Source organism: Thalassophryne amazonica, chromosome 2 (assembly GCF_902500255.1).
Source record: "Thalassophryne amazonica chromosome 2, fThaAma1.1, whole genome shotgun sequence".
NCBI classification, from domain to species: domain Eukaryota; kingdom Metazoa; phylum Chordata; class Actinopteri; order Batrachoidiformes; family Batrachoididae; genus Thalassophryne; species Thalassophryne amazonica.
This window is the reverse complement of record NC_047104.1, coordinates 148,269,598-148,341,686: the sequence shown is the minus strand read 5'-3', so window position 1 is coordinate 148,341,686 and position 72,089 is coordinate 148,269,598. Positions and strand designations below refer to the sequence as shown.

The following is a 72,089-nucleotide window of genomic DNA, read 5'->3' as shown; positions in this document are numbered from 1 at the left end:
CCAGTCATCCACAGTCCACGATTGCTTTTCCTTAGCCCATTGTAACCTTGTTTTTTTCTGTTTAGGTGTTAATGATGCCTTTCATTTAGCTTTTCTGTATGTAAATCCCATTTCCTTTAGGCGGTTTCTTACAGTTCGGTCACAGACGTTGACTCCAGTTTCCTCCCATTCGTTCCTCATTTGTTTTGTTGTGCATTTTTCGATTTTTGAGACATACGAGGTCTCTTAGATAATAAACCGACCCTTTTATTTTTTTTTTAACTATATGGATTTGAATGACATGCGATTACACCAATCATGCTTGAACCCTCATGCGCATGCGTGAGTTTTTTCACGCGTGTCGGTGACGTCATTTCCCTGTGGGCAGGCCTTGAGTGAGATGTGGTCCCGCCCTCTCAGCTGAATTCCTTTGTTTCACACGCTGCTCGAGACGGCGCGCGTTGCTTTATCAAAATTTTTTCTGGACCTGTGAGGAATATCCGAGTGGACACTATTCGAGAAATTTAAATGGTTTTCTGTGAAAAGTTTAACGGCTGATGAGAGATTATGGGGTGTTTCTGTCGGTGTAAGGACTTCCCACGGAGCGGGACGTCCTGCAGCGCTTCCAGGCGCTGTCGTCGGCCTGTTTCAAGCTTAAAACATCCTAATTTAAGGCTTAATTCACCCAGGACATCGTGAGAGAACAGAGAAGATTCAGAAGAGGCCGGCATGAGGAATTTATGCGGACATTCCACTGTTTAAGGACATTTTTTTAATGAAAGACGTACGCGCAAATTCGCCGAGTCGTTTCCGTGACGACTCGGCAAATCTGTGTGCGCCGCGACAGGAAAAACACCTCCGTGTTGAAAACCATTTGTAGAATTCAGGCGGCTTTTAATGGCTTTCAACAAGTGAGTAACTGAGAAATTGTTTAACAGCTTGGGCATGTTCCAACTTGCCCGTTAAGATTTCCAACGGAGGTGTTTTTCCTGCCGCGACCCCCCGCGGTCGGGTCCGGCCCGACATGCGACTCTGCCCGCACGTTCTTTCATTACAAAATGACCGTTAACAATGGAATGTCTGAATAAACTCCTCATGCCGACTTCTTCTGAAAGTTCTCTGTTCTCTGACGACTTACTGCGTCAACAGAGCCTGAAATGTGGAAGTTTTCAACTTGAAACGGCGAGACGCTGCCGCCTCAAAGTGCAGATCGCCGTCAGGCGCCGTGGACTGTCCTTAAAGCGACACTACCAGACCAAAATCTCTCATCAGCCGTTAAAATTTTTACCGAAAACCAGCTGAATTTATTGAATTGTGTCCACTCAGTTGTGCCTTACAGTTTTGAAAAAATTTTTTATCAAACAAAGCAACAGTCTCTGAGCCATTCCTAAACAATGAAAAAAATCGATGAGCGGGTGGACGACTCCTCACTCAAAGACTGCCCACATGCGAATGACGTAACCGACAGGCGTGAAAAAACTCTCGCATGCCCACGAGGGTTCAAGCATGTCTGATGTAATCACACGTGATTCAAATCCATATGGTTTTTGAAAAAATAATAAGGTCGGATACTTTTCTAATAGACCTCGTATTGCTTTAAGTTTTCTGTCTTGACACTTTGATGTCTTCCTTGGTCTACCAGTATGTTTGCCTTTCACAACCTTCCCATGTTGTTTGTATTTGGTCCAGAGTTTAGACACAGCTGACTGAACAACCAACATCTTTTGCAACATTGCGTGATGATTTACCCTCTTTTAAGAGTTTGATAATCCTCTCCTTTGTTTCAATTGACATCTCTCGTGTTGGAGCCATGATTCATGTCAGTCCACTTGGTGTAACAGCTCTCCAAGGTGTGATCACTCCTTTTTAGATGCAGACTAACAAGCAGATCTGATTTGATGCAGGTGTTAGTTTTGGGGATGAAAATTTACAGGGTGATTCCATAATTTTTTCCTCAGAATTGAGTGATTCCATATTTTTTTCCTCTGCTTGGTCTAAAAAAGTAACCGTTACTGACTGCCACAATCTTTTTTTCTTGATTTCGTATAGTGTTTCTTAAAGCCAGAAAGTTGCCATTTGAAATGACTTTAGTTTTGTGTCATGTCTGTGATCTGCTTTTTTTCTACAAAATTAAACAACTGAATGAACATCCTCCGAGGCCGGTGATTCCATAATTTTTGCCAGGGGTTGTATCTGTTCCAGAGTATATTCCAAGTCACCTGATTATCTGTGCTTTTCTGTCCCTTGATTACTCTGCTAGGACAGCCATGTGTGCATGTTTAGTGCATGGTATTTACCACATGTGCACATTTAATGCATGTGAGTCCCACCCTGTGAAACTGTTGCTCCTCCAAACCTTTATAAAGAGCCAGTAGTACAAATTGCATTGCATTTAGAGTAGCAACTAGAGTAGCAACTCCAAAAAAAAAAAAAAAAAACAGAAAACACATGCATGAAGTGAGAAATATCTTCTCACCATTATCATGGTCACACTATTATCAACATGCATCTGGCTTTTCCCACACGAAGAGCTATACGAAGTGTGAAAAAGCTCCTCCTGAAAAGAGTGGATGGACAAGAGTGGTCAAGGACAGTGGCTTTGTTTTCTTCCTGAAATGCTGGAGGTAGAGTGGTATCTAATGGCAGACAAATAATTTATAGGACCTTTTAAACCTTCATTTTTTTTGTAGGTCCTACTTCAGAATACATGACAATACAGATATTTGCTGATGGACATTAAAAAAATAATAATAAAAATCCTGATTTCCTTAAAGGCCACTTAAAAGAACTGATGTCTTTGAAAAGGTGCACACATTTTATTGATTTATATTCATAAATATTTAGCAGAATGTCATTATTTCTATACAGTATGAAATGTTTCTACATATTAGACAGTTCTCGGAAATATAGACCCCAGACTAGAAAGTCAGTCCACATTTGGATACCTTTTGCTATAGCAGATATTAATTACGGTATTTTCCAGAGTATAAGTAGAGGGGGGTTTTACTAGTTTGGGAGGTACTGCGACTTATACTCCAGTGTGACTTATATACTGGAAAATCACACATTCTTTATTAATTATAACTATAATGACTATTTATATTGGACTTTCCCAGGAATTAAAGCACTAAAAACAATAAACTCTAATAATAAAAGAATAAATGACAATACTAAAAAGTACGCTTAAACAGAAATAAGTAAGATCGACTTTATTTATCCCAAAGGTAATTTTGCCAGAGTAAAGAAACAGTAAACGTGAACAGTGTTTTTTTTTATAACAATAAGTACAACAAATTTATGCAAAATGACTGGAAGACATTTGCACAGCATGTTTGACAATATTGCACATAACTCTGAACTGAATAACTCTGTTCATTATGTATTCATCCTGCAGAAAGGGGGAGGGGGGGATTATACAGCAGTTTCCTCGGCATCCTCCTCTCTGACACCTCCACCACAGACTCCAACTCAACCCCCAGGACAGAGCCAGCTCTCCTGATGAGCTTGTTGAGTTAGAGTTGAAAATAAAAAAATTAAAAAAAAAGTGTGATGTATACTCCATTTCAGCTTATACTCCATAAAATATGGTATGACTGAAATAAACAAAATGAATTGTGAACTTCATTTACATTAATCTTTAGGAAATACAAACAGGATGATAATGTGTGGTAAATCTGTCTGGAGTAGGCAGTTCTCAAAAACTGAGTGAATGTGCAAGAAGTAGACTGGTGAGGGAAGCCACCTAGACACCCATGACCACTCTGAAAGATAGGTTTGAAGAAACTGGGCAGAGTGCAGCTTTTGTCCTCACCAATTACAGCATCAAGTCGGAGTGATGCAAAGAAGGACTTGGTTCAAAAGAAGACATGTTAAATTTGGAAGTTACAGGGAAGAGGTGAGCCTAGATTTAATCTTTTTGTAAACAAGGTGCTGCGCTCTGTGTACCTCTGCTGTATCTTAGTGACACACTCAACCACAGCCAAGCAATAATACCTCAATCTTTGTTATATTTAATACTGTAGAGTTGTATTATAACTTTGACATCACAAAGACTGATACTTAAACTGGAGTGGCTGTTGACTGCAAACATCAGCATTTCAGTGAAAAAACGTAAATAGCATACAGAGAGCTTTGATCCTGATTGTGTTTGATGATTACATTGGATCCTGATTGCTGACTGTATTTGATGATTTTTGTTATTAATAAGTTTTTTTTTTGTTGTTTTTTTTTTTCTTTCATCTTTTGTAAAAAACCTTGAAACTTTTAGAGTGGCCCAAGCAGTGGGCCACCCCTCTGAGTCTGGTCTGCTTGAGGTTTATTCCTTAAAAACACCAAAGGGAGTTTTTCCTTGCAACTGTCACCTATGCATATGCTTGCCCAGAGGGTTAATAATGGTAAATCTTTCCCATGAGGCAGCTTTTTTCTGATTTGGCGCTATAAAAATAAAATAAATTTAATTTTGATCCTGATTGTTGACAGATACAGATCACTGACTTTTTATTCACATTTCTCACGTTTGATCTTCATCTCACTCCTGATTGCTAATTGACACATCGGAGGCCTGGATCAGCTTTCAAATAGGCCCCGCCTCTTCATTCCTTGACAGAGGTTGTGTTTTTCATTTCCATTTGTCTGTCTTTCAGGCTGCCTGTCTGGCTTTGATCCTTATTGTCATTTCAGAACAATCCAGATCAAGAACAGCTCCTTTGATGCTGATTTGATGCTGAGCTAATCAGCAATCCTGAGTACGCTATCAAAAGAATCAGGAACAGAGACCAAAGCTCATACACAGGCTCTGGATCAAAGTAGACAAAAATCAAAGGCAAGCTTCACCGCTTGTTTAATCAACTCTTCTGTGACCCGCGGTCTAACTCCTCACTATCCTGTGATCCTGCTGGCAATCAAAAAACAAATGGAACCTCCTTGATGAAGTATGCACAGTGTATATCTGCAAAAAAGATTTAAAAGGGGTATACAGTGTAATTATGCACTCCGTGCTGTAGAGATTTGTTTTTACACTGGGTGCAAAAAGGATCATTTTGAAAATTATTGTACAGTGTAGCCTGATTTTTATTTTTTTAATTCACTAAATAAGATTTAATAAAAGGCAAAAAAATCACAACATCTGAATCCTGGGAATACCTACACAATGCACAGAACAACTCTAGATTCTAAGTAATAACAAAGGTAATTGGCAATTGAAGTTATTACCATAATGGCACTGACATAATTTATTAAATCCTTTAAAAAAAGTTTTTTTTTTTTTATTTTGTATGTATTCCATAAAAATGAGCAGTAAGTGCAAGTTAATGTAGTCACCTGCTGTACTATACTGTGTATGGCTACAAGTAAACAAAAAAATAACTGCACATTTATTAAATGTTTGAATGTTTTGACAAAATTTGATTTTGATTTTTGACAGACTTTTATTAGGATTCATGAAAGGTTGTCAAATAATTAACATGGCAAAACTTAAGAAACATCTCTATCATAATTTTCTCAGGCCCAAATCTGTGCACTTGTTAGTTTGTGTGGTGAAAAACTCAAAATCACACATAGTTACATTGTCTTTTTTTTTTCTTCTTTTTTTTTTCAGGCAACAAAAATTACTTGAAGATATGCAGACAAAAATTTTTTTTTAGCAAAATTGTAACTCTAAGTATGTATTTTTAAGGGCATTATAAATCCCATTGCTCATAAAGAAGAAACTCAGCGCATGCTAACATTAGCCTGTCAGCACTGTCTTATGTGACGTTTGCGAGTTTTCTTGCTAACGTCACATAATGTGGTCACAGCCAACGGTTGCGGAATTTTTCATGGTCCTCTGACTGAAAAAACTGAAACATCCAGTTTACCTTCTGCTGCTTTTAGCCAACGTGAATGCAGCGTTATCCTGACCTGCATATTTTGGGTTTGTGGGAGGAACATTAGAACTTCATAACGAAAGGTCCCAAGTCAGGTGCACTCACAGAAATATTTGCCCTAACTTTTAAGATTTATGTCATTTTATTACATGACAAATTCCCATTTACTTTTTTAAGATCATTTTAATACAAACCTACCAAATAACCCTTACATGATGCATATTCATTAGTAAGTCCCTTCGGCTGCTCCCTTGTTTGCACTTGGGGTCGCCACAGCAAATCCAAGATGGATCTGCATGTTGAATTGGCACAGATTTTACGCCGGATGCCCTTCCTAACGCAACTCCACATTACATGGAGAAATGTGGCAGGGGTGGGATTTGAACCCGGAACCTTCTGCACTGAAACCAAGTGCTTTAACCACTTGGCCACCACCCCTGCTACATGATGCATATTCATTAATCCTATTTATTTGAAATGCATAATTCTCAGCTTTATGTATTTAGTATTAATAAAATATAATTACTCTAAATCAATAATAATGACAGTATTATAATTATGCATAATAATTATGTTACCTAACAAATTACCTAACAACCAATAACCTAACCAAGTTACCTAACAAATAATTATGTTACCAAACCTACCAAATAACCCTTACATGATGCATATTCATTCTTCTTCTTTGTCTTTCGACTGTTCCCATTAGGGGTCGCCACAGCAGATCAATCGTTTCCATCTCACCCTGTCCTCTGTATCTTCCTCTGTCACACCAACCACCTGCATGTCCTCTCTCAGCACATCCATGAACCTCCTCTTTGGTCTCCCTCTTCTCCTCCTGCCTGGTGGCTCCATCCTCCGCATCCTTCTCCCTATATACCCTGGGTCCCTCCTCTGCACATGTCCAAACCATCTCAATCTCGCCTCTCTGACTTTGTCTCCAAACCGTCCCACCTGAGCTGTCCCTCTATGTTCATTCCTAATCTTGTCCATTCTTGTCACTCCCAAAGAGAATCTCAACATCTTCAGCTCTGCCACCTCCAGCTCTGCCTCCTGTCTTTTTGTTAGTGCCACTGTCTCTAAACCATACAACATAGCTGGTCTCACTACTGTTTTGTAAACTTTCCCCTTCACTCTTGCTGATATTCTTTGGTCACAAATCACTCCTGCCACCTTTCTCCATCCACTCCACCCTGCCTGCACTCTCTTCTTCACCTCTCTACCACACTCTCCATTACTTTGAACAGTTGACCCCAAATATTTAAACTCATCTACTTTCACCACTTCTACTCCTTGTAACTGCACTATTCCACTGGGCTCCCTCTCATTCACACACATGTACTCATTAATCCTATTTATTTGAAATGCATAATCCTCAGCTTTATGTATATAGTATTATAAAATAGAATTACTCCAAATCAATAATAATGACAGTATTTATTTTAAATGCATAAAGTACATTGTTTGAATAATTATATATAATTATATATATTATATATAATTATATATATTATATATAATTATGCATAATAATTATGCATAATAATTATGTTACCTATAGGTAACATAATTATTATGCATAATTATAATACTGTCATTATTATTGATTTAGAGTAATTATATTTTATTAATACTAAATACATAAAGCTGAGAATTATGCATTTCAAATAAATAGGATTAATGAATATGCATCATGTAAGGTTTATTTGGTAGGTTTGTATTAAAATTATCTAAAAAGAAAAGTAAATGGGAATTAGTCATGTAATAAAATTACATAAATCTTAAAAGTTGGGGTAAATATTTCTGTGAGTGTGCTATTGACCAACCTTCTTGCTGTGCAGTGACAGTGTTCATCAATAATCAATAATACAACTGATGGTTCTGTGTCATCGTCTCTATCTTCAGCCTCAGCAGAGGTCTCTGAACCTCGACACTGGGTTAATAACCCACACCACATACCGTTTGGACCAAACGCCTGTTAATCATTCATCCACTTTTTAAAGCTGCTTATTCTAGTTAAGAGTTGGGCGAGAGGCGGAGTACATGCTGGACAGGCCTGATGATCATGTGATTTTTTTTTTTTTTTGAATATCTTATTGTAAAATAAAGATGTCAAGTTTATATTAAAAAAGGGGTTGGCAGTACACCCAATATGGATCTGCATGTTGATGTGGGACACACATTACACACTCCACATTACACACAGAGAACACACACACACACACACACACACACACACACACACACACACACACACACACACACACACACACACACACACACACACACACACACACACACAGGTGCTTATGAGCCACAAAAGCAAGTGCAATGACCATATGACCACAGACCAGGAAGTAAAGAATGATAGCTGATTCCTAACATCCAGTTTGATGGTGATCAAATCCAGAACCTAGTGTATACCACCCCCCTGTTGGTGCATAAAATGCAGGCTGACATTTTTGTTCTGCAAATTTGTCTTCAACATTTCCTCACAAATTTGTCTTTGCAGCATTCATTCATTCATTCATTTTCTACACTCACTTACTCCAATTGGGTCGCAGGGATTGGAGCCTATGCCAGTCGTCATTGGGCGTGAGGCAGTGTACACCCTGGACAGGATGTCACACTATCGCGGGTCACATACAGACAAACATGTTCACACTACAGTTTGCATTTTTCGATTTAGTCTTTATAAAAGCATTGATTTGTTTTTTTTATTAATCTGCTTTATGAGATTAGAAATTATTTGTGTTTATTTTTTTAATGCTTACACTGTGAAAGCTGTGTGAAAATTGAGAAAAACTGAGGTTTGTGTTCAGTTTTTTTTTCTGTCATGTGATTTTTAGTTTAGTTTTTTTTTTTTTTTTTTTTTGCACAGTGATCTTGGATGACTTGAAATTATTATTTTGCTTACAGTTGTCCCTCTAATGTGAAGTTGTTGTAGGTTACATTACATTTAAAAATAAATCGTACATTTTGCATAAAAAAATAGGGCATAGACACTTGACGTGATGCATGGTAATTAAAAAAACAAAGAAACTGAAAAAGTATTTAAGGAATCCCTTGGCTTTGTGCTTGTTACTTTAAATGGTAAAAACCTTTCAGGTTGATATTTTGCTTGCAGTACTGGAGTTTGGACATATACTGTCATGGGATTGTGGAATACTGAAGATGAATAACTTGAAACCCAAACCATATTTACAGTAACTCTAAAAATAAATCAGTTTTCCACAAACTTCTTAAACAGATTGTATTAAATGACCTTCAGTGCTGGATTTTTATTTATTTATTTTCAAATTTGGTAAGATAGGTCTCATGTTGCTAAAATGTTGTGTTTTGACGCAGTAGTTTCAGGTGAGGTTTTCTGTTTTAGTCCATTGGCAAAAAGTGAATTTTGTCCAAATTGGTACCACTTAAAGGGACTAAACAACAGTTACAATCCAGCCTGAGTCATGACTACCCAAAATTCCATGTATGGTGGTCATTTCAGGGTAGTAGCTACAGGGGTAGGGGGGTCAATGAAGGTTTGCGCAAGGGTAACATTTAAAAATGCTCCAATTATGGGTGGGCAATATAAACGATATATTCGGTTCACGGTATAAATTTGGCCGACAGTAGAGATTTAGACTCCACCAACCAATCGCGGTAATGCTTGTTGATGATGTCATCGTATCTTCCTCAGTGACTCTCAGTGAACAACTGGAAAAGGCTGCAGTCAGTGCTTTGTTCGCAGGCTTCATCTCCACCTAGGCAGATTAAAACTTCTTGTAAGAGTGTAAAATTATGAGCTATTTTAACCTTCTGGAGTCGCCTGATTGAATTCTGTCATGTAAAAGTGACATGACCGAATTAAGCAGTTGTCCCATTAAATTCACCAGACAGTCTCCATTTCAATGGGTTTTAAAAGTGCATGCTTCAAGGTTTATACGAGTTTTTAAATTTTGTTAATAGGCTTACTATAATCTGAATTATGATTAATAATTTCCACAATTTTTTGTGAATTTTATGGTCATATTTGGTGCGTGTATTTGTAGAAACTCACAGTAAACAGACTTGCATTTCCTCATTCAACTGAGCTGAGTGCTCCGTCTGGGGGCAAGAGAGCGAAGAAAAAAAAAACATGGCTTCCGCTTTATCATTGGTGGAACCCCACGTCATAAGCCAATCAGGATCATCAACCCACATGATGGCGTCTCTGAGGTCTTTCTGGAGAAAAACGCCACCAAAAGCAGACAAACTAACACTGCCTCCTGCTGGACAGAAGCAAGAATGGCGAAATGAGATTATTCCAATGCACAAAAATACATATCTAACAAGTCAGAGAATCAAGTACTCAAAATGAATTATATCTGTTTTTGTTTTTTTGTTGTTTTTATTTGTTTATTTTAATCAATTTTGCTTTGCAAAGGGACTATATGACCCATTCAGAAACACTTCCATTATAACTTTTACACGTTTATATTGTCGTATATGTCGTGATATGAATTTTAAGTCATATCACCCAGCCCTAGCTCCAATCATGTTGAAAAATTTGGCAGATTATTTGTATTGGTATTGGACTATCTATGACTGAATGTTATGGGTGTATTGGGTTAAAAACAGCAAAAATGGTGACAAAAGGTAAAGTTGCTCCAATATTGGTAAAAAATATATGCAAATTATTGGTTGAATTAATCAGATTAATAAATGGAATAGTTTTGACAATGAGTGCTTGGTCTCCGAAAGTATTGGTTAAACACATCTGACGCCTGTTGATGGTACAAACTATTCCTTTATAAAACCCTATTAGCTCAACCAATAATTTGCATCAATTTTAACCACATTTTGAGCAACTGAAATTGATGTTTGCCAACAATTTTGCTGCTGTAATCCATAACATTCAGTCACAGATAGTTCAAACTATTATGCATTCTGTAATGGACATGCTCCAAATTCACTGGTGCTATGTGCACTTTAGACCTCGTGCCATCGATCATAAAGACCGGACTCTACATGTTTACTCCTGTTTTCTCTGAGAGACACGCCCACTAAGTCTTTGTATGCTCTTCTCGACATGCCTACATGTTCTCTTGGAGGGAAACTGAGACACCCTTGCCTACGAAGGCAGAGGAGGTTCAGTGTTGGTACGGCTGTACCACCTTAAGAGCCCCTTCACACATACTGTGAATTTGGTTGATTTGCACAGAAAGTGCACATGAAGCAGGAATCGTGTGCAAAACATGTAATTTCGTAGCTGCCTCCAATGCCTCGTACACCTGTTGCTACAACTATTTGCACACACCAGCGGCTGAAAGACAGAGCGTGCACTGTGCGAGCCCATTGAACCCTCTCGCAGCAGGTGTCGGCCAAATTCCAGCTGATACGCATGAACATCTAACACCACTTGCATGGCACTTAGAAAATGTGTGGCCATTTGTGCTATAATCACGAAAACAGTCAGCAGACAATCACTGTCGAGTTGGATATGAAATTTGTCTAAGTGCCCCATGACTGCGAAATTACTCAGTGTACATGTGGCGTGCCAGTGTCGGCTACCCCCACAACACATCTGTGCGTGTGGTTCACCACGCCACAGGCGAGGCATCTCTCATCTGATCACAGAATGACATCTTGGTCTGTGCGCTGACAGGACAGGGGGCGTGGCTAATGAATGTTTTTGAGTGCAATAGTAAGAATATTTAATTCGGTGAAAGATGGAATGTTCCATTCAACAAGGCCTTGTTGGATGGAACATTCCATCTTTCACCGAATTAAATATTCTTTCCATTGCACAAATGAAATAACATTCATTATTTGTTTTATATAACACCTATAATGCATACTTGTCATTTTATATTTCATTAATTTATAAACAAGAGAAAGGGGACTTACGCCCTTTCCGGTCCGACAGCAGTCACCAAAGCTCGATAGCAAAGTCGCACAAGCCAGTCCGCCCTGTGCGGCTCTGCCTCCAGCAAACACTGCTTTCTGAGGACACCCCCCCACCTACACCACCAACACCACCACTCTCGACTCACTCTCAAGCCCCCTCGGCACATCCAGCCTCCCCGTTCATTACCCAGCGAGTCTGGGCACTGTGTCGGGCCATTGTTTTTTTTTGTTTGTTTGTTTTTTTAAGCTATGTGAAGTCGCCACTAGTGTGAGCACACGGCTGCGCGCATTGGTACAAAACATATGGAATCAAATTTGCATGCTAAATGGAACCAAAATTCCATGGTAAATGAAACATAATGGCAAATGAGATGAATGATCAAATCACATGACGTACAAACCACCAATCAAATGACAAGTATATATTTAGGTGTTATATATTGCAAACTATGACATCTTTTAAGTCTTGTTTGAATGCTGACAGTAGAATCATTAGATTTGTGTGGTGGAAACCTGGCAGCCACAGTCAATGGCTGTTTCTTTGACCTATTTAAAAATCTGGATCAGATTTCAAGACCACTCATCATGTATTTGGAGTATACTATGGAAAGTTTTCAACCAGCAGTAAAAAGGTAGAATAGCCTCAACTATGAATGATAAATAATGCACAATACAACAAAATATCAATTTCATTAGGCAAAACCACACAAGCTAATGCATCTCTCTCTCTCTCTCTGTCTCTCTCTCTCTCTCTCTCTCTCTCTCTCTCTCTCTCTCTCTCTCTCTCTCTCTCTCTCTCTCTCTCTCTCTCTCTCTCTCTCTCTCTCTCTATATATATATATATAGTGCCTTGCAAAAGTATTGAGCCCCTTGGTATTTCACGCATTTTAAATTGTTTATGGCAGTAGTTACAGGCTTTTGTGGTTGTGATTGGAGAAATTGTGCATCGTGCAATTTTTGCATTTTGTATCCCCAGTTATACAGCTTCATGATGAAGTGGTGCAGAGGAGGGTTTTACTAAAAATAAGACCTGAAAGTTCAGCTACAATTTGCCAGAAGGTACATCTGAGATGCAAGCCTAGATTTAATGTTTTGGTGAAAGAAAACCCTTGTCTGTACCAGTTCATTATGAAGCTGTATAACTGGGGATACAAAATGCAAAGCATGCACTATGCACAATTTCTCCAATCACAGCCACAGAAGCCCGTAACTTCTTCTGGCTTGTCTGGGTGTCTTGGTGGCTTTCCTCACTCTTCTCGGCACATTCCATTGTGACAGAAGATTTTGCCATGAAAAGAGTTGCAGCGAAATTCATCGGCACGAAGCTGATGGCGCAGCAAAAGCACCTCCATGTTGAAGTCTCACAGGACATGTTGTGACATGCTCACCTCGTCCACAATTTCTCAGAGAGTCACACGAATGAAAAGCCACCGAAAGCTGTCTGAATAATCCGAATGGTTTCCACCTGGCTGTCGCCCAGTTTCTGGCAAAATTTGATGCAGTCGCACTGCTCCAGTTGTTCCGCCATTTTCCTTGCAAAGAAAAAACGACGAGAGACTCCACCCATCCTCACACAAAGGCTGCTTACAAGCAAATGACGCAACCGACAGGCGTGAAAAAATTCACAAAAAAAAGCCATTTGAATTTTCCGAATGGTTACCACCTGGAGGTCTCTCACAGTTTCTGGAAAAAATTGATGCAGCAAAGCTCCAAATCGTTGACATTTATTCGCAATAAAAATCCGACGAGAGGGGTGGACCACTGCTCACACAAAGCCTGCTCACAGGCGAATGACGCAACCAACAGGCATGAAAAAACTCATGCATGTGCACGAAGGTTCAAGCTTGGCTGATGCAATCACACGTGATTCAAATCCATATGTTTTTTGAAAAAAATAAAAAGGTCTGATACTTTTCTAACAGACCTCGTATATATATATATTGATTATCTCGCATTCAATCTCAAAACCAGAAGCACAAGAGAAATTACATTTGTGGCAAATAATGAAAGCAACTTTAGCCATAACTGAATGTTGAGCAATAACTGTAAACGTTGCATTTTTTATTCTTGATAGTATAGGTTTTAAAATGTGGCATGTTAATGCAGAATCGAATTTATAAGAATTATTTTGAAAACTGTATAACTATTGGCTTTTGTGGTGACCTACTCAGCTGTCACAACTTTGGATTTCATCACATACTGTATGCTGATGACAGTTTTCTCTCTCCACACAAACATTTCTGTTTGAGCCATGTTCTGTAAGTAACTTTATCAATAATTCTGTACAGGCCACAGGACAATATTGTTAAAAATGCCTGCTGAGAAACTGACATTATATCTGCTGAATGATATGCATCTTTATAGGTAATGTTCAATTTCTGATGCACTGTTCTTAGATTTGCTTTAGATATGGTGAAAGCGAGGTGTGATTGGTCATTAGTTACATCTTGGTTTTACAAACTAAGACACATTCTGTGTTTCTTAACAGGGTGAAACATTAAAGATTTTTTTTTTATCATATCCTGGGTAGTGTTTGTCATTTTTACTATGGATATATATTCTTACTTTCTTAACTATTTATGTCAATGAAGTCCAAGTATATTATTTAAATAGGTGATTTGTTCAGCTGAAGCTTTAGGTAGAGGTGATACAGATTATTGTGATATTTTTCCAAGTTCATATTTCACTGGTTGGTGAAATGTAGTTTATGCAAAGACATCTTTTCATTTAATGTTTCACATAAAATGCCATAAATACAGAGCTATAACACCATAATGTGAACACATACAGAAGTTATTTTCAAATATAAGAAATTACATTGCTATAATGAGCAAAAGCTTTATGGCATGGGGGTGCTGGATGTCTGGGTGAAGTCATCGATATATATAAAAATAAACAAATATTAACTAAAAAAGCAATGTGCATCACATGATAAATCACCAGTTGGTCTGGAGTGTGGTGTACCAGGTGTGCAGGGAACTTAGGATGGTGGTGTCAACAAACCTCTTTGTTTTCATAATTTCATATGCATGTGCAGTAGTGTTCAGAATAATAGTAGTGCTATGTGACTAAAAAGATTAATCCAGGTTTTGAGTATATTTCTTATTGTTAGAAGGGAAACAAGGTACCAGTAGATTCAGTAGATTCTCACAAATCCAAGACCAAGCATGCACACTCTTAAGGCTATGAAATTTGGCTATTAGTAAAAAAAGTAGAAAAAGAAGTAGAAAAGGGGGTGTTCACAATAATAATAGTGTGGCATTCAGTCAGTGAGTTTGTCAGTTTTGTGGAACAAACAGGTGTGAATCAGGTGTCCCCTATTTAAGGATGAAGCCAGCACCTGTTGAACATGCTTTTCTCTTTGAAAGCCTGAGGAAAATGGGACGTTCAAGACATTGTTCAGAAGAACAGCGTAGTTTGATTAAAAAGTTGATTGGAGAGGGGAAAACTTATATGCAAGTGCAAAAAATTATAGGCTGTTCATCTACAATGATCTCCAATGCTTTAAAATGGACAAAAAAGCAGAGACGCGTGGAAGAAAACGGAAAACAACCATCAAAATGGATAGAAGAATAACCAGAATGGCAAAGGCTCACCCACTGATCAGCTCCAGGATGATCAAAGACAGTCTGGAGTTACCTGTAAGTGCTGTGACAGTTAGAAGACGCCTGTGTGAAGTTAATTTATTTGCAAGAATCCCCCGCAAAGTCCCTCTGTTAAATAATAGACATGTGCAGAAGAGGTTACAATTTGCCAAAGAACACATCAACTGGCCTAAAGAGAAATGGAGGAATATTTTGTGGACTGATTAGAGTAAAATTGTTCTTTTTGGGTCCAAGGGCCACCGACAGTTTGTGAGACGACCCCCAAACTCTGAATTCAAGCCACAGTGAAGACAGTGAAGCATGGTGGTGCAAGCATCATGATATGGGCATGTTTCTCCTTCTATGGTGTTGAGCCTATATATCACATACCAGGTTCCAAACCAACAAAATTAATGCCTCGCACATGTGAAGAAATCATGAAAAACTGTGGTTATACAACTAAATACTAGTTTAGTGATTCACAGGATTGCTAAAAAAGCAGTTTGAACATAATAGTTTTGAGTTTGTAGCATCAACAGCAGATGCTACTATTATTGTGAACACCCCCTTTTCTACTTTTTTTTTTTACTAATAGCCCAATTTCATAGCCTTAAGAGTGTGCATATCATGAATGCTTGGTCTTGTTGGATTTGTGAGAATCTACTGAATCTACTGGTACCTTGTTTCCCATGTAACAAGAAGAAATATACTCAAGACCTGGATTAATCTTTTTAGTCACATAGCACTGCTATTATTCTGAACACTACTGTACCTGCATCTGTTACGTGTTGATGCACACATCATGAGTACTTTGGTTCAGATCCAGATAATGGTATGGACCTCACCACCTATAGACCTGTATGTATTTTCCTAGGCTCGTGGTCCACGTGAGTAGACTAAGGATTAGAACTTGGTTTTCTTATTGAGCTCTTCTCCCCAGGCTAAAGATACACACACATACATACATAAGAAGACAAAAATCATCCTTCAGTGAATATCTCTTAAATTATGTACCAAAATAATGAAGGCAATACTGAGCTAATTGAACACTGTGGTATAAATTACCAGCAGCACAGGAGGGTTTCTTATTGTCTTTATTTCGAGGTGCTTTGCAAAAATATTTCTGTCTGAGATTTTACATTCTTTGCATTTCTTTTCTGAACAAAAATGTAATTCAATATATACAAGATTTGCATAGAAGAATACAATAAATATACTTGACATTTCTGTACTTTGCCAAGTATGAATTTAAATGAACTCTTGCTGTAAGCAGTTATCAGATACAAGGAAGGCAAGAACAGCATTTGAAAAATACTATAACGTTTTTTAAATGACTTCATTTAACCGTTGCTATTGAAATAAAATCTGATGCTTTAAGAACATTATACATACTTTTATAAATAACATTGCATTCACTGGTAGAACACTTTTGTTAGCAGTATTTAACTGATACATGTCATTCTGCGTATAATTATGCAGTTCTTTACAAACACCTGCGGTTGTGATTTCATATATATATATATATATATATATATATATATATATATATATATATATATATATATATATATATATATATATATGAAAGTTAGGCTCCAAAGTGTTTTATTTGCACTAATCTGCACATTGCATAAGATGATGAAAGATACTATTTAAAATCAGATTGACAAAATCAGTCTACAAAAACAGTCAACATTTAACCTTCTTCAAACACATACACTGTAAAACCTGACAAGGTGATTTGACTTGCCAACCAAATGGAGGTTAGCCAAGTACTTTTTTTTTTCTTCATTTAAGATTATTCTAAATGACAATTGTACTTATTCCTTAGTTATGTTTTTTTTTTTTGTTTGTTTGTTTGTTTTTTGTTTTTTGCAGGCAATTGGTTTCTACATTTTTTTTTTTTTTCAAATAAAGTCAACTTGCCAAGATTTACAGTGTGGTGAAAAGAAAAAAATAGGGTACTTCTGTTTTATTTTTTTTTTTTTTTTTTTTAAGGCAGGTAGAGCTGTTTTTACCAAGAAGTAAACTTTGATGGCTTCAGATGAGGCCATACCGAAAGTGAAAAATATTCCAGTTCCTTGACTGCCCACATGAAGCTGGCTCCAAAACAGAGCACATTCACATAGGAGTCCATGTTAAAATGTCCAACGTTAGAGCATAAATAAACATATTGACAGCCTGGCACGAAAAGAAAACAAAAAAGTTTTCGTCCCTATAGATAGTTTGCTCCTCCATAACAACTGTACGGTGTGTGTGTGTGTGTGTGTGGGGGGGGGGGTTCTAACTTCTTTGATTAAGATGTTTTAAGCCATAAAGTGCTGTATAATTGTGGGTTTAGTTGAGATTAAACTACATTAAATTAGGTAGATCTTTATTAATCCCTTAGGAAGACTCCCTCAGGGAAATTGAGGTGCCAGCAGCATTGAACAGGAGCACACAGGGTAAGAAGCACACAGAGTATCAAAAGCAGAAGTAAGAAACAATCTGCAAAAAGTAAATACAAATATAAATACAAGAACGACTGGCTACTACTGTTTCTCTGCTTCCTGTCCTGTCTTCCTGTTACTCCTCCTCCCCCTGAGTAGGTTTGGGTTTCCAGAACTGGTTCTTTTCGGGTATCATTAAGAAATGATTCGATCCAAGACATCAATAGCCTTTTTGCTTATCGATTCCTTATCGGTCCTTCAGAGCGGCCGTTGTTTTTGAGGGTGTTTGTCAGGAAGATGATCATTTCTCTATGTTGATAACAGACCCTGCAGCGGGTCTGTAATCAACCGCTTCTGCAGGACGACTCCACTTTGAAGGTTGAACCAATGAAGCAGTGATTCAAACCGCTGCTTCCTTGGTTCATTGCTTCGCCGCTCTTCAGAAGCCACAAGTCCACTTCTTAACCCCTCTCAAAACCATTAAAATCTGCCGATCGTGAGTCACTTTTGTGCGGATTAAAGTACTGGGACTCTTGTCTTGTTACAGTCAAGAAATGAGAATTGTCCTCCGTTCCACAGCTCCAAACGTTGCGCTGCTCTCTGCTGAGTAAAATTAGAGTCTGCGCGGAATTAATAACTTCAAAGCAAATCGGTGCTATAAATAAAATGACACCTCTTTCCAAACATTGTAATACAGACAATAAACTACAATCGACTAAAATGTTTTTTCCTCCCAAAATGAGACGTCCTGCGCTCTTTATGAATTGCACTCATACTGACGTGCAGCACTGCGAGCTGTAAGAGCTCAGCTCACAAACATGGAAAGACATTCATGCTAATAATGTCTGAAAGGAAATGCTTTTGACAAAAACTGCAGATTTTTTTTTATGTTTATTTATGTCCGGAGATCAAGGATCCACCATGTGGAGTTTATTATGTCCAGAGTTTAAGGATCCAGTGACTGATTTCATAGTTACTTACTTTAAGACTCAATAAAATGTTGCTGACATAGAAAACCTGTAAAGCCTACTTTTAGTACAAAGAAAATTCACAAGAGGTATCGATAAGGTATCGGATCGATAAGCAGAATTGATAATGGTATCGATATCGATAAAATCTTATCAATACCCATCCCTAACCCTGAGTGAGGAGTTGTACAGTCTGATGGTCTGAAGGACAAAGGCGTTTTTCAGTCTGCTGGTCCTGCATTTGGGAAGGAGCAGTCTGTGTCTGAAGAGGCTCCTCTGGTTGCTGATGACGGTGTGAAGACGGTGACTGGCATCATCCATAATGTCCAGCAGTTTGTCCAGTGTTCTCTTCTCTGCCTAATGGATCATCTAAAACGGGCCTTCTGAAGTATTCGCGCCAAGCGAAACTCTTGTGTTATTTAATCTTGTTTGCTAACGTGTTAGCACTGCCAGTAGGATTATCCGTTTCTCTTTCATGCACGATTAGTGAGAAAATCAGTGGCTCATAACCTTTACTGTCTACACCAAAGCAAATTGTTAGGAGAACCACCGCGTGGTCCCCAAAAATATGACTCAAACACCCGAATGGAGGTTAAGGTGTTAGTTTAGGTGGTTCAGACTCAGAGATGGACGTGTTCAGGCTTCTTTCTTCACACATGGAGTCATTCACGCTCCACCCCTTTATGCATTAATGAGTTCATTGCCCCCGCTCCTGCCAACATCGATGCCCAGATATGCTTTTTATATCAGTTGTTCTGGGTCTCTACAGAAAACCTGTATATATCTGAATTCGATCTCCATTTCTTCTGTTTTTTCTTCCTGAATGATGTACACGGAGTAGCGCCACCCACTGGCATAGTGGTGCTACATATGTGCAGAGAGTATGTGCTCAATGGCCGCCTGCTATAGTCTCTCCAGTCTGCTCAAATGCTAATTTTTGGGGTGACTGGAGCTGGACGGCTGCATTCTCACAGTTGATCAGAGTCTCCACTATTTTCCTAATCCATGATGCCTGTGTTGTGGATGTAAACGTCAGTGATGGGCATGGAATTTGTCTGGTCTGTCAGTGGAGTGTTGCTTTTCTGCTGGATAAACTGCTGCAGGTTACACTGCCTCAGCTCCTTCTTCAGCTCTTCAATCACATCCCACTGGTCCTGGAGAGGAAACAACAAATCAACTTATAGATTCAAAAAGGATGAACATTTAAAGAAATAGGCTGGAGTGCTACAGTAACGGGGTGACAGTCCACTTGAAAGAGACATCTTCTCAGGACTCTATCCTCAAATGAAGGATAAGGTCTAAAACCATGGCTCCACAGCTCCACAGCCAGCATTTGTATCTACCACCAGAGCCAGTCAGTGCTTGACAGAGGTCTCCGTCAGGGCCTTAACTGTTGAAAGACAGGAGACCTTCTGCGTTGACAGCTTTGTGTAGGAAGACTATAGTCCTGAAAGGCTTGCTGCCAGTTTGTTTATGGCTTACACCCTTTGAGCCGTGCATTCAAAATGTTTTGACTTTTACTGAAGTAAATATCTGAGCACATTCTTCTTACTCTAAAGTCTTTGACGTTCAGGCAGCCTTTTAGACATACTTCCCCAAAAATTGAGCAATATTGTTATCAATATACTCCCAACTCCCAATGCCAGAGAAGTAATGGGCAAAGTAAGTTACACACTGTACATTTTCATTTTACTTGTTTGCAATTTTTTATGAATGCATAGCATAGTAAATAAGTGTTTTTTTTTAGTTTGAAATATTATTCTTTGTTTATTTATTTATTCATTTAAGTGTTTGATATTGGGTTTGAATTGAGTACGCTGAAGTTGTTATATCACTCTAGACTCCTTTGACAATAATTTTGCTTTCAGATATCAGTATCAGTTTTAGTGTAATACAATATATTACAATTTTACAACATTTTCACAGCTTTACTTTGCCATCAGACAACCCTTTCCAACAGGGACTTGACATCTCAGATCTTTCTGGATGCTTAATGAGAAACTAAACTTTCATATCAAATAGCACAACCATTTAAAGACCCTTTCCCAGGGCTTTTCAAAAATAAACAGAAATAAAGCAACAGGATTGAAATAATGAGTGATCAAGAGAGTGCAATCAGTTTAAAATCAGTTTGAACACAAACATCCCAAAATTCTCTCGGTGAGTGAGGGATTATTTGTATTACAGTGACTGTTTTCTTCCTACTTAATAGGTAAATGTGCTGTCCAAACAGGTTTATATGCCAGAATCTGATATAGATACCTAATCACATCAGCAGTAATCGACAGACAGGGAGGCTCTGAACATGAACTTGCTTTGAGCAAACAAGTTTTCAGTGGAGTTGCCAACATTCAGAGCGAATGGTGGATCTCTTCTATGGGATGTGGGCTCCACATCCAAGTCCGCAAAAAGTAGGGTACTCCATCAGCCACTGCCAAACTCGGCAGTCTCTTTCTGCAGCTGTCAAAGGAGCACCATGGATTTTGGGGTTACCTTTCACTGCTATGCTGATGATACTCAGTTATACATGCCGATAACCGCTGGTAATCTCATCCACATAAAATCCTTAGAAGATTGCCTTGCATCAGTGAGAAGTTGGATGTCTAGAAACTTCCTATTTTTAAACTCTGATAAGACTGAAATGATGATTCTTGGTCCAGTGAGACATCAGCATCAATTTGACCAGTTAACGCTTAGCCAAGGCTCGTGTGTCATACATCACACTGACATTTGACCTTTGACCTCCACATTAGAAATATTATGAGGACTGCTTTCTTCCACCTGCAAAATATAGCGAAGATTCATCCCACCCTGTCTGTGACTGATGCTGAGACCCTGATCAATGTGTTTATCTCTTCTAGATTGGACTACTGCAATGTTCTATTTTCTGGTTTACCGTAGTCCAGCATTAGGGGTCTCCAATTGGTTCAAAATGCTGCAGCCAGACTTTGACTTTTGAAAGTTCGACCACATTACACCCATTTTGGCATCTCTTCACTGGCTTCCTGTCCCAGTGAGATCAGATTTTAAGGTTCTGCTACTAGCCTATAAAGTTATTCATGGACTGGCACCGCCCTACGTAGCAGACTTAATTAAACCTTACGTACCGGCCTGGGCTTTGCATTCTCAGGGTGCAGGACTGGATCGTGTCCCTAGGGTGAATAAGAAGTCTGTGGGTCACAGAGCTTTCTCTTATCGTGCCCCTGTTCTGTGGAATGATCTCCCTGCATCAATAAAACAGACTCTGTGGAGACTTTCAAGTCCAGACTTAAGACGCACTTATTTTCCCTTTCGTATGGCTAGCATACTGGCATAGTATAGTTCTACGCGTTTACTCTTTTAATTCATTTTATTAGGAAACAGAGCGTGCCGCGGCCTCGACTTTACCTAAATTTTGGGTCTTTTAGTGAAGTTTAGGGCTAGTGGCCGGCGATCACCTTAGTATTTCCTGTTTTCTTCTTGTTTAATGCTGACAAATTATACTGTATTTCTTGTCTTTCTGATGCCTGATTCTGTTTTTTCTTTCTCTTTAAGATGCAGATCCATCCAGAGATGGGGGTGGTTTTTGTGCTGGAGACCATCCTGTCCTGTGCATCAACAGCATTTCCTGTATATTTCTTTTGTGAATTGTGTCTGTAGCATGGCTCAAACAGAGGCTCACCCCTTTGAGTCTGGTCTGCTTGAGGTTTCTTCCTCAGAGGGAGTTTTCCTTACCACTGCTGCTCTGGGGGTTAGTAAGGTGAGACCTTACTTGTGTGAAGCGCCTTGAGGCAACTCTGTTTGGATTTGGTGCTACATAAATGAAAATAAATTGAAATTGAATTGAAATTGAATTGCATGGATGGAAGACTGTGGCTATGCCAGTTTAGTGTTCAAAAGAGAGGGTCATACATATCTGGATTGGTGAGGCAAGCTGTGGCGAGACCCTCATAAGCAAATGGAAATCCTCTTTATACAGAATGTTGAAGCAGTTAGACAGCTGGTTGTCCGCATACAAGGAAGAAGCAGACTGCTGATTATTGACTTAGTGTGGAGTTTTTCATTGACATCTTCAGCTTCATGCCCAAATGGAGCCACTGATCCCTAGCCTACGAGCAACCCTGCTCCTTGCCATGGCACTCCTAGGTCTTCCCCAAGCACAGCAATCATCCATGAGGCTGTAAACTCTACATTTTTCTTTTTTTTGATAGTGCCTGCTCTCTTAATTCTGCACTTTTCTTTGCAAACCAGTGGCATTCTGCACAGTGCAAAGCTGAGGAGGAAGGTGGTAACGTGACATAAATAAAACCACAGGACACAAGCAATAACCAAAACCCATGATGCAAATGAAAATACTAAAACAAATACAATATGAGTCCACTTCTTTTATGGGTATGTGAGTATTTTTTCTAGTCTGGTTCAGCCTTTTGCATCCGGCCCAACCTGTTATGATTTCAGTGCAGGAACAGAGTCAAAGTGAACCCCAGAAGCAGGCAGCCAGGACACAGATGTGTAGATGCCACTCCCCATGAATAATGATCTTCATTCTCAAACAGAACCTGCAGCTGTAACTACACACAAGCATCTTGAGACTTTGAAGCATAATATTAGATGACTGAGGAGTTGTACCTTTAGCTTTTCATCAGCAACTTGCAGCTCTGTGTGGGTGAGTAATAACGCCACATCCAGGTCCTGTCCCTGCTGCAGGCGATAGTGAAGCTCCTGTTTCAGAGAATTCAAGGCCTCATCTGGCTGCTGAGGGCTTGACGGAGAGTTCTGACTTCTGACCTCTTCTAATGTTCTAAACGATCCTGGTGTTCCTCAAACTGGCGATTACAACGATCCAACGATGACGATATCCGGTCTAGACGGCTGTGCATATCTGTGGAATTCAGAGTAAAAACCCAACAAAAGTTCACAAATTTGCTGAGGAGAACATGACAGATAGATAGATGGAGTCATGATCTTGAAATTTGCTTTTAAATTAACACTTTGAGGTTAGGGTGGTGGCCAAGCAGTTAGTGTGGAAGGTTCCTGGTTCAATGCAACCCTATGCATTTTCCATGTAATGTGGCAGGGCAAACGTCAGAAAGGGCATCCAACATCAAACTCTGTCACCAGGGGGCAGAGTACTGTTCCAAAAAAGTAAAACAACTTTTGCACAGACAGGTTTTTCATATAGAGCGATATAAAGAATGGAACAATCTTCCTACTGGACCAAAAAGCAAAAATTATTTTATTTTTACCAGTGCATTAAAAAAAGTGGCTGTTGAATGGTCAGACCTGCCAGCATTGACTCTGAGTCTGTTTTTTTTCTCCTTATTCTGTGAAAGAAACTGATTAATGTTATTTCCATGTTTCCATTTCCATGTTCCAGTCTATTTATTATTTATTTATTGTGATTTAGATATGCAATAGTACAGTCTCTACAGGGCATGGATTGTGTCTGATTGTGATATGGTGATATGGTGCCTGTGAAAGTGATTTATTGTGGGATTTATTATCCATTATCTTTAACTAGTAATGAGTTCATGACTTTCTTTGCTAACAAAATTTTAAACTATTAGAGAAAAAATTACTCATAACCATCCCAAAGACGTATCGTTATCTTGGCTGCTTTCAGTGATGCCGGTAGTTGGTTAGACTCTTTCTCTCTCGATTGTTCTGTCTGAGTTATTTTCATTAGTTACTTCATCCAAACCATCAACATGTTTATTAGACCCCATTCCTACCAGGCTGCTCAAGGAAGCCCTACCATTATTTAATGCTTCGATCTTAAATATGATCAATCTATCTTTGTTAGTTGGCTATGTACCACAGGCTTTTAAGGTGGCAGTAATTAAACCATTACTTAAAAAGCCATCACTTGACCCAGCTATCTTAGCTAATTATAGGCCAATCTCCACCTTCCTTTTCTCTCAAAGATTCTTGAAAGGGTAGTTGTAAAACAGCTAACTGATCATCTGCAGAGGAATGGTCTATTTGAAGAGTTTCAGTCAGGTTTTAGAATTCATCATAGTACAGAAACAGCATTAGTGAAGGTTACAAATGATCTTCTTATGGCCTCGGACAGTGGACTCATCTCTGTGCTTGTTCTGTTAGACCTCAGTGCTGCTTTTGATACTGTTGACCATAAAATTTTATTACAGAGATTAGAGCATGCCATAGGTATTAAAGGCACTGCGCTGCGGTGGTTTGAATCATAATTTGTCTAATAATTACAATTTGTTCATGTAATGGGGAATCTTCTTCACAGACTAAAGTTAATTATGGAGTTCCACAAGGTTCTGTGCTAGGACCAATTTTATTCACTTTAATATGCTTCCCTTAGGCAGTATTATTAGACGGTATTGCTTAAATTTTCATTGTTACGCAGATGATACCCAGCTTTATCTATCCATGAAGCCAGAGGACCCACAACAATTAGCTAAACTGCAGGATTGCTTACAGACATAAAGACATGGATGACCTCTAATTTCCTGCTTTTAAACTCAGATAAAACTGAAGTTATTGTTCTTGGCCCACAAATCTTAGAAACATGGTGTCTAACCAGATCCTTACTCTGGATGGCATTACCCTGACCTCTAGTAATACTGTGAGAAATCTTGGAGGTCATTTTTGATCAGGATATGTCATTCAAGCGCATATTAAACCAAATATGTAGGACTGCTTTTTTTGCATTACGCAATATCTCTAAAATCAGAAAGGTCTTGTCTCAGAGTGATGCTGAAAAACTAATTCATGCATTATTTCCTCTAGGCTGGACTATTGTAATTCATTATTATCAGGTTGTCCTAAAAGTTCCCTAAAAAGCCTTCAGTTAATTCAAATGCTGCAGCTAGAGTGCTGACGGGGACTAGAAGGAGAGAGCAGATCTCACCCATATTGGCCTCTCTTCATTGGCTTCCTGTAATTCTAGAATATAATTTAAAATTCTTCTTCTTACTTATAAGGTTTTGAATAATCAGGTCCCATCTTATCTTAGGGACCTCGTAGTACCATATCACCCCAATAGAGCGCTTCGCTCTCAGACTGCAGGCTTACTGTAGTTCCTAGGGTTTGTAAGAGTAGAATGGAGGCAGAGCCTTCAGCTTTCAGGCTCCTCTCCTGTGGAACCAGCTCCCAATTCAGATCAGGGAGACAGACACCCTCTCTACTTTTAAGATTAGGCTTAAAACTTTCCTTTTTGCTAAAGCTTATAGTTAGGGCTGGATCAGGTGACCCTGAACCATCCCTTAGTTATGCTGCTATAGACGTAGACTGCTTGGGGGTTCCCATGATGCACTGTTTCTTTCTCTTTTTGCTCTGTATGCACCACTCTGCATTTAATCATTAGTGATCGATCTCTGCTCCCCTCCACAGCATGTCTTTTTCCTGGTTCTCTCCCTCAGCCCCAACCAGTCCCAGCAGAAGACTGCCCCTCCCTGAGCCTGGTTCTGCTGGAGGTTCTTCCTGTTAAAAGGGAGTTTTTCCTCCCACTGTAGCCAAGTGCTTGCTCACAGGGGGTCGTTTTGACCGTTGGGGTTTTACATCATTATTGTATGGCCTTGCCTTACAATATAAAGCGCCTTGGGGCAACTGTTTGTTGTGATTTGGCGCTATATAAAAAAAAATTGATTGATTGATTGATTTATTGTTTAGAACTTAGAATTTTAGAATATTGTGTTATTATATTGTTAATTTATTCATTTTAATTTATTTATTGTTCATTTATTTGATGTACCCAGGGACTGTGGGTGGAAATTAGCTATACAGCTATAATCTGGTACAACTCATCTTTGTCTTGATGAACTTAATGATGTTTTTACACTGTCCCTCAAATAAACTAATAAACTAAACTAAACGTGCCGAATCCACATGCAGATCCACTTCTGATCTGCTGTTGCGACCCTGAGTGCAAGCTGAAGGAATTTACTAAAGTTGTATGAAGCTCTGTCAAGTTAATAAATTCAGCTAATCTGAAAGGTTTCCCCAGTGAACATTAGTTTATTGCTTTGTCAGTGCCCACTGTAACACAAGACATGTGACCGTGATCGTTGATACATATTTTGCAATACCTTTGACGCTCTTACCCAGAGGATTACTTTCACATGAGGAAGTGGAGTAAAGTAATTAATGGCAATTTCTCAGTTATTCTTATTCCATTCAAATGCAAATGCTTCAAGTCATTTATGGACTATGTGCTCCCGTGCCAGTAAATATTATGTGGACTTTACAGTAGTGTTCAGAATAATAGTAGTGCTATATGACTAAAAAGATTAATCCAGGTTTTGAGTATATTCTTATTGTTACATGGGAAACAAGGTACCAGTAGATTCAGTAGATTCTCACAATCCAACAGACCAAGCATTCATGATATGCACACTCTTAGGGCTATGAAATGGGCTATTAGTAAAAAAAAAGTAGAAAAAGGGGTGTTCACAATAATAGTAGTGTGGCATTCAGTCAGTGAGTTCGTCAATATTGTGGAACAAACAGGTGTGAATCAGGTGTCCCCTATTTAAGGATGAAGCCAGCACCTGTTGAACATGCTTTTCTTTTTGAAAGCCTGAGGAAAATGGGACGTTCAAGACATTGTTCAGAAGAACAGTGTAGTTTGATTAAAAAGTTGATTGGAGAGGGGAAAACTTATATGCAGGTGCAAAAAATTATAGTCTGTTCATCTACAATGATCTCCAATGCTTTAAAATGGACAAAAGAACAGAGACGCGTGGAAGAAAACAGAAACAACCATCAAAAAGGATAGAAGAACAACTAGAATGGCAAAGGCTCACCCATTGATCAGCTCCAGGATGATCAAAGACAGTCTGGAGTTACCTGTAAGTGCTGTGACAGTTAGAAGACGTCTGTGTGAAGCTAATTATTTGCAAGAATCCCCTGCAAAGTCCCTCTGTTAAATAAAAGACATGTGCAGAAGAGGTTACAATTTGCCAAAGAACACATCCAACTGGCCTAAAGAGAAATGGAGGAATATTTTGTGGACTGATGAGAGTAAAATTGTTCTTTTTGGGTCCAAGGGCCACCGACAGTTTGTGAGATGACCCCCAAACTCTGAATTCAAGCCACAGTTCACAGTGAAGACAGTGAAGCATGGTGGTGCAAGCATCATGATATGGGCATGTTTCTCCTACTATGGTGTTGGGCCTATATATCGCATACCAGGTATCATGGATCAGTTTGGATATGTCAAAATACTTGAAGAGGTCATGTTGCCTTATGCTGAAGAGGACATGCCCTTGAAATGGGTGTTTCCACAAGACAATGACCCCAAGCACACTAGTAACCGAGCAAAATCTTGGTTCCAAACCAACAAAATTAATGCCTTGAGATGTGAAGAAATCATGAAAAACTGTGGTTATACAACTAAATACTAGTTTAGTGATTCACAGGATTGCTAAAAAGCAGTTTGAACATAATAGTAGATGCTACTATTATTGTGAACGCCCCCTTTTCTACTTTTTTACTAATAGCCCAATTCATAGCCTTAAGAGTGTACATATCATGAATGCTTGGTCTTGTTGGATTGGTGAGAATCTACTGAATCTACTGGTACCTTGTTTTCCATGTAACAATAATATACTCAAAACCTGGATTAATCTTTTTAGTCACATAGCACTACTGTTATTCTGAACACTACTGTAACTTCTGTAAACTGTGCATAGATATTACTTCAGTTTATATTAATCCCATGCAAATAGATACATTCGTAAATTTCATCATATCCTGTGGAAAAGGGGTTTTCAACAGGTAGGGAGGCACTAAAGTGATTTGGATGACATTTACACCCTGTACATTCTTCTGCGTGCAGATTAACACAAAAATGTGATACAATAAACACAAAGTCGGTGGGATGGGACATGTTTTTTCCATGTCTGTGTGAGACGTCTGCACACACACAAACTCACAGAGCACACCTTTGCACAGAGAGAGCCTTTGTACAGCGTGCAGCCAAAAGAAAAAAAGAACTGATGTCACAGATAACATATGATAGATGATTGAGCATGACTGTTAATCAGGACACAGGGTGTGTAAAACAATGATGTTTTGTGGAAACTGTTTCTTTGGTTGCTTGCAAAGAATCTTTCCAAATGCAAAGCAAGAAGTGTCTCCATTCATTTTCATTTAATGTTTGTGAACGTGCGCTGCATCGGTATAAATTCCAGTTACAATTTGACATTCTTAGTGATGCTGAAATATGAGACTGCAGCTAAGTTTGACCACACACCTTGTTCTCTGTCCATCTCTGCCTTTAATTGTTGCTCCCAGTGCTCTCCGTGTTTCAGCTCTGCCTCGTTCTCCCTTAGCCTTAGCTCCAGTTCCTCCAGTGCATTCTCAGGAGTTGGAATCAGTCCAGGAACTGCAGCAGAGGCTCTGTCGCTCCCTCACTTCTATATCCCTCTGAAGAGACTGAAGGTGAATCTCAAGGTCTTCAAGTTTCCTCTGTTGCTGTAAGATTTGCCTGAATACCTCCTCTTTGGCTGCAAAAGTTGAAGATGTTTCCACTTCTTTGGGATGGTCTATGAAAGGAGGAGATGCCCTCAGTTCTTGGGAGGCTCTGAGCAGTGATGTCTTGGATCCATTTGGTGTAGTCCTCTTGGGAATTGATGTGGGACCCAAACTGTAGGTGAGGTCCTTCTGTGGCCCTCTGTGTTTGATGTGTTCAGCCTCTGGTTTGTTCGGCTTGCGATGACGTCTGTCTCTGGCTGAACTGTCTTGACCACTGAGGCTGGGGCCCCTTCTCAGGAGTACAAACTGGACCTCTGTGGCTAGTTGTCCAAGCTGAGCCAGAATTTTCAGAGGGCAGTCGTCAGCCACTAACTGTTTCTCCGTTCCTCGCAACCTCAAGATAAGAACGTAACGACCTGTCTGACCTGGAGGAAAGAGAAGCACAAGAAGGAATGTTAGAACATTTAAATACAATGAATTTCATTGTATTTACATGTAAGGACAACGCATTCGAGGGGTGGGATGACTATAATAGTTATAATAGTCGACTACAACTACCTAACAACTAGTTGACTATTTTTTTATTAGTCGATTAGTCGAAAGCCATTTATTAAGTTCATTTAACCCTTAAAAGACGAGAACTGCAGGAGCTGCCACCACTCCCTTCACTCAGTGGGGAAAGTATGTGAACCTTGGACTACTTTGTGACCCAGTGGTGAATAAAAGTCTGTGGGCCACAGAGCCTTTTCTTATCATTCATCTGTTTTGGTTAAGACATTTATTTTACATCTCGTATGGTCAGCACACTGACATAGCTTGGTACTATGCTTCCTATCCTTTTACAACCCCAATTCCAATGAAGTTGGGACGTTGTGTGAAATGTAAATAAAAACAGAATACGATTTGCAAATCCTCTTCAACCTATATTCAATTGAATACACCACAAAGACAAGATATTTAATGTTCAAACTGATAAACTTTATTGTTTTGTGCAAATATTTGCTAATTTTGAAATGGATGCCTGCAACATTTCAAAAAATTTGGGACGTGGCAAGAAAAGACTGGGAAACTTGATGAATGCTCAAAGAACATCTAATTGGAAACATGTGAGTGTCATGACTGGGTATAAATGGAGCATCCCCAAAAGGCTCAGCCATTCACAAGCAAAGAGGAGGCGAGGATCACCACTTTGTGAACAACTGTGTGAAATAATAGTCCAACAGTTTAAGAACAATGTTTCTCAACATTCAATTGAAAGGAATTTAGGGATTCCATAATCTACAGTCCATAATATAATCAGAATATTCAGAGAATCTGGAGAACTTTTTATAGGTAAGCGGCAAGGCCAAAAACCAACACTGAGTGCCCGTGACCTTCAATCTCTCAGGCGGCACTGCATTAAAACCAACATCATTGTGTAAAGCTCAGGAACACTTCAGAAAACCATTGTCACTTAACACAGTTCGTCGCTACATCTACAAGTGCAAGTTAAAACTCTACCATGCAAAGCGAAAGCCATACATCAACAACATCCAGAAACGCCGCCGCCTTCTCTGGGCCCGAGCTCATTTGAAATGGACAGACACAAAGTGGAAAAATGTGCTGTGGTCTGATGAGCCCATTTCAAATTTTCTTGGAAATCATGGATGTCGTGTCCTCCAGACAAATGAGGAAAAAGACCATACAGATTGTTACCAGTGCAAAGTTCAAAAGCCGCATCTGTGATGGTATGGGGGTGTTAGTGCCCATGGTATGGACAACTTACACATCTGTGATGGCACCATCAATGCTGAAATGTACATCCAGGTTTTTGTGTGTGGCTGGGGTGCCTGGCTGGCTTTTGTTTCTGTTTTCCTTCCAGGTGGCATGCGTTCAGGACTGAGTGGCTGATGTGTGGCTGAGTTATTAGGACCTCACCCTGATCACCTAAGGCTGGTCATGTGCAACTCGTCAGGACTCACAGCTGTGGTGCATCTGTATGGATTGGGGCATGGTTGCATTTAAGTCTGGAGTACACATTGTATTTGCCAGAGACTCAAAGAAAAGTAAATGGGAATTAGTCATGTAATAAAACATAAATCTTAAAAGTTGGGGTAAATATTTCTGTGAGTGTGCTATTGACCAACCTTCTTGCTGTGCAGTGACAGTGTTCATCAATAATCAATAATACAACTGATGGTTCTGTGTCATCGTCTCTATCTTCAGCCTCAGCAGAGGTCTCTGAACCTCGACACTGGGTTAATAACCCACACCACATACCGTTTGGACCAAACGCCTGTTAATCATTCATCCACTTTTTAAAGCTGCTTATTCTAGTTAAGAGTTGGGCGAGAGCGGAGTACATGCTGGACAGGCATGATGATCATGTGATTTTTTTTTTTTTTGAATATCTTATTGTAAAATAAAGATGTCAAGTTTATATTAAAAAAGGGGTTGGCAGTACACCCACTATGGATCTGCATGTTGATGTGGGACACACATACACACTCCAACATTACACACAGAGAACACACACACCACACACACACACACACACACACCCACACACACACACACACACACACACACACACACACACACACACACACCACAACACACACACACAGGTGCTTATGAGCCACAAAAGCAAGTGCAATGACCATATGACCACAGACCAGGAAGTAAAGAATGATAGCTGATCCTAACATCCAGTTTGATGGTGATCAAATCCAGAACCTAGTGTATACCACCCCCCTGTTGGTGCATAAAATGCAGGCTGACATTTTTGTTCTGCAAATTTTTCTTCAAACATTTCCTCACAATTTGTCTTTGCAGCATTCATTCATTCATTCATTTTCTACACTCACTTACTCCATCGGGTCGCAGGGATTGAGCCTATGCCAGTCGTCATTGGGCGTGAGGCAGTGTACACCCTGGACAGGATGTCACACTATCGCGGGTCACATACAGACAAACATGTTCACACTACAGTTTGCATTTTTCGATTTAGTCTTTATAAAAGCATTGATTGTTTTTTTTATTAATCTGCTTTATGAGATTAGAAATTATTTGTGTTTATTTTTTTAATGCTTACACTGTGAAAGCTGTGTGAAATGAGAAAAACTGAGGTTTGTGTTCAGTTTTTTTTTCTGTCATGTGATTTTTAGTTTAGTTTTTTTTTTTTTTTTTTTTTGCACAGTGATCTTGGATGACTTTGAAATTATTATTTTGCTTACAGTTGTCCCTCTAATGTGAAGTTGTTGTAGGTTACATTACATTTAAAACTAAATCGTACCTTTTGCATCAAAAAATAGGGCATAGACACTTGACGTGATGCATGGTAATTAAAAAAACAAAGAAACTGAAAAAGTATTTAAGGAATCCCTTGGCTTTGTGCTTGTTACTTTAAATGGTTAAAAACCTTTCAGGTTGATATTTTGCTTGCAAGTACTGGAGTTTGGACATATACCTGTCATGGGATTGTGGAATACTGAAGATGATAACTTGAAACCCAAACCATATTTACAGTAACTCTAAAAATAAATCAGTTTTCCACAAACTTCTTAAACAGATTGTATTAAATGACCTTCAGTGCTGGATTTTTATTTATTTATTTTCAAATTTGGTAAGATAGGTCTCATGTTGCTAAAATGTTGTTTTGACGCAGTAGTTTCAGGTGAGGTTTTCTGTTTTAGTCCATTGGCAAAAAGTGAATTTTGTCCAAATTGGTACCACTTAAAGGGACTAAACAACAGTTACAATCCAGCCTGAGTCATGACTACCCAAAATTCCATGTATGGTGGTCATTTCAGGGTAGTAGCTACAGGGGTAGGGGGGTCAATGAAGGTTTGCGCAAGGGTAACATTTAAAAATGCTCCAATTATGGGTGGGCAATATAAACGATATATTCGGTTCACGGTATAAATTTGGCCGACAGTAGAGATTTAGACTCCACCAACCAATCGCGGTAATGCTTGTTGATGATGTCATCGTATCTTCCTCAGTGACTCTCAGTGAACAACTGGAAAAGGCTGCAGTCAGTGCTTTGTTCGCAGGCTTCATCCCACCTAGGCAGATTAAAACTTCTTGTAAGAGTGTAAAATTATGAGCTATTTTAACCTTCTGGAGTCGCCTGATTGAATTCTGTCATGTAAAAGTGACATGACCGAATTAAGCAGTTGTCCCATTAAATTCACCAGACAGTCTCCATTCAATGGGTTTTAAAAGTGCATGCTTCAAGGTTTATACGAGTTTTTAAATTTTGTTAATAGGCTTACTATAATCTGAATTATGATTAATAATTTCCACAATTTTTGTGAATTTTATGGTCATATTTGGTGCGTGTATTTGTAGAAACTCACAGTAAACAGACTTGCATTTCCTCATTCAACTGAGCTGAGTGCTCCGTCTGGGGGCAAGAGAGCGAAGAAAAAAAAAACATGGCTTCCGCTTTATCATTGGTGGAACCCCACGTCATAAGCCAATCAGGATCATCAACCCACATGATGGCGTCTCTGAGGTCTTTCTGAGAGAAAACGCCACCAAAAGCAGACAAACTAACACTGCCTCTGCTGGACAGAAGCAAGAATGGCGAAATGAGATTATTCCAATGCACAAAAATACATATCTAACAAGTCAGAGAATCAAGTACTCAAAATGAATTAGATCGTTTTTTGTTTTTTGTTGTTTTTATTTGTTTATTTTAATCAATTTTGCTTTGCAAGGGACTATATGACCCATCAGAAACACTTCCATTATAACTTTTACACGTTTATATTGTCGTATATGTCGTGATATGAATTTTAAGTCATATCACCCAGCCCTAGCTCCAATCATGTTGAAAAATTTGGCAGATTATTTGTATTGGTATTGGACTAATCTATGACTGAATGTTATGGGTGTATTGGGTTAAAACAGCAAAAATGGTGACAAAAGGTAAAGTTGCTCCAATATTGGTAAAAATATATGCAAATTATTGGTTGAATTAATCAGATTAATAAATGGAATAGTTTTGACAATGAGTGCTTGGTCTCCGAAAGTATTGGTTAAACACATCTGACGCCTGTTGATGGTACAAAACTATCCTTTATAAAACCCTATTAGCTCAACCAATAATTTGCATCAATTTTTAACCACATTTTGAGCAACTGAAATTGATGTTTGCCAACAATTTTGCTGCTGTAATCCATAACATTCAGTCACAGATAGTTCAAACTATTATGCATTCTGTAATGGACATGCTCCAAATTCACTGGTGCTATGTGCACTTTAGACCTCGTGCCATCGATCATAAAGACCGGACTCTACATGTTTACTCCTGTTTTCTCTGAGAGACACGCCCACTAAGTCTTTGTATGCTCTTCTCGACATGCCTACATGTTCTCTTGGAGGGAAACTGAGACACCCTTGCCTACGAAGGCAGAGGAGGTTCAGTGTTGGTACGGCTGTACCAACCTTAAGAGCCCCTTCACACCTACTGTGAATTTGGTTGATTTTGCACAGAAAGTGCACATGAAGCAGGAAACGTGTGCAAAACATGTAATTTCGTAGCTGCCTCCAATGCCTCGTACACCTGTTGCTACAACTATTTGCACACACCAGCGGCTGAAAGACAGAGCGTGCACTGTGCGAGCCCATTGAACCCTCTCGCAGCAGGTGTCGGCCCAATTCCAGCTGATACGCATGAACATCTAACACCACTTGCATGGCACTTAGAAATGTGTGGCCATTTGTGCTATAATCACGAAAACAGTCAGCAGACAATCACTGTCGAGTTGGATATGAAATTTGTCTAAGTGCCCCATGACTGCGAAATTACTCAGTGTACATGTGGCGTGCCAGTGTCGGCTACCCCCACAACACATCTGTGCGTGTGGTTCACCACGCCACAGGCGAGGCATCTCTCATCTGATCACAGAATGACATCTTGGTCTGTGCGCTGACAGGACAGGGGGCGTGGCTAATGAATGTTTTTGAGTGCAATAGTAAGAATATTTAATTCGGTGAAAGATGGAATGTTCCATTCAACAAGGCCTTGTTGGATGGAACATTCCATCTTTCACCGAATTAAATATTCTTTCCATTGCACAAATGAAATAACATTCATTATTTGTTTTATATAACACCTATAATGCATACTTGTCATTTTATATTTCATTAATTTATAAACAAGAGAAAGGGGACTTACGCCCTTTCCGGTCCGACAGCAGTCACCAAAGCTCGATAGCAAAGTCGCACAAGCCAGTCCGCCCTGTGCGGCTCTGCCTCCAGCAAACACTGCTTTCTGAGGACACCCCCCCACCTACACCACCAACACACCACTCTCGACTCACTCTCAAGCCCCTCGGCACATCCAGCCTCCCCGTTCATTACCCAGCGAGTCTGGGCACTGTGTCGGGCCATTGTTTTTTTTTGTTTGTTTGTTTTTTTAAGCTATGTGAAGTCGCCACTAGTGTGAGCACACGGCTGCGCGCATTGGTACAAACATATGGAATCAAATTTGCATGCTAAATGGAACCAAATTCATGGTAAATGAAACATAATGGCAAATGAGATGAATGATCAAATCACATGAACGTACAAACCACCAATCAAATGACAAGTATATATTAGGTGTTATAATTGCAAACTATGACATCTTTAAGTCTTGTTTGAATGCTGACAGTAGAATCATTAGATTTGTGTGGTGGAAACCTGGCAGCCACAGTCAATGGCTGTTTCTTTTGACCTATTTAAAATCTGGATCAGATTTCAAGACCACTCATCATGTATTTGGAGTATACTATGGAAAGTTTTCAACCAGCAGTAAAAGGTAGAATAGCCTCAACTATGAATGATAAATAATGCACAATACAACAAAATATCAATTTCATTAGGCAAAACCACACAAGCTAATGCATCTCTCTCTCTCTCTCTGTCTCTCCTCTCTCTCTCTCTCTCTCTCTCTCTCTCTCTCTCTCTCTCTCTCCTCTCTCTCTCTCTCTCTCTCTCTCTCTCTCTCTCTCTATATATATATATATATAGTGCCTTGCAAAAGTATTGAGCCCCTTGGTATTTCACGCATTTTAAATTGTTTATGGCAGTAGTACAGGCTTTTGTGGTTGTGATTGGAGAAATTGTGCATCGTGCAATTTTTTGCATTTTGTATCCCCAGTTATACAGCTTCATGATGAAGTGGTGCAGAGGAGGGTTTTGCTAAAAATAAGACCTGAAAGTTCAGCTACAATTTGCCAGAAGGTACATCTGAGATGCAAGCCTAGATTTAATGTTTTGGTGAAAGAAAACCCTTGTCTGTACCAGTTCATTATGAAGCTGTATAACTGGGGATACAAAATGCAAAGCATGCACTATGCACAATTTCTCCAATCACAGCCACAGAAGCCCGTAACTTCTTCTGGCTTGTCTGGGTGTCTTGGTGGCTTTCCTCACTCTTCTCGGCACATTCCATTGTGACAGAAGATTTTGCCATGAAAAGAGTTGCAGCGAAATTCATCGGCACGAAGCTGATGGCGCAGCAAAAGCACCTCCATGTTGAAGTCTCACAGGACATGTTGTGACATGCTCACCTCGTCCACAATTTCTCAGAGAGTCACACGAATGAAAAGCCACCGAAAGCTGTCTGAATAATCCGAATGGTTTCCACCTGGCTGTCGCCCAGTTTCTGGCAAAATTTGATGCAGTCGCACTGCTCCAGTTGTTCCGCCATTTTCCTTGCAAAGAAAAAAACGACGAGAGACTCCACCCATCCTCACACAAAGGCTGCTTACAAGCAAATGACGCAACCGACAGGCGTGAAAAAATTCACAAAAAAAAGCCATTTGAATTTTCCGAATGGTTACCACCTGGAGGTCTCTCACAGTTTCTGGAAAAATTGATGCAGCAAAGCTCCAAATCGTTGACATTTATTCGCAATAAAAATCCGACGAGAGGGGGTGGACCACTGCTCACACAAAGCCTGCTCACAGGCGAATGACGCAACCAACAGGCATGAAAAAACTCATGCATGTGCACGAAGGTTCAAGCTTGGCTGATGCAATCACACGTGATTCAATCCATATGTTTTTTGAAAAAAATAAAAAGGTCTGATACTTTTCTAACAGACCTCGTATATATATATATTGATTATCTCGCATTCAATCTCAAACCAGAAGCACAAGAGAAATTACATTTGTGGCAAATCATGAAAGCAACTTTAGCCATAACTGAATGTTGAGCAATAACTGTAAACGTTGCATTTTTTATTCTTGATAGTATAGGTTTTAAAATGTGGCATGTTAATGCAGAATCGAATTTATAAGAATTATTTTGAAAACTGTATAACTATTGGCTTTTGTGGTGACCTACTCAGCTGTCACAACTTTGGATTTCATCACATACTGTATGCTGATGACAGTTTTCTCTCTCCACACAAACATTTCTGTTTGAGCCATGTTCTGTAAGTAACTTTATCAATAATTCTGTACAGGCCACAGGACAATATTGTTAAAAATGCCTGCTGAGAAACTGACATTATATCTGCTGAATGATATGCATCTTTATAGGTAATGTTCAATTTCTGATGCACTGTTCTTAGATTTGCTTTAGATATGGTGAAAGCGAGGTGTGATTGGTCATTAGTTACATCTTGGTTTTACAAACTAAGACACATTCTGTGTTTCTTAACAGGGTGAAACATTAAAGATTTTTTTTTTTATCATATCCTGGGTAGTGTTTGTCATTTTTACTATGGATATATATTCTTACTTTCTTAACTATTTATGTCAATGAAGTCCAAGTATATTATTTAAATAGGTGATTTGTTCAGCTGAAGCTTTAGGTAGAGGTGATACAGATTATTGTGATATTTTTCCAAGTTCATATTTCACTGGTTGGTGAAATGTAGTTTATGCAAAGACATCTTTTCATTTAATGTTTCACATAAAATGCCATAAATACAGAGCTATAACACCATAATGTGAACACATACAGAAGTTATTTTCAAATATAAGAAATTACATTGCTATAATGAGCAAAAGCTTTATGGCATGGGGGGCTGGATGTCTGGGTGAAGTCATCGATATATATAAAAATAACAAATATTAACTAAAAAAGCAATGTGCATCACATGATAAATCACCAGTTGGTCTGGAGTGTGGTGTACCAGGTGTGCAGGGAACTTAGGATGGTGGTGTCAACAAACCTCTTTGTTTTCATAATTTCATATGCATGTGCAGTAGTGTTCAGAATAATAGTAGTGCTATGTGACTAAAAAGATTAATCCAGGTTTTGAGTATATTTCTTATTGTTAGAAGGGAAACAAGGTACCAGTAGATTCAGTAGATTCTCACAAATCCAAGACCAAGCATGCACACTCTTAAGGCTATGAAATTTGGCTATTAGTAAAAAAGTAGAAAAAGAAGTAGAAAAGGGGGTGTTCACAATAATAATAGTGTGGCATTCAGTCAGTGAGTTTGTCAGTTTTGTGGAACAAACAGGTGTGAATCAGGTGTCCCCTATTTAAGGATGAAGCCAGCACCTGTTGAACATGCTTTTCTCTTTGAAAGCCTGAGGAAATGGGACGTTCAAGACATTGTTCAGAAGAACAGCGTAGTTTGATTAAAAAGTTGATTGGAGAGGGGAAAACTTATATGCAAGTGCAAAAAATTATAGGCTGTTCATCTACAATGATCTCCAATGCTTTAAAATGGACAAAAAAGCAGAGACGCGTGGAAGAAAACGGAAAACAACCATCAAAATGGATAGAAGAATAACCAGAATGGCAAAGGCTCACCCACTGATCAGCTCCAGGATGATCAAAGACAGTCTGGAGTTACCTGTAAGTGCTGTGACAGTTAGAAGACGCCTGTGTGAAGCTAATTTATTTGCAAGAATCCCCCGCAAAGTCCCTCTGTTAAATAATAGACATGTGCAGAAGAGGTTACAATTTGCCAAAGAACACATCAACTGGCCTAAAGAGAAATGGAGGAATATTTTGTGGACTGATTAGAGTAAAATTGTTCTTTTTGGGTCCAAGGGCCACCGACAGTTTGTGAGACGACCCCCAAACTCTGAATTCAAGCCACAGTGAAGACAGTGAAGCATGGTGGTGCAAGCATCATGATATGGGCATGTTTCTCCTTCTATGGTGTGAGCCTATATATCACATACCAGGTTCCAAACCAACAAAATTAATGCCTCGCACATGTGAAGAATCATGAAAAACTGTGGTTATACAACTAAATACTAGTTTAGTGATTCACAGGATTGCTAAAAAGCAGTTTGAACATAATAGTTTTGAGTTTGTAGCATCAACAGCAGATGCTACTATTATTGTGAACACCCCCTTTTCTACTTTTTTTTTTTACTAACAGCCCAATTTCATAGCCTTAAGAGTGTGCATATCATGAATGCTTGGTCTTGTTGGATTTGTGAGAATCTACTGAATCTACTGGTACCTTGTTTCCCATGTAACAAGAAGAAATATACTCAAGACCTGGATTAATCTTTTTAGTCACATAGCACTGCTGTTATTCTGAACACTACTGTACCTGCATCTGTTACGTGTTGATGCACACATCATGAGTACTTTGGTTCAGATCCAGATAATGGTATGGACCTCACCACCTATAGACCTGTATGTATTTTCCTAGGCTAGTGGTCCACGTGAGTAGACTAAGGATTAGAACTTGGTTTTCTTATTGAGCTCTTCTCCCCAGGCTAAAGATACACACACATACATACATAAGAAGACAAAAATCATCTTCAGTGAATATCTCTTAATTATGTACCAAAATAATGAAGGCAATACTGAGCTAATTGAACACTGTGGTATAATTACCAGCAGCACAGGAGGGTTTCTTATTGTCTTTATTTCGAGGTGCTTTGCAAAAATATTTCTGTCTGAGATTTTACATTCTTTGCATTTCTTTTCTGAACAAAAATGTAATTCAATATATACAAGATTTGCATAGAAGAATACAATAAATATACTTGACATTTTCTGTACTTTGCCAAGTATGAATTTAAATGAACTCTTGCTGTAAGCAGTTATCAGATACAAGGAAGGCAAGAACAGCATTTGAAAAATACTATAACGTTTTTAAATGACTTCATTTAACCGTTGCTATTGAAATAAAATCTGATGCTTTAAGAACATTATACATACTTTTATAAATAACATTGCATTCACTGGTAGAACACTTTTGTTAGCAGTATTTAACTGATACATGTCATCTGCGTATAATTATGCAGTTCTTTACAAACCACCTGCGGTTGTGATTTCATATATATATATATATATATATATATATATATATATATATATATATATATATATATATATATATATATATATGAAAGTTAGGCTCCAAAGTGTTTTATTTGCACTAATCTGCACATTGCATAAGATGATGAAAGATACTATTTAAAATCAGATTGACAAAATCAGTCTACAAAAACAGTCAACATTTAACCTTCTTTCAAACACTACACTGTAAAACCTGACAAGGTGATTTGACTTGCCAACCAAATGGAGGTTAGCCAAGTACTTTTTTTTTTCTTCATTTAAGATTATTCTAAATGACAATTGTACTTATTCCTAGTTATGTTTTTTTTTGTTTGTTTGTTTGTTGTTTTTTGTTTTTTGCAGGCAATTGGTTTTCTACATTTTTTTTTTCAAATAAAGTCAACTTGCCAAGATTTACAGTGTGGTGAAAAGAAAAAAATAGGGTACTTCTGTTTAATTTTTTTTTTTTTTTTTTAAGGCAGGTAGAGCTGTTTTTGCCAAGAAGTAAACTTTGATGGCTTCAGATGAGGCCATACCGAAAGTGAAAAATATTCCAGTTCCTTGACTGCCCACATGAAGCTGGCTCCAAAACAGAGCACATTCACATAGGAGTCCATGTTAAAATGTCCAACGTTAGAGCATAAATAAACATATTGACAGCCTGGCACGAAAAGAAAAAAAAAAAGTTTTCGTCCCTATAGATAGTTTGCTCCTCCATAACAACTGTACGGTGTGTGTGTGTGTGTGGGGGGGGGGGGGGGGTTCTAACTTCTTTGATTAAGATGTTTTAAGCCATAAAGTGCTGTATAATTGTGGGTTTAGTTGAGATTAAACTACATTAAATTAGGTAGATCTTTATTAATCCCTTAGGAAGACTCCCTCAGGGAAATTGAGGTGCCAGCAGCATTGAACAGGAGCACACAGGGTAAGAAGCACACAGAGTATCAAAAGCAGAAGTAAGAAACAATCTGCAAAAAGTAAATACAAATATAAATACAAGAACGACTGGCTACTACTGTTTCTCTGCTTCCTGTCCTGTCTTCCTGTTACTCCTCCTCCCCCTGAGTAGGTTTGGGTTTCCAGAACTGGTTCTTTTCGGGTATCATTAAGAAATGATTCGATCCAAGACATCAATAGCCTTTTTGCTTATCGATTGCTTATCGGTCCTTCAGAGCGGCCGTTGTTTTTGAGGGTGTTTGTCAGGAAGATGATCATTTCTCTATGTTGATAACAGACCCTGCAGCGGGTCTGTAATCAACCGCTTCTGCAGGACGACTCCACTTTGAAGGTTGAACCAATGAAGCAGTGATTCAAACCGCTGCTTCCTTGGTTCATTGCTTCGCCGCTCTTCAGAAGCCACAAGTCCACTTCTTAACCCTCTCAAAACCATTAAAATCTGCCGATCGTGAGTCACTTTTGTGCGGATTAATGTACTGGGACTCTTGTCTTGTTACAGTCAAGAAATGAGAATTGTCCTCCGTTCCACAGCTCCAAACGTTGCGCTGCTCTCTGCTGAGTAAAATTAGAGTCTGCGCGGAATTAATAACTTCAAAGCAAATCGGTGCTATAAATAAAATGACACCTCTTTCCAACATTGTAATACAGACAATAAACTACAATCGACTAAAATGTTTTTTCCTCCCAAAATGAGACGTCCTGCGCTCTTTATGAATTGCACTCATACTGACGTGCAGCACTGCGAGCTGTAAGAGCTCAGCTCACAAACATGGAAAGACATTCATGCTAATAATGTCTGAAAGGAAATGCTTTTGACAAAAACTGCAGATTTTTTTTTTATGTTTATTTATGTCCGGAGATCAAGGATCCACCATGTGGAGTTTATTATGTCCAGAGTTTAAGGATCCAGTGACTGATTTCATAGTTACTTACTTTAAGACTCAATAAAATGTTGCTGACATAGAAAACCTGTAAAGCCTACTTTTAGTACAAAGAAAATTCACAAGAGGTATCGATAAGGTATCGGATCGATAAGCAGAATTGATAATGGTATCGATATCGATAAAATCTTATCAATACCCATCCCTAACCCTGAGTGAGGAGTTGTACAGTCTGATGGTCTGAAGGACAAAGGCGTTTTTCAGTCTGCTGGTCCTGCATTTGGGAAGGAGCAGTCTGTGTCTGAAGAGGCTCCTCTGGTTGCTGATGACGGTGTGAAGACGGTGACTGGCATCATCCATAATGTCCAGCAGTTTGTCCAGTGTTCTCTTCTCTGCCTAATGGATCATCTAAAACGGGCCTTCTGAAGTATTCGCGCCAAGCGAAACTCTTGTGTTATTTAATCTTGTTTGCTAACGTGTTAGCACTGCCAGTAGGATTATCCGTTTCTCTTTCATGCACGATTAGTGAGAAAATCAGTGGCTCATAACCTTTACTGTCTACACCAAAGCAAATTGTTAGGAGAACCACCGCGTGGTCCCCAAAAATATGACTCAAACACCCGAATGGAGGTTAAGGTGTTAGTTTAGGTGGTTCAGACTCAGAGATGGACGTGTTCAGGCTTCTTTCTTCACACATGGAGTCATTCACGCTCCACCCCTTTATGCATTAATGAGTTCATTGCCCCCGCTCCTGCCAACATCGATGCCCAGATATGCTTTTTATATCAGTTGTTCTGGGTCTCTACAGAAAACCTGTATATATCTGAATTTCGATCTCCATTTCTTCTGTTTTTTCTTCCTGAATGATGTACACGGAGTAGCGCCACCCACTGGCATAGTGGTGCTACATATGTGCAGAGAGTATGTGCTCAATGGCCGCCTGCTATAGTCTCTCCAGTCTGCTCAAATGCTAATTTTTGGGGTGACTGGAGCTGGACGGCTGCATTCTCACAGTTGATCAGAGTCTCCACTATTTTCCTAATCCATGATGCCTGTGTTGTGGATGTAAACGTCAGTGATGGGCATGGAATTTGTCTGGTCTGTCAGTGGAGTGTTGCTTTTCTGCTGGATAAACTGCTGCAGGTTACACTGCCTCAGCTCCTTCTTCAGCTCTTCAATCACATCCCACTGGTCCTGGAGAGGAAACAACAAATCAACTTATAGATTCAAAAAGGATGAACATTTAAAGAAATAGGCTGGAGTGCTACAGTAACGGGGTGACAGTCCACTTGAAAGAGACATCTTCTCAGGACTCTATCCTCAATGAAGGATAAGGTCTAAAACCATGGCTCCACAGCTCCACAGCCAGCATTTGTATCTACCACCAGAGCCAGTCAGTGCTTGACAGAGGTCTCCGTCAGGGCCTTAACTGTTGAAAGACAGGAGACCTTCTGCGTTGACAGCTTTGTGTAGGAAGACTATAGTCCTGAAAGGCTTGCTGCCAGTTTGTTTATGGCTTACACCCTTTGAGCCGTGCATTCAAAATGTTTTGACTTTTACTGAAGTAAATATCTGAGCACATTCTTCTTACTCTAAAGTCTTTGACGTTCAGGCAGCCTTTTAGACATACTTCCCCAAAAATTGAGCAATATTGTTATCAATATACTCCCAACTCCCAATGCCAGAGAAGTAATGGGCAAAGTAAGTTACACACTGTACATTTTCATTTTACTTGTTTGCAATTTTTTATGAATGCATAGCATAGTAAATAAGTGTTTTTTTTTAGTTTGAAATATTATTCTTTGTTTATTTATTTATTCATTTAAGTGTTTGATATTGGGTTTGAATTGAGTACGCTGAAGTTGTTATATCACTCTAGACTCCTTTGACAATAATTTTGCTTTCAGATATCAGTATCAGTTTTAGTGTAATACAATATATTACAATTTTTACAACATTTTCACAGCTTTACTTTGCCATCAGACAACCCTTTCCAACAGGGACTTGACATCTCAGATCTTTCTGGATGCTTAATGAGAAACTAAACTTTCATATCAAATAGCACAACCATTTAAAGACCCTTCCCAGGGCTTTTCAAAAATAAACAGAAATAAAGCAACAGGATTGAAATAATGAGTGATCAAGAGAGTGCAATCAGTTTAAAATCAGTTTGAACACAAACATCCCAAATTCTCTCGGTGAGTGAGGGATTATTTGTATTACAGTGACTGTTTTCTTCCTACTTAATAGGTAAATGTGCTGTCCAAACAGGTTTATATGCCAGAATCTGATATAGATACCTAATCACATCAGCAGTAATCGACAGACAGGGAGGCTCTGAACATGAACTTGCTTTGAGCAAACAAGTTTTCAGTGGAGTTGCCAACATTCAGAGCGAATGGTGGATCTCTTCTATGGGATGTGGGCTCCACATCCAAGTCCGCAAAAAGTAGGGTACTCCATCAGCCACTGCCAAACTCGGCAGTCTCTTTCTGCAGCTGTCAAAGGAGCACCATGGATTTTGGGGTTACCTTTCACTGCTATGCTGATGATACTCAGTTATACATGCCGATAACCGCTGGTAATCTCATCCACATAAAATCCTTAGAAGATTGCCTTGCATCAGTGAGAAGTTGGATGTCTAGAAACTTCCTATTTTTAAACTCTGATAAGACTGAAATGATGATTCTTGGTCCAGTGAGACATCAGCATCAATTTGACCAGTTAACGCTTAGCCAAGGCTCGTGTGTCATACATCACACTGACATTTGACCTTTGACCTCCACATTAGAAATATTATGAGGACTGCTTTCTTCCACCTGCAAAATATAGCGAAGATTCATCCCACCCTGTCTGTGACTGATGCTGAGACCCTGATCAATGTGTTTATCTCTTCTAGATTGGACTACTGCAATGTTCTATTTTCTGGTTTACCGTAGTCCAGCATTAGGGGTCTCCAATTGGTTCAAAATGCTGCAGCCAGACTTTTGACTTTTGAAAGTTCGACCACATTACACCCATTTTGGCATCTCTTCACTGGCTTCCTGTCCCAGTGAGATCAGATTTTAAGGTTCTGCTACTAGCCTATAAAGTTATTCATGGACTGGCACCGCCCTACGTAGCAGACTTAATTAAACCTTACGTACCGGCCTGGGCTTTGCATTCTCAGGGTGCAGGACTGGATCGTGTCCCTAGGGTGAATAAGAAGTCTGTGGGTCACAGAGCTTTCTCTTATCGTGCCCCTGTTCTGTGGAATGATCTCCCTGCATCAATAAAACAGACTCTGTGGAGACTTTCAAGTCCAGACTTAAGACGCACTTATTTTCCCTTTCGTATGGCTAGCATACTGGCATAGTATAGTTCTACGCGTTTACTCTTTTAATTCATTTTATTAGGAAACAGAGCGTGCCGCGGCCTCGACTTTACCTAAATTTTGGGTCTTTTAGTGAAGTTTAGGGCTAGTGGCCGGCGATCACCTTAGTATTTCCTGTTTTTCTTCTTGTTTAATGCTGACAAATTATACTGTATTTCTTGTCTTTCTGATGCCTGATTCTGTTTTTTCTTTCTCTTTAAGATGCAGATCCATCCAGAGATGGGGGTGGTTTTTGTGCTGGAGACCATCCTGTCCTGTGCATCAACAGCATTTCCTGTATATTTCTTTTGTGAATTGTGTCTGTAGCATGGCTCAAACAGAGGCTCACCCCTTTGAGTCTGGTCTGCTTGAGGTTTCTTCCTCAGAGGGAGTTTTTCCTTACCACTGCTGCTCTGGGGGTTAGTAAGGTGAGACCTTACTTGTGTGAAGCGCCTTGAGGCAACTCTGTTTGGATTTGGTGCTACATAAATGAAAATAAATTGAAATTGAATTGAAATTGAATTGCATGGATGGAAGACTGTGGCTATGCCAGTTTAGTGTTCAAAAGAGAGGGTCATACATATCTGGATTGGTGAGGCAAGCTGTGGCGAGACCCTCATAAGCAAATGGAAATCCTCTTTATACAGAATGTTGAAGCAGTTAGACAGCTGGTTGTCCGCATACAAGGAAGAAGCAGACTGCTGATTATTGACTTAGTGTGGAGTTTTTCATTGACATCTTCAGCTTCATGCCCAAATGGAGCCACTGATCCCTAGCCTACGAGCAACCCTGCTCCTTGCCATGGCACTCCTAGGTCTTCCCCAAGCACAGCAATCATCCATGAGGCTGTAAACTCTACATTTTTCTTTTTTTTGATAGTGCCTGCTCTCTTAATTCTGCACTTTTCTTTGCAAACCAGTGGCATTCTGCACAGTGCAAAGCTGAGGAGGAAGGTGGTAACGTGACATAAATAAAACCACAGGACACAAGCAATAACCAAAACCCATGATGCAAATGAAAATACTAAAACAAATACAAATATGAGTCCACTTCTTTTATGGGTATGTGAGTATTTTTTCTAGTCTGGTTCAGCCTTTTGCATCCGGCCCAACCTGTTATGATTTCAGTGCAGGAACAGAGTCAAAGTGAACCCCAGAAGCAGGCAGCCAGGACACAGATGTGTAGATGCCACTCCCCATGAATAATGATCTTCATTCTCAAACAGAACCTGCAGCTGTAACTACACACAAGCATCTTGAGACTTTGAAGCATAATATTAGATGACTGAGGAGTTGTACCTTTAGCTTTTCATCAGCAACTTGCAGCTCTGTGTGGGTGAGTAATAACGCCACATCCAGGTCCTGTCCCTGCTGCAGGCGATAGTGAAGCTCCTGTTTCAGAGAATTCAAGGCCTCATCTGGCTGCTGAGGGCTTGACGGAGAGTTCTGACTTCTGACCTCTTCTAAATGTTCTAAACGATCCTGGTGTTCCTCAAACTGGCGATTACAACGATCCAACGATGACGATATCCGGTCTAGACGGCTGTGCATATCTGTGGAATTCAGAGTAAAAACCCAACAAAAGTTCACAAATTTGCTGAGGAGAACATGACAGATAGATAGATGGAGTCATGATCTTGAAATTTGCTTTTAAATTAACACTTTGAGGTTAGGGTGGTGGCCAAGCAGTTAGTGTGGAAGGTTCCTGGTTCAATGCAACCCCTATGCATTTTCCATGTAATGTGGCAGGGCAACGTCAGAAAGGGCATCCAACATCAAACTCTGTCACCAGGGGGCAGAGTACTGTTCCAAAAAGTAAAACAACTTTTGCACAGACAGGTTTTTCATATAGAGCGATTAAAGAATGGAACAATCTTCCTACTGGACCAAAAAGCAAAAATTATTTTATTTTTACCAGTGCATTAAAAAAAGTGGCTGTTGAATGGTCAGACCTGCCAGCATTGACTCTGAGTCTGTTTTTTTCTCCTTATTCTGTGAAAGAAACTGATTAATGTTATTTCCATGTTTCCATTTCCATGTTCCAGTCTATTTATTTATTTATTTATTGTGATTTAGATATGCAATAGTACAGTCTCTACAGGGCATGGATTGTGTCTGATTGTGATATGGTGATATGGTGCCTGTGAAAGTGATTTATTGTGGGATTTATTATCCATTATCTTTAACTAGTAATGAGTTCATGACTTTCTTTGCTAACAAAATTTTAACTATTAGAGAAAAAATTACTCATAACCATCCCAAAGACGTATCGTTATCTTTGGCTGCTTTCAGTGATGCCGGTATTTGGTTAGACTCTTTCTCTCCGATTGTTCTGTCTGAGTTATTTTCATTAGTTACTTCATCCAAACCATCAACATGTTTATTAGACCCCATTCCTACCAGGCTGCTCAAGGAAGCCCTACCATTATTTAATGCTTCGATCTTAAATATGATCAATCTATCTTTGTTAGTTGGCTATGTACCACAGGCTTTTAAGGTGGCAGTAATTAAACCATTACTTAAAAAGCCATCACTTGACCCAGCTATCTTAGCTAATTATAGGCCAATCTCCAACCTTCCTTTTCTCTCAAAGATTCTTGAAAGGGTAGTTGTAAAACAGCTAACTGATCATCTGCAGAGGAATGGTCTATTTGAAGAGTTTCAGTCAGGTTTTAGAATTCATCATAGTACAGAAACAGCATTAGTGAAGGTTACAAATGATCTTCTTATGGCCTCGGACAGTGGACTCATCTCTGTGCTTGTTCTGTTAGACCTCAGTGCTGCTTTTGATACTGTTGACCATAAAATTTATTACAGAGATTAGAGCATGCCATAGGTATTAAAGGCACTGCGCTGCGGTGGTTTGAATCATATTTGTCTAATAGATTACAATTTGTTCATGTAAATGGGGAATCTTCTTCACAGACTAAAGTTAATTATGGAGTTCCACAAGGTTCTGTGCTAGGACCAATTTTATTCACTTTATATATGCTTCCCTTAGGCAGTATTATTAGACGGTATTGCTTAAATTTTCATTGTTACGCAGATGATACCCAGCTTTATCTATCCATGAAGCCAGAGGACACACACCAATTAGCTAAACTGCAGGATTGTCTTACAGACATAAAGACATGGATGACCTCTAATTTCCTGCTTTTAAACTCAGATAAAACTGAAGTTATTGTTCTTGGCCCCACAAATCTTAGAAACATGGTGTCTAACCAGATCCTTACTCTGGATGGCATTACCCTGACCTCTAGTAATACTGTGAGAAATCTTGGAGTCATTTTTGATCAGGATATGTCATTCAAAGCGCATATTAAACAAATATGTAGGACTGCTTTTTTGCATTTACGCAATATCTCTAAAATCAGAAAGGTCTTGTCTCAGAGTGATGCTGAAAAACTAATTCATGCATTTATTTCCTCTAGGCTGGACTATTGTAATTCATTATTATCAGGTTGTCCTAAAAGTTCCCTAAAAAGCCTTCAGTTAATTCAAAATGCTGCAGCTAGAGTGCTGACGGGGACTAGAAGGAGAGAGCATATCTCACCCATATTGGCCTCTCTTCATTGGCTTCCTGTTAATTCTAGAATATAATTTAAAATTCTTCTTCTTACTTATAAGGTTTTGAATAATCAGGTCCCATCTTATCTTAGGGACCTCGTAGTACCATATCACCCCAATAGAGCGCTTCGCTCTCAGACTGCAGGCTTACTTGTAGTTCCTAGGGTTTGTAAGAGTAGAATGGGAGGCAGAGCCTTCAGCTTTCAGGCTCCTCTCCTGTGGAACCAGCTCCCAATTCAGATCAGGGAGACAGACACCCTCTCTACTTTTAAGATTAGGCTTAAAACTTTCCTTTTTGCTAAAGCTTATAGTTAGGGCTGGATCAGGTGACCCTGAACCATCCCTTAGTTATGCTGCTATAGACGTAGACTGCTGGGGGGTTCCCATGATGCACTGTTTCTTTCTCTTTTTGCTCTGTATGCACCACTCTGCATTTAATCATTAGTGATCGATCTCTGCTCCCCTCCACAGCATGTCTTTTTCCTGGTTCTCTCCCTCAGCCCCAACCAGTCCCAGCAGAAGACTGCCCCTCCCTGAGCCTGGTTCTGCTGGAGGTTTCTTCCTGTTAAAAGGGAGTTTTTCCTTCCCACTGTAGCCAAGTGCTTGCTCACAGGGGGTCGTTTTGACCGTTGGGGTTTTACATCATTATTGTATGGCCTTGCCTTACAATATAAAGCGCCTTGGGGCAACTGTTTGTTGTGATTTGGCGCTATATAAAAAAAAATTGATTGATTGATTGATTGATTTATTGTTTAGAACTTAGAATTTTAGAATATTGTGTTATTATATTGTTAATTTATTCATTTTAATTTATTTATTGTTCATTTATTTGATGTACCCAGGGACTGTGGGTGGAAATTAGCTATACAGCTATAATCTGGTACAACTCATCTTTGTCTTGATGAACTTAATGATGTTTTTACACTGTCCCTCAAATAAACTAATAAACTAAACTAAACGTGCCGAATCCACATGCAGATCCACTTCTGATCTGCTGTTGCGACCCTGAGTGCAGCTGAAGGAATTTACTAAAGTTGTATGAAGCTCTGTCAAGTTAATAAATTCAGCTAATCTGAAAGGTTTCCCCAGTGAACATTAGTTTATTTGCTTTGTCAGTGCCCACTGTAACACAAGACATGTGACCGTGATCGTTGATACATATTTTGCAATACCTTTGACGCTCTTACCCAGAGGGATTACTTTCACATGAGGAAGTGGAGTAAAGTAATTAATGGCAATTTCTCAGTTATTCTTATTCCCATTCAAATGCAAATGCTTCAAGTCATTTTATGGACTATGTGCTCCCGTGCCAGTAAATATTATGTTGACTTTTACAGTAGTGTTCAGAATAATAGTAGTGCTATATGACTAAAAAGATTAATCCAGGTTTTGAGTATATTTCTTATTGTTACATGGGAAACAAGGTACCAGTAGATTCAGTAGATTCTCACAAATCCAACAAGACCAAGCATTCATGATATGCACACTCTTAGGGCTATGAAAATGGGCTATTAGTAAAAAAAAGTAGAAAAAGGGGTGTTCACAATAATAGTAGTGTGGCATTCAGTCAGTGAGTTCGTCAATATTGTGGAACAAACAGGTGTGAATCAGGTGTCCCCTATTTAAGGATGAAGCCAGCACCTGTTGAACATGCTTTTCTTTTTGAAAGCCTGAGGAAAATGGGACGTTCAAGACATTGTTCAGAAGAACAGTGTAGTTTGATTAAAAAGTTGATTGGAGAGGGGAAAACTTATATGCAGGTGCAAAAAATTATAGGCTGTTCATCTACAATGATCTCCAATGCTTTAAAATGGACAAAAGAACAGAGACGCGTGGAAGAAAACAGAAAACAACCATCAAAAAGGATAGAAGAACAACTAGAATGGCAAAGGCTCACCCATTGATCAGCTCCAGGATGATCAAAGACAGTCTGGAGTTACCTGTAAGTGCTGTGACAGTTAGAAGACGTCTGTGTGAAGCTAATTTATTTGCAAGAATCCCCTGCAAAGTCCCTCTGTTAAATAAAAGACATGTGCAGAAGAGGTTACAATTTGCCAAAGAACACATCCAACTGGCCTAAAGAGAAATGGAGGAATATTTTGTGGACTGATGAGAGTAAAATTGTTCTTTTTGGGTCCAAGGGCCACCGACAGTTTGTGAGATGACCCCCAAACTCTGAATTCAAGCCACAGTTCACAGTGAAGACAGTGAAGCATGGTGGTGCAAGCATCATGATATGGGCATGTTTCTCCTACTATGGTGTTGGGCCTATATATCGCATACCAGGTATCATGGATCAGTTTGGATATGTCAAAATACTTGAAGAGGTCATGTTGCCTTATGCTGAAGAGGACATGCCCTTGAAATGGGTGTTTCCACAAGACAATGACCCCAAGCACACTAGTAACCGAGCAAAATCTTGGTTCCAAACCAACAAAATTAATGCCTTGAGATGTGAAGAAATCATGAAAAACTGTGGTTATACAACTAAATACTAGTTTAGTGATTCACAGGATTGCTAAAAAAGCAGTTTGAACATAATAGTAGATGCTACTATTATTGTGAACGCCCCCTTTTCTACTTTTTTTACTAATAGCCCAATTTCATAGCCTTAAGAGTGTACATATCATGAATGCTTGGTCTTGTTGGATTGGTGAGAATCTACTGAATCTACTGGTACCTTGTTTTCCATGTAACAATAAGAAATATACTCAAAACCTGGATTAATCTTTTTAGTCACATAGCACTACTGTTATTCTGAACACTACTGTAACTTCTGTAAACTGTGCATAGATATTACTTCAGTTTATATTAATCCCATGCAAATAGATACATTCGTAAATATTTCATCATATCCTGTGGAAAAGGGGTTTTCAACAGGTAGGGAGGCACTAAAGTGATTTGGATGACATTTACACCCTGTACATTCTTCTGCGTGCAGATTAACACAAAAATGTGATACAATAAACACAAAGTCGGTGGGATGGGACATGTTTTTTCCATGTCTGTGTGAGACGTCTGCACACACACAAACTCACAGAGCACACCTTTGCACAGAGAGAGCCTTTGTACAGCGTGCAGCCAAAAGAAAAAAAAGAACTGATGTCACAGATAACATATGATAGATGATTGAGCATGACTGTTAATCAGGACACAGGGTGTGTAAAACAATGATGTTTTGTGGAAACTGTTTCTTTGGTTGCTTGCAAAGAATCTTTCCAAATGCAAAGCAAGAAGTGTCTCCATTCATTTTCATTTAATGTTTGTGAACGTGCGCTGCATCGGTATAAATTCCAGTTACAATTTGACATTCTTAGTGATGCTGAAATATGAGACTGCAGCTAAGTTTGACCACACACCTTGTTCTCTGTCCATCTCTGCCTTTAATTGTTGCTCCCAGTGCTCTCCGTGTTTCAGCTCTGCCTCGTTCTCCCTTAGCCTTAGCTCCAGTTCCTCCAGTGCATTCTCAGGAGTTGGAATCAGTCCAGGAACTGCAGCAGAGGAGCTCTGTCGCTCCCTCACTTCTATATCCCTCTGAAGAGACTGAAGGTGAATCTCAAGGTCTTCAAGTTTCCTCTGTTGCTGTAAGATTTGCCTGAATACCTCCTCTTTGGCTGCAAAAGTTGAAGATGTTTCCACTTCTTTGGGATGGTCTATGAAAGGAGGAGATGCCCTCAGTTCTTGGGAGGCTCTGAGCAGTGATGTCTTGGATCCATTTGGTGTAGTCCTCTTGGGAATTGATGTGGGACCCAAACTGTAGGTGAGGTCCTTCTGTGGCCCTCTGTGTTTGATGTGTTCAGCCTCTGGTTTGTTCGGCTTGCGATGACGTCTGTCTCTGGCTGAACTGTCTTGACCACTGAGGCTGGGGCCCCTTCTCAGGAGTACAAACTGGACCTCTGTGGCTAGTTGTCCAAGCTGAGCCAGAATTTTCAGAGGGCAGTCGTCAGCCACTAACTGTTTCTCCGTTCCTCGCAACCTCAAGATAAGAACGTAACGACCTGTCTGACCTGGAGGAAAGAGAAGCACAAGAAGGAATGTTAGAACATTTAAATACAATGAATTTCATTGTATTTACATGTAAGGACAACGCATTCGAGGGGTGGGATGACTATAATAGTTATAATAGTCGACTACAACTACCTAACAACTAGTTGACTATTTTTTTATTAGTCGATTAGTCGAAAGCCATTTATTAAGTTCATTTAACCCTTAAAAGACGAGAACTGCAGGAGCTGCCACCACTCCCTTCACTCAGTGGGGAAAGTATGTGAACCTTGGACTACTTTGTGACCCAGTGGTGAATAAAAAGTCTGTGGGCCACAGAGCCTTTTCTTATCATTCATCTGTTTTGTGTTAAGACATTTATTTTACATCTCGTATGGTCAGCACACTGACATAGCTTGGTACTATGCTTCCTATCCTTTTACAACCCCAATTCCAATGAAGTTGGGACGTTGTGTGAAATGTAAATAAAAACAGAATACGATTTGCAAATCCTCTTCAACCTATATTCAATTGAATACACCACAAAGACAAGATATTTAATGTTCAAACTGATAAACTTTATTGTTTTTGTGCAAATATTTGCTAATTTTGAAATGGATGCCTGCAACACATTTCAAAAAATTTGGGACGTGGCAAGAAAAGACTGGGAAACTTGATGAATGCTCAAAGAACATCTAATTGGAAACATGTGAGTGTCATGACTGGGTATAAATGGAGCATCCCCAAAAGGCTCAGCCATTCACAAGCAAAGAGGAGGCGAGGATCACCACTTTGTGAACAACTGTGTGAAATAATAGTCCAACAGTTTAAGAACAATGTTTCTCAACATTCAATTGAAAGGAATTTAGGGATTCCATAATCTACAGTCCATAATATAATCAGAATATTCAGAGAATCTGGAGAACTTTTTATAGGTAAGCGGCAAGGCCAAAAACCAACACTGAGTGCCCGTGACCTTCAATCTCTCAGGCGGCACTGCATTAAAAACCAACATCATTGTGTAAAGCTCAGGAACACTTCAGAAAACCATTGTCACTTAACACAGTTCGTCGCTACATCTACAAGTGCAAGTTAAAACTCTACCATGCAAAGCGAAAGCCATACATCAACAACATCCAGAAACGCCGCCGCCTTCTCTGGGCCCGAGCTCATTTGAAATGGACAGACACAAAGTGGAAAAATGTGCTGTGGTCTGATGAGCCCACATTTCAAATTTTCTTGGAAATCATGGATGTCGTGTCCTCCAGACAAATGAGGAAAAAGACCATACAGATTGTTACCAGTGCAAAGTTCAAAAGCCAGCATCTGTGATGGTATGGGGGGGTGTTAGTGCCCATGGTATGGACAACTTACACATCTGTGATGGCACCATCAATGCTGAAATGTACATCCAGGTTTTTGTTGTGTGGCTGGGGTGCCTGGCTGGCTTTTGTTTCTGTTTTCCTTCCAGGTGGCATGCGTTCAGGACTGAGTGGCTGATGTGTGGCTGAGTTATTAGGACCTCACCCTGATCACCTAAGGCTGGTCATGTGCAACTCGTCAGGACTCACAGCTGTGGTGCATCTGTATGGATTGGGGCATGGTTGCATTTAAGTCTGGAGTACACAGTGTGTATTTGCCAGAGACTCGACCTTGTGACCAGACGGGTGAGATCGACGTTTGGAGAACCATCTCATCATCATGGATGCAGAGACCGTACCAGGTTTGACGCCACAGTCTGTGAAGGAGGATTGGGTGAGGTCTCACGCTCGTCAGCACACTTCCTGAGGTACTTTAGGTTTTGTGACTAACATGAGTACAGTCAGCAGATATGGTGTCCCTCACACCTTATTATATTGAGCTGTTATGTTAGTCGTTTAATCAGCTTCCACTGCAGTGGAGAATTGGACTGGGTGTTCCATGCCTGCAGGGTGGGAAGCTGATTGGTGATTAAGCCAGGAAGTGTTTGCTGATTATGTACACCTTTGAGTGGTCTCTCTGTGTGTGGAGTGGTGGACTCACATTATGGTTTCTTCTTTCACAGACTCGGTTGGTCGCGGCCACCTGGGGGGTGTCGGCGGGGTCCTTGGGTCCGAACTGTTCTGGCTCCGGACCGTTTGTGCTGCTGGGAGCGCACCGTTTTTCCACCTCGCCAGACCGCGCACTTGTTTGTTATTAATTAAGCACTCACTGTTATGTCATTAAATTCTGTTATCCCTTTGAACCGTGCTCTGTTTCTTTTATGCTGGGTCCTAATGTCAAACGCTGGTCGGTGCTCCGACTGCGTCCGACACATAACAGTTTTGGAGCAACACATGCTGCCATCCAAGCAACGTCTTTTTCAGGGACGTCCCTGCTTATTTCAGCAAGACAATGCCAAGCTACATTCTGCACGTGTTACAACAGCGTGACTTCGTAGTAAAAGAGTGCAGGTACTAGACTGGCCTGCCTGCAGTCCAGACCTGTTGCCCATTGAAGATGTGTGGCACATTATGAAGCGCAAAATACAACAACAGAGACCCCGGACTGTTGAACATCTGAAGTCATGCATCAAGCAAGAATGGGAAAGAATTCCACCTACAAAGCTTCAACAATTAGTGTCCTCAGTTCCCGAATGCTTATTGAGTGTTGTTAGAAGGAAAGGTGATGTAACACAGTGGTAAACATACCACTGTCCCAGCTTTTTTGAAACGTGTTGCAGGCATCCATTTCAAAATGAGCAAATATTTGTACAAAAACAATAAAGTTTATCAGTTTGAACATTACATATCTTGTCTTTGTGGTGTATTCAACTGAATATAGGTTGAAGAGGATTTGCAAATTATTGTATTCTGTTTTTATTTACATTTTACACAACATCCCAACTTCATTGGAATTGGGGTTGCATATTCATTCTATTAGTAAATGGAACAGCTTGCTCTAGGGGTTGGTAAGGTTAGCACCTTAAGGCAGCCTTGTTGTAATTGGGCGCTATATACTGTAAATTCAATAATTGAATTTACGATTTTGTGTTTATAGTTGTTGAAATAAATGTCACATTTGAGTTTCACCATGAAGATTTGAAATTGGCTTAATTCATTGAATGTCAAATTTAGTCGCCGATTTGTCGAGTAGTCGATGATTAATAGTACCCGACTAGTTCACTAATAGTCCTCCCAGCCCTAAAGCATTCTATTCTATTTATATTAAGGACTTTTAGTGTGAAGGTCTCAGACTACAGCAAAAGCAAATGTACATTACAGGATGTATCACCAAAACTTAGTAAACTCTCAGAGACATTATGTGTTTGTGTGTGTGTGTGTGTGTGTGTGTGTGTGTGTGTGTGTGTGTGTGTGTGTGTGTGTGTGTGTGTGTGTGTGTGTGTGTGTGTGTGTGTGTGTGTGTGTGTGTGTGTGTGTGTGTGTGAGTGTGCTTGTGTAAATTCTAATATTTACCAATTGACTGTGCAAGAGAGATAACCACATCTTGACAGGAAGTGTTCAGTGATAGGCCACACACCACTCTGGCCACACCATCCACCCACACCTTCAGCTCCATCACTCCTATCGTGAGGCTCCACCAATGACCTGTACAGAGACATAAGCAAATTTGCAAACCACATGCTGCACAATTAATGATTTCAATCACCAAAACTTTATGTATGTGGCTCATTGCGCATAATCCAGCATGCAGGTGCCTGAGGACCACAGTGGCTGGAGAAGACCAGGAATGTCCATGTTTCACCTGTCTGTGGCAAACAGAGGGCTATTTTACTGACGTGGGGATGGAGTCTACCTGGGTGGCTGCGATCCAAGACACAATGAGATGGGTGTGGTGGACATAGACCAGCCTTCACCTGACTCTATACTCCAAAATCTTGGTCGTGTCCACCTTATTTTCTGACTTACGGTATACTGTGTGGAAAATGGAAGACAGTTACCTCAGCTGTGACTTCTGAGGTAAATGGAACACAGCATCATTCATGTCTATGCGGTGTTGTGGTCAAACACAGAGCGACAGATGCAGACGTCAGACTGAGGAGTGACAAGACCACAGCAACATTCATCATGTTCAAAAACAACTTGAACGCCAAAGAAATCAACATGCTGACAAAGCTACGTATCTTCACCTCCAACGCAACAAGATCAGTTGCTGATGAGAAGAAGTAGATGTAGTGTTTGTGAATATCAAGAAGAAAAAGGGCACCCAGTTTGTCACCAGCAAAAAGATTAAAAACAAGCCTGTGATATGGGGCGTGCTTGTGCCCAATACATCATGGGTAATTTTCTTATCGATGAAGGCATTACGAAATAAGAAAGGTGGCTACACCCAGAATGTAGTGCCTTCTAGCTGACATATTTACTTGGGACATCTGTGCACACCCCAAACATATAGTGCATGAGTGTCAGTTGCATCATGACAGAATGCAGGTTGACTGCTCTGACTGGAGTCCAGACGTGTCTCGTTTGAAAATACAGCATGTATCAAGTGATGAAGCTAACTGAGACAACTGAACACTTCTAGGTAGAATAATCACTGAATGAAGATCCAAAATAATCAATTCTGCTGGTAATTACTGCTCTATAAAACTCTGTTATGTAAATGTTCAGGCAGCCAACTGGAGCCATGTTGTGACATTCATGTGACATTCATGTGACATAATCCCCACCTCGTACATATCAAACACACACCTGCCACAAGTGTCCAATTACCTGTGAAACCCCCTTCTCCACCCTAAAGCCACCTGACATCAAGATCTGGATCATTGTCACTCCTTAATATCCCTCTGTGCAATCTTAAGAAATGGAAATGGGCACATTTCCTTTATAGTCAAAGCACTGTCATCAAAGAAAACTCACTCACTGCTTATGTCAAACCCCACATAGGAATACTTAGCATGTGCTTAATGCTGGTTCGTGCACTCTACCGTACCCAAAACAAGCCAGCAGTCAGCACATGATTTGGACATACTACACTGCCACCATTTGACATGTCCTTTGACCCAGATGTTAACAGATGATGCATATGCACGTCCCTAGTCATGTTAAATGGTAAAATGGTCTGCATTTATATACCGCTTTTCCATCTGCATCAGATGCTCAAAGCGCTTTACAATTATGCCTCACATTCACCAATTCACACAAACACACTCACACATTGATGTCAGGGTGCTGCAATGCAAGGTGCTCAGTACACACCGGGAGCAACTTGGGGATTAAGGACCTTGCCCAAGGGTTCTTAGTGATTTTCTGGTCAGGCTGGGATTTGAATGGTAAATGGACTGCATTTATATAGCGCTTTTCCATCTGAATCAGACGCTCAAAGCGCTTTACAATTATGTCTCACATTCACCCCGATGTCAGGGTGCTGCCATACAAGGCGCTCACTACACACCGGGAGCAATAGGGGATTAAAGGCCGTGCCCAAGGGCCCTTAGTGATTTTCCAGTCAGGTGGAGATTTGAACCCATGATCTTCTGGACTCAAGCCCAACACCTTAGCCACTAGACCATCACCTCCCCCTTATGTGATGAGATCCTGAGGCCCACTGTTGTGCCAACATCCAAGAACATCACCTCATGTTGCAGCAGGATAATGCACGGCCCCATGTTGCAAGGATCTGTACACAATTCTTGGAAGCCGAAAATGTCCCAGTTCTTGCATGGCCGGCATACTCACCGGACGTCATCCATTGAGCATGTTTGGGATGCTCTACTCTATGTGAAGGAGATGTGTTGTACTGCATGAGGCAAATGGTGGTCACACCAGATACTGACTGGTATCCCCCCAATAAAACAAAACTGCACCTTTCAGAGTGGCCTTTTATTGTGGGCAGTCTAAGGCACACCTGTGCACTAATCATGGTGTCTAATCAGCATCTTGATATGGCACACCTGTGAGGTGGGATGGATTATCTCAGCAAAGGAGAAGTGCTCACTATCACAGATTTAGACTGGTTTGTGAACAATATTTGAGGGAAATGGTGATATTGTCTATGTGGAAAAAGTTTTGAAGCAGCAGGACCTTCGTGGCCGGGACGACGGTGGGGGATCAAACCCACGCGGCTTGCACCAAAAGACCGTTCCTCTACCAGGTCAGTCAAAGGGGAACTCCCCATTAGCCAAGCTAGTGGGAACGTCTTTTCAACTGGGACCCGGGACTTTCATCCCGCTACAGTTTTAGATCTTTGAGTTCATCTCATACAAAATGGGAGCAAAACCAAAAGTGATGCGTTTATATTTTTGTTGAGTGTATTGGATGCAAATCCTGCTCATAAATTAATTGTGTTCATCCAATGCATCAGTTTTATAAATGTATGTGCACTAGCAAACTAGTTATGAACTAACTGACTTCCTTCCCTATATTTTCTTTATTGTCAGTTGGCAGGTTAGCTTTTGGTGTATTCCTTTAGGGAGGAATGTGCATATTGTGCCCTGAGCTTGGAGGCACTGATCAAGAGGCACCAAGTGTCAATAGGGGCTCAGGGTTGAACCCGATACACTGAAAGCTGAGCAGGACAAAGGCCAAAACATTTTTATTTTAAATGTGAATTCTAGATTAAGGGTTGACAGCCTTTGGTGTCATGTGGATGAAGTGCACTCTTAAAAGTTGTGATCCTGAAGTTCTGTTGGACCTTCACAGGAAAAGTTTGGGAATTCCTTATTGTTATGTTTGGCCTCTTTCCACAATAATGTGAAGTCTGTATGGTACCAAGCTTCTTCTACTGTATTTTTGTAGCCAATGTGTATAAACCTATATCCACAACTATATATTGACAAATGGCACATTTTATTTTATTTGTATTTACATAAATATCACATTTAACAGTGTGATCCTTTACATACAGACTTACAAAAACAGAGGCCACTTGAACAATAAGTGATGCATTAAAAGCAAGCAGTTAAACAGTTACCAATAGAGGTGGGCGGATCGATCCTAATATCGATAATATCGATACCAACGCTGTTATTGATATTGAACAATCCTCGTGTAAAAAGATCGATACTCAAGCTTTTTTCTGTCCCGCACGCACTGACTGCTGTGCACACAGATTCATCAAAGTCTACTTTCTGTCTCTGTGCGCTGTGTCACACAACACGGAGCAGTGCACCCTTGTATTGTGGTTTGTCAGCCCTCTACCTCAGAAAATTTTGTTTTAAGTTGTGTTGAGTGTTTTTTTTTTTTAAACAAAAATGTTGATTGTGATAATAAAGTATTTTGTTGTCACGTACAATGTTTGGCGAAATTCTATCCTAGGTCTTTTGGATCCTTTGGATCTATGAAACTTAAATATGAAAAAGTATTGGTATCGGTAATCGATATCGGTGATACTGGGCTTGTATGTACTTTGTATCGGATCAATACCAAAATTCCCGGTATCGCCCACCGCTAGTTACCGGTATGTGCTGCACAAATAAATATTTCACATGCACTGACTTGCCAAAATACTACAAGACACTGAAATGCATTTATGAGTTACTACTCTTGTTTGAAAAAAGGATGATTGGTTTGAAGTGGATTTGATTGAAATCAGGATGACGAGGATCTCTTGACAAAATGTGCCACATACACATAAATTAACACCACTCATGCTAACTGTCAGATTTCCCAAATGCTTTTAATCAAATATATAAGTAAGCAGCAAATTAATTTGAATCATAGCAAATAAAAACATGTATTTTAAAAATGTATATCCACCTATTGTGCTTTGAAATCACAAAATTTAAAAAATGAAGATTTATTGTCTAATTAAAAATGTTGAATTATTATCCTATTATTATCCCGACTCGATAATTAGATTTAACTAACTTAAAAACTATATTAAATGGACTGCATTTATATAGCGCTTTTCCATCTGCATCAGACGCTCAAAGCGCTTTACAATTATGCCTCACATTCACCCCGATGTCAGGGTGCTGCCATACAAGGCGCTCACTACACACCGGGAGCAATAGGGGATTAAAGGCCTTGCCCAAGGGCCCTTAGTGATTTTCCAGTCAGGTGGGGATTTGAACCCATGATCTTCTGGACTCAAGCCCACACCTTAACCACTAGACCATCACCTCCATTATGAACACAATAACTTATAAGTTATTGTGTTCATAAACAATCAATGGGACAGTCACTTTTAAATTTTTCTTGAGGAATTGAGGTGTTTGTGTGAAGTGATCAGTGTAGTTTTGTTTGGGTTTTTTTCTTGGTTCTATGAGGGCTGGAATGCAGTTGAACGTGCTGACATTCCTGAAAGGCTCCGCCCACACTGTGTTTGTTCACCAGCACTGTTCAAGATCACTTTCAGTCAGCAAACAGCCGGTGATGACTGTAAAAGTGTCATGGCAACAACAGCATTGCTCTTCACCGTGTCCAACCCAATCCGCTGTCATGTAACAGACTGTATGGCAGCTACACTTTACTTCATTGTAGAATGATATTTTTGGTCTATTTAATAAAGTAAATACAGTAATTTGTCACAATACTATAATTTGAGGACTGTTTATCTCATTACTCTACTCTTCTCTCGTCTTATGTCTGATCGTAACCATACTGACGTATTGAGACGGGGGCGGGGGGTATCTGAAAAGGCAAGGTTATTGGGTTAAAAGTCACCATGTACAAATCCACCACATCATCAAAATTATTCTTCCTACACCCACTGACTAACATGACTTGCTTTACAGAATTATTATTATTATTACCCCTGACAACAAAGTAGGAGGAGGTTATGTTTTTGCACCTGTTTGTTTGTTTGTTTGTCTATTTGTGAACAGCCTGGAGCCCACAATGTTTCATACATCGTTATGAAGTTATTACTGAAGATTCATTTTCTAGGCAAAAACTGATTTAATTTTCAAGGTCAGAAATCAAAGGTCGAAATCAGGAAAAATTTTGGAAAAATGGAAAATCCTTATCTTTAACACTGAACGAATTTTCAAAAATTCACAACCCTGTCAAAACAGAAAAACAAATCTTTCATATTTGAGGGTTTTATGTAGGATGGTGTCTTTTATCGGTTGACAAAGTTTGATCCAGATTTGATCCAGATTACAGATTTTGTGGCCATTTAAATTTAAAACTGCAAACCTTTTTAATGTATGTTTTACATTATATCTTAATCAAACGTGCTCCAATCACTCTCATGTTTGAAAGTGAGGTGCAGACTGGCATTCACTATCACCTGACAAAGTTTGATCCGGATTTCATCTGAATTATGGATTTTGTGGACATTTGAATTTAATATTGAAAAGCCCATTTGATGTACATTTGCATTATATCTTAAACAAAAGTGCCTTAATCACTTTCATTTTTGAGAATGAGGTGCAAAGTGGCACTAAATTTGATCTGCATCTGATTTGTATTGAAGATTTAGCGGATATCCCTTCACTGTCTTCCTGTCCCAGTGAGATCAGATTTTAAGGTTCTGCTACTAACCTATAAAATTATTCATGGACTGGCACGTCCTTACCTAGCTGACCTAATTAAACCTTACGTACCGGCCTGGGCTTTACGTTCTCAGGGTGCAGGACTACTTTGTGTCCCTAAGGTGAATAAGAAGTCTGCGGATCACAGAGCTTTCTCTTATCATGCCCCTGTTCTATGGAATGATCTCCCTGCGTCAATAAAACAGTCAGATTCTATGGAGATTTTCAAGTCCAGACTTAAGATGCACTTATTTTCCCTTTCATATGGCTACCATACTGGTACAGTTTTGTTTTACACTTTTTACTCTTTTAATTCATTTATTAGTAATTGGAGTGGGCTGCGGCCTCAACTTTACCTAAATTCTGGGTCTTTTAGTGAAGTTTAGGCCTAGTGGCCAGCGATCACCTTAGTATTTCTTCTGTTTTTCTTGTTGTTTAATGCTGGCAAATTATACAGTATTTTTTGTCTTTCTGATGCCTGATTCTGTTTTTTGTCTGTTTAAGGTGCAGCTCCATCCACAGATGGGAGTTGTATTTGTGTTAGCGATCCTCCTGTCCTGTGCGCCAATAGCATTTCTTGTATATTTGTCCGTGAATTGTTCTGTGAATTGTTCTGTAATTTATGTTTGTAGCATGGCCCAAGCAGAGGGTCACCCCTTTGAGTTTGGTCTGCTTGAGGTTTCTTCCTCAGAGGGAGGTTTTCCTTGGTAAGGTTAGACCTTACCTGTGTGAAGCACTTTGAGGCAACTCTGTTGTGATTTGGCGCTATATAAATGAAAATAAATTGAAAATAAATTGAAAATATTTGAGTTTTATATTGAAAAGCCCTTTTGATCAATATTTTGAATTTATAGTTTAGCTTATGAAACGTCACTTATAACAGGACCTTAACCTTAAATTTTTTCCAAGGTAAAAATTTGTGGAATTGGAAACTGGTGTTGATGGAGGTTTGCGCTCTACGAGTGCGGTGCTCTAGTTATTACATGAATTCATAATAGATCATTCATCCTGTTGCTTTAGTCTGTTTCATGGTGGAGTGGAACACACAAGTATGTTCATACAAGAAAACAGGCTTGTGTCTCTCATGCACCTTTAACCAAACTACATTTGACATTTTGCATTTTCTGTTTCAGAAAACGGGGTATTTGAAAAGGCATGTTTGTATGTTCTGGCCGGACTTAACATTACTGTAAATATTGTTTGTTCTGGTGGAAAAACAGTATTGCTTTATCAATCAATCAATCAACTTGTATTTATATGGCCCTTTACACAGCCCAAAGGGTGACCAAAGTGCTTTCCAGTATAACTAAAAGCAGACAACACAAAGGACAATATACAATGATAAAATAAAATCAAGGATAATAAATGAGTGTGCACATCAAACCAGAATAAAATGTCACAACACTAATAAGTCTTAGAAGAGTCAGACGATCATACCCTAGTGGTGACACGTTCCGGGCAAGAAGAATAAAGCTCAAAATGACATACAGCAGCACACAGCGCCATCTATCAACATCAACACTGCTTTATGTAATCTACTTCAATCAATCAATCAATCAATCAATTTTTTTATATAGCGCCAAATCACAACAAACAGTTGCCCCAAGGCGCTTTATATTGTAAGGCAAGGCCATACAATAATTATGTAAAACCCCAACGGTCAAAACGACCCCCTGTGAGCAAGCACTTGGCTACAGTGGGAAGGAAAAACTCCCTTTTAACAAGAAGAAACCTCCAGCAGAACCAGGCTCAGGGAGGGGCAGTCTTCTGCTGGAACTGGTTGGGGCTGAGGGAGAGAACCAGGAAAAAGACATACTGTGGAGGGGAGCAGAGATCGATCACTAATGATTAAATGCAGAGTGGTGCATACAGAGCAAAAAGAGAAAGAAACAATGCATCATGGGAACCCCCAGCAGTCTACGTCTATAGCAGCATAACTAAGGGATGGTTCAGGGTCACCTGATCCAGCCCTAACTATAAGCTTTAGCAAAAAGGAAAGTTTTAAGCCTAATCTTAAAAGTAGAGAGGGTGTCTGTCTCCCTGATCTGAATTGGGAGCTGGTTCCACAGGAGAGGAGCCTGAAAGCTGAAGGCTCTGCCTCCCATTCTACTCTTACAAACCCTAGGAACTACAAGTAAGCCTGCAGTCTGAGAGCGAAGCGCTCTATTGGGGTGATATGGTACTACGAGGTCCCTAAGATAAGATGGGACCTGATTATTCAAAACCTTATAAGTAAGAAGAAGAATTTTAAATTCTATTCTAGAATTAACAGGAAGCCAATGAAGAGAGGCCAATATGGGTGAGATATGCTCTCTCCTTCTAGTCCCCGTCAGTACTCTAGCTGCAGCATTTTGAATTAACTGAAGGCTTTTTAGGGAACTTTTAGGACAACCTGATAATAATGAATTACAATAGTCCAGCCTAGAGGAAATAAATGCATGAATTAGTTTTTCATCATCACTCTGAGACAAGACGTTTCTGATTTTAGAGATATTGCGTAAATGCAAAAATGCAGTCCTACATATTTGTTTAATATGCGCTTTGAATGACATATCCTGATCAAAAATGACTCAAAGATTTCTCACAGTATTACTAGAGGTCAGGGTAATGCCATCCAGAGTAAGGATCTGGTTAGACACCATGTTTCTAAGATTTGTGGGGCCAAGTACAATAACTTCAGTTTTATCTGAGTTTAAAGCAGGAAATTAGAGGTCATCCATGTCTTTATGTCTGTAAGACAATCCTGCACTTTAGCTAATTGGTGTGTGTCCTCTGGCTTCATGGATAGATAAAGCTGGGTATCATCTGCGTAACAATGAAAATTTAAGCAATACCGTCTAATAATACTGCCTAAGGGAAGCATGTATAAAGTGAATAAAATTGGTCCTAGCACAGAACCTTGTGGAACTCCATAATTAACTTTAGTCTGTGAAGAAGATTCCCCATTTACATGAACAAATTGTAATCTATTAGACAAATATGATTCAAACCACCGCAGCGCAGTGCCTTTTATGCCTATGGCATGCTCTAATCTCTGTAATAAAATTTTATGGTCAACAGTATCAAAAGCAGCACTGAGGTCTAACAGAACAAGCACAGAGATGAGTCCACTGTCCGAGGCCATAAGAAGATCATTTGTAACCTTCACTAATGCTGTTTCTGTGCTATGATGAATTCTAAAACCTGACTGAAACTCTTCAAATAGACCATTCCTCTGCAGATGATCAGTTAGCTGTTTTACAACTACCCTTTCAAGAATTTTTGAGAGAAAAGGAAGGTTGGAGATTGGCCTATAATTAGCTAAGATAGCTGGGTCAAGTGATGGCTTTTTAAGTAATGGTTTAATTACTGCCACCTTAAAAGCCTGTGGTACATAGCCAACTAACAAAGATAGATTGATCATATTTAAGATCGAAGCATTAAATAATGGTAGGGCTTCCTTGAGCAGCCTGCTGGAATGGGGTCTAATAAACATGTTGATGGTTTGGATGAAGTAACTAATGAAAATAACTCAGACAGAACAATCGGAGAGAAAGAGTCTAACCAAATACCGGCATCACTGAAAGCAGCCAAAGATAACGATACGTCCTTGGGATGGTTATGAGTAATTTTTTCTCTAATAGTTAAACTTTTGTTAGCAAAGAAAGTCATGAAGTCATTACTAGTTAAAGTTAATGGAATACTCAGCTCAATAGAGCTCTGACTCTTTGTCAGCCTGGCTACAGTGCTGAAAAGAAACCTGGGGTTGTTCTTATTTTCTTCAATTAGTGATGAGTAGAAAGATGCCCTAGCTTTACGGAGGGCTTTTTTATAGAGCAACAGACTCTTTTTCCAGGCTAAGTGATGATCTTCTAAATTAGTGAGACACCATTTCCTCTCCAACTTACGGGTTATCTGCTTTAAGCTACGAGTTTGTGAGTTATACCACGGAGTCAGGCACTTCTGATTTAAAGCTCTCTTTTTCAGAGGAGCTACAGCATCCAAAGTTGTCTTCAATGAGGATGTAAAACTATTGACGAGATACTCTATCTCACTTACAGAGTTTAGATAGCTACTCTGCACTGTGTTGGTATATGACATTAGAGAACATAAAGAAGGAATCATATCCTTAAACCTAGTTACAGCGCTTTCTGAAAGACTTCTAGTGTAATGAAACTTATTCCCCACTGCTGGGTAGTCCATCAGAGTAAATGTAAATGTTATTAAGAAATGATCAGACAGAAGGGAGTTTTCAGGGAATACTGTTAAGTCTTCTATTTCCATACCATAAGTCAGAACAAGATCTAAGATATGATTAAAGTGGTGGGTGGACTCATTTACTTTTTGAGCAAAGCCAATAGAGTCTAATAATAGATTAAATGCAGTGTTGAGGCTGTCATTCTCAGCATCTATGTGGATATTAAAATCGCCCACTATAATTATCTTATCTGAGCTAAGCACTAAGTCAGACAAAAGGTCTGAAAATTCACAGAGAAACTCACAGTAACGACCAGGTGGACGATAGATAATAACAAATAAAACTGGTTTTTGGGACTTCCAATTTGGATGGACAAGACTAAGAGTCAAGCTTTCAAATGAATTAAAGCTCTGTCTGGGTTTTTGATTAATTAATAAGCTGGAATGGAAGATTGCTGCTAATCCTCCGCCCCGGCCCGTGCTACGAGCATTCTGACAGTTAGTGTGACTCGGGGGTGTTGACTCATTTAAACTAAGATATTCATCCTGCTGTAACCAGGTTTCTGTAAGGCAGAATAAATCAATATGTTGATCAATTATTATATCATTTACCAACAGGGACTTAGAAGAGAGAGACCTAATGTTTAATAGACCACGTTTTAGTCTGTGGTGCAGTTGAAAGTGCTATATTATTTTTTCTTTTTGAATTTTTATGCTTAAATAGATTTTTGCTGGTTATTGGTAGTCTGGGAGCAGGCACCGTCTCTACAGGGATGGGGTAATGAGGGGATGGCAGGGGGAGAGAAGCTGCAGAGAGATGTGTAAGACTACAACTCTGCTTACTGGTCCCAACCCTGGATAGTCACGGTTTGGAGGATTTAAGAAAATTGGCCAGATTTCTAGAAATGAGAGCTGCTCCATCCAAAGTGGGATGGATGCCGTCTCTCCTAACAAGACCAGGTTTTCCCCAGAAGCTTTGCCAATTATCTATGAAGCCCACCTCATTTTTTGGACACCACTCAGACAGCCAGCAATTCAAGGAGAACATGCGGCTAATCCTTTGATCCTCGGCGGGTGTGTCGTCGAGTGGGGAAAAACGGTTAGAGATGTGAACAGGTTGGCGGTGTACACGGGGCTTCTGTTTAGGGCTACGCTTCCTCCTCACAGTCACCCAGTCGGCCTGCTTTCCCGGCTGCTCGGGATCTGCCAGGGGGTAACTAACGGCGGCTAAGCTACCTTGGTCCGCACCGACTACAGGGGCCTGACTAGCTGTAGAATTTTCCACGGTGCGGAGCAGAGTCTCCAATTCGCCCAGCCTGGCCTCCAAAGCTATGAATAAGCTACACTTATTACAAGTACCGTTACTGCTAAAGGACGCCGAGGAATAACTAACACCCAGAGCAGAAAAGTGCGGGAGAGACAGGAGAAGCCACCATGCTAAATCGGCTAAGAGCTAGTAGCTACGCTAAGCTAGCGGATTCCTAAAAACACGCAAAGTGAATAATGTGTAAATAATTTAGAGGTGATTCAGCAGAAGGAGTGCTTTAGTTAAGGCACGTAAAGATTACACTGGGAAACAAATCGTAATCTAGATAACTAGATCAATCTAACTGCGCAGATTAAACAGCTAACAGATACAGAAAAACACCGCTGTGCTCCGGAACAGGAAGTGATACAATACCGCAGTGAGAGCCAACCACCAGTAGAGGCGAGCAATGCAACTTCAGTGAATTATTATTATTATTATTATTATTATTATTATTATTATTATTATTATTATTATTATTATTATTATTATTAAGTATAGTATCTTTTTAGCATAATTTAGTATTTCTACAATATTGCTTTTAAAGTGTAATATCCAGTAACCCAGTTTTGCCAGTCAAAAACATTCACTTTGCTGAACTTCTTTCCAGTTTACAGAGTCAGTTTACAGAAGCAGTTTCAGTCTTTTGTTCATAGTAATGAGTCATTCACGTCATCAGGAGAGTCGTCAAGGGAGCCATCAGGGGAGGCTTCCATCCCATCATTAGGAGAGTGCTAACTAGAGCACAATAGGTGCTAATTAGAGCTATTGTTTAGTCACTAGCCTATAGCAGTCGGCCTCTCGGTAGGAGGGGTCTGGTTAGGTTAAAAAACTCCAGCTTTTGTTGGCTTTTGGTTTATTCTTCTCTACAAGAGTCAAGACAGAAGTCAGACTACCTGAGCAAGAATTTTAGCTGAGGAAGCTTCTGTGATTTGAAGCGAAACGTCCTCGCGTCAAGCAACCCAGTCCAGTCGAAGATTCAAGTTTCTCTACTATGGAAACCACCTGGACAACTGAGAGCCTACACAGAAACTTTACAGAGCTGTAATAAAAATCATTGCCGTTTATTTATTTATTTATTTGTCTAGCAGGATTACGTCAAAACTACTGCACGGAGTTTGACGAGATTTTCACCACATATAAATATTAGGCCATGGAAGACTGCATTGAATTTTGGAGGTGATCTGGCTTGACATCCATATTCTGGATTATGATTTCACTTTGTATACGCTTTGAAGGATTACGTCAAAGCTACTTCACAGATTCTCACCAAATTTGTGCCACAGATATATATTAGGGCATGGAAGACTACACAAAATTTTGGAGGTGATCTGGATCTGGATTGGCAGATGTCAGAAATCTCTGTTTGCTCTTTTTATTATTATTATTATTATTATTATTATTATTATTGCTACCACAGCCATATGCAGGAAGATCTCGTTCGTCCATCCGTTTGTCTGCCCACCCAACTCTCTCTCTCTCTGTCACCAGAACATAAAAAGTGGTTTACGTTATCCGAATGACGATTCTTTGATCAATGAATTACAGAGCAAAGGTTGGCAGGAAAAAAATCAACTCACAAATGTTTTCTTGTATTGTTTTAATTTATGAAACATTACAAGATTGACCTTTATCTCATATCCCATTTTCACTTTATGACATCATGAGCTAATGGGTCTAAAAGTCAGAACTGTGACTGCGCTGTTGTGTTGGTTGGCAGAGCTAATTATTAGCCACTCTGTACTTCAGCTTATGTATGACTGGATTTGAGTGCAAGGAGTTTTTGTTGGCTCAGATTCCTGAATTATAACCACAGAAATATTTTCTTCAACATTTATCAAATTGTACCATGTTTACAGTGACGAATGTAAAACTACAGACAGGATGATTATTATTGTGATTTTAGTCATTAGAAGTTGCGGTGTTGGCGGAGGCAGGTCTCACCTGTTGGATCAAGCGCCTCTGCGTGTCATTTGTCCTCTGCGGTATCTCGATGAGTTTCAGCTGATGTGAGAGTGAGTGACCCCAAACATTCACCCGTTCACACACTGCTGCTGCAAGCTGAAAGTGGAAAGAAGCTGTGGAATGCAGCCGTACAGGGTGTGCTGTTCTTGATTACTCTCTCGCCGGTGACGTCATGGTGCTGGAGTATGAGTAACTACGGGTAAGAACGCCCTCCAGGCCGTCAGTGTTTAGCTGTGGTGAGAGACACATTCCCCTGAGGACAATTCAAACCTCAAGTCTCAGAAATGCACACCATTAGTTGTCGATGGCATTCCCTCACGTCAGGACTTACTTAAAAAATTGTGCATTTAAAAAAATATAAAAAGACAGCGCTGAGTGTACACATTAAAGCAACATTTCAAGAGGATGAAAGTAAAACACTAACATGCCAACATTGACGTATGCTGCCACTACGCGTTTTGTGAGATCAGCCTGTCGTCTTCTAACCTGTCCCCTTGGTATGTTTGCTGACTGTGTTTTTACCTGCCGTTCGTTTGATCGGGTTACTCGATTGTTGCTAACTCCACAGAAACCTTTGCTGGATAGACTGATTTCCTGGTTTGTGTCTTCGGTCACTCCCATTTACTGCTCGGACTTCCATGACTGCTGGCTGTGACTGTTCACTCTGAAGAATCTATGAGAAGCAAAGCCAACTCCAGTGTCAGGTTTTCTCTAGTGTTGTTCTCTGCTCAGGGGTCCTGTCATTACACCAAAAACTGTTTTGGCAAAGGTCAAATATTAGTGATATAAAATTCTGAATCTTTTATTTGAAAACTAAGAAACAATAATATAGGCGTGTCAAAGGAAATTGTTTTTTTGACTTTAATATAAAATAAAAATGTAAGAGACTACAGCTTTAAGTGATGGTATGAGCCCCAGTTTATAGACAAGTAATCATTTGTTAACTGAACACAAATATTGTCAAGAACACAAAGGAATCTTCTTGGTTATTTTTATTTACAAACACAGAGGCTCTATTCGTTGCAATTTGTTCATGAATGTGATTACCACTGATGCACCTTCACTACAGTGTACCAATTAATACATGATTGAAGTAAGTGTTTATTATGTGTATCCATGTTCATGAATTTTGAAATCTTGCATGATTTTCACTCATTCATTGTTTTCTACATCTGGGTCAACAAATGTAGCTCCATCCTTTTGCAAAAACAAAGCCAATTAACAATGCTTAAAGGGACTATATCGATGATCCTACTGGAATTTAATTTGTGTTGCAGTTCTTACATTTACATTGACTTCTATATTCACTGCAGCAGTGGTGGGCACACTTCCTACCGAAGATAAAGTTGTCACTATCTGATAAAATTTTTGTCCAATAAATTTTAGAACATTAATGTGATAGAGGTGAACAGATGTGTAGTTCTACCCTCTACAAGCAGAAGAGACCTGATTCTAGAATGAACTGCTCTATTGTCTGCAGAAAAAGGAGAACTGGTCTCTCTCACACTCACACACACACACACACACACACACACACACACACACACACACACACACACACACACACACACACATTTCTTTTAACCCCATACTGATATGTGGCCAATATCACCCAAGTCACCCAGAGGCATACATTTTAGGACAACAGCACTAAACTCTAGTGCCTAAAACTCTCGTGAATATATTCTCTGGGTTTATAGACGTTGTTTTTGTGTTTGCTTTTATTAAATTCCACGCATCTTAGATGTAGCAGATTAGCAGACACAGATTATCTAGAATTTTGTTTTGGCAAGTTTTCAAGGTCTCTACTGCCATCTACTGGCCAGTAGTGCTCATGGCAGTGCTCAGACTGAAACTGGGCAGACACTGTACCACAGAACTGCACAGTGTAAGTTCAGAGCGCCCAATTTATGTTCTCACACACATTGTACGTTCAAAAACCACACGTCAGACTCAAGTTTCCAGAAGCAAAACATAAACAGATGCTTTTTTCAAACTTAATTTACAAAAACTCTCGATGGGAGACATCAAAGTTAAAAAAAAACAAAAAACATTACAAAACAGCTCAGCAGTGTTTGCACAGGCACAAGAATATTAAACAGGTTTTTCATCTGACCATACGATCGGCCATCAGGAAGTG

The 72,089-nt window shown here is 39.6% G+C and overlaps 1 protein-coding gene and 1 pseudogene across 1 annotated transcript; both read right to left on the bottom strand.

The window, feature by feature from the left end:
- Positions 1 to 19,486: 19,486 nt before the first annotated feature.
- LOC117504379 lies at positions 19,487 to 35,504 on the bottom strand (annotated as a pseudogene).
- A 6,824-nt stretch (positions 35,505 to 42,328) lies between these two features.
- On the bottom strand, positions 42,329 to 70,598 carry LOC117500588 (ras association domain-containing protein 7-like). Its single transcript, XM_034159321.1, has 6 exons — positions 70,472 to 70,598; positions 69,929 to 70,180; positions 56,540 to 56,671; positions 52,481 to 53,128; positions 46,854 to 47,107; positions 42,329 to 43,397 (listed from the first exon to the last, which is right to left on the bottom strand). The coding sequence occupies exons 3-6, from the start codon at positions 56,640 to 56,642 to the stop codon at positions 43,242 to 43,244; spliced, it is 1,161 nt and encodes a 386-aa protein (XP_034015212.1). The 5' UTR covers positions 56,643 to 56,671; positions 69,929 to 70,180; positions 70,472 to 70,598; the 3' UTR covers positions 42,329 to 43,241.
- Positions 70,599 to 72,089: the final 1,491 nt, after the last annotated feature.

Coding starts and splice junctions, on each gene's coding strand:
- LOC117500588 (XM_034159321.1), bottom strand. CDS start 56,642: ATGGAGCTGAAGGTGTGGGTGGATGGTGTGGCCAGAGTGGTGTGTGGC. Junction 53,129..56,539: donor CTCTCTTGCACAGTCAATTG/GTAAATATTAGA, acceptor TCTTTCCTCCAG/GTCAGACAGGTCGTTACGTT. Junction 47,108..52,480: donor AGAGATGGACAGAGAACAAG/GTGTGTGGTCAA, acceptor TGAATTCCACAG/ATATGCACAGCCGTCTAGAC.